Source organism: Microtus oregoni, unplaced genomic scaffold (assembly GCF_018167655.1).
Source record: "Microtus oregoni isolate MIOR12 unplaced genomic scaffold, Mior012 000046F_ref0000063, whole genome shotgun sequence".
NCBI classification, from domain to species: domain Eukaryota; kingdom Metazoa; phylum Chordata; class Mammalia; order Rodentia; family Cricetidae; genus Microtus; species Microtus oregoni.
In genome coordinates, this window is record NW_024543220.1 from 17,573,200 (window position 1) to 17,628,453 (window position 55,254).

A 55,254-nucleotide genomic window follows, 5' to 3' on the forward strand; every position below is an offset into this window, starting at 1 on the left:
GGCATGGCGAGGAGGGTAGCCACTGCCTTACCTGTTACCTAGGTCTGGGCACGTCTCCTGGGAGTGGCAGCCAGTCCTATAACTTACCACTCACTGAGCCAGGTTGCCAAGCTCTAGGAACACAGTAGTGGACAGGGAAGAGATGTGGGTACCTGCACAGCAGGCAGCCTAGCAGTCACAGCCCTGATAACCATGTGTACATTCGCCTGGTCTGTGAACCAGCCAGATGGGAGACCCAGCCAATGGGAGCGACCAGCTCCTCCCAGTGCAATTATTTCTAATAACATGTTGTAAAGAAGCTATCAAGTGTTGTCCTTGCAAATAGTGCATCTTTACCATGACTCCGTGGAGACTGGGGTGGCTCCGCAGAGGGAGAGATGGTGGGCAATCTCAGTGGTAAGCATCAGCAAGCTGTTTGGTGCGGTGATTCCCCTGCAGGCTTTACATCAGGCAGGGAAAGAACGGTCCACGAAGAGAGAAGACTGAAACTCGGCTCAGCCCGATTTTATTGTAACTGGTATTGGACCAAGACTTCTAGGGTCTGGCCCAGATCATTTTACCTTAGCCATGCACACCATGGCTTACTTCAAGCACACCACACTGTTTGAAGAAAGTATTTAGACAACAATTAACTCAGTCCCAAGTACGCAACAATTTATGACATGTTTGCTTTGAGATTCCTTCCAAAGTCCATCTGGCTTCTTAAAAATGGGCACTGTTGACTCAGAGATAGTGCCCAAGGTTTAGGGTCTAGGAAGTTTCACTGAGGTAAACATAGTGCCAGTGGGTATCTGGATTGGCCTGGCCCTAATATAACACAGAAGTCACTTAGGCTGTTGTAATGCTCAATCATGAGATTGGGTTTTATGGTCTAAAAGCAATGCTCAAGACTGAGGGAAGAAAGTCTTGATAAGTAAAACCATAAAGTCTGGGAGACAAGGCAGAGCCTGTCTCCTCCAACAGCAAAGGATCACCAGGTTGCATAAAGGGCATCATTCCTAGCGGTCCAGGAAGAGCAGCTACACACCTCATTCCATTGAAGAGGCAAGAAGCTGTATGTCAAACTTTCCTTGCTTCACCTGTGCACAAGGCTCTTTGCCCTCTACACGTTGGCTCACCTGGGGTGGCGAAGCCACAGGCCAGCTGTGGAGGGACCTTCAATAGTATATGCTTGAGTCAGGATCTGGATGGGGACTCGTACCCTGGGGAGGAGATGAGAGAGGAAGCTGCTGACCAGACATGAGTTCCTAGGGCAGATCCCCCATCACAGGTCAATCCTCTTCACTTTCCTGGCACTGAGGCCGACGGCTTGGGAGTTCTGCCGGGAATTGCCTTCTGGTGTTGGGAATGGAGAACACAGAGCGTGATTTAGGGATGAAAGAGTGGTTGAGGAAGTCACAGTTGGCGTCTTAGAAGCCAGTGTGGTCCTTGTCACTCTCAAGAACCAGGCACGACACACGCCCACTATGGGGTGGACATCTTTGGGTCCTGAACCTCATTGGTTGCAGGCTCAATTTGGGATTGATCCCTTGGGTTTGGGTTCTTCCTGTCTCCTCTGTTGTGTGACACATTTGGGGGTCTTGAAGCTGATGTTGCCCTTAGGTCCATTTTACTTCTATCTATCTATTTATCTATTTATTTGTTGGCTTTAGGTGCTGCAAATGTGAGGGTAGCAGTAAGGGACTTTTAGCAGGAGGGTTCTGAGACAGGTGTATGCTGGGTACTTAACTGGACTCAGGTCTAACAGGGGTCACCTGACTCTCTTTCCCAGGCTGCCTTTGTGGTTTAGGATTTGGAGACAAGGCCTTATGCTTTGTGGGCTATCCTACCTTCAGACCGCAAATGCCATTATTCTGAGCGTTTGTCACTAGGTGTCCTGAGGAGGCTGGCTGACCCGCACGTGGAGCATCTCAGGGGGCCGAGTACATGCTTGGTTTCACGTTCTTAGTTGCAGCTGCCATGCAATCAGGTTGAGTGACGCAGAGTGCGGGGCGGGCCACCCAGGCTGCGCCTAGCCCTGAGATGTGGGGCAGGGCTGCCGTCCTGCGCAGTTGCGCAGAGTGACGCTGGGGTGCGCGGCCTCTGAGCAGGTACCCGGCGCTGGTGAAGGGGCGCTGACCCGGCATCTGGAAAGGAAATGCGGGTTTAGTCGGGGGAAGGGAGTGCTGGTTGCAGGGGGTCAGGCGGAAGGCAGGGAGGTGCTACTCGGCACCGGGAGGGAGTGTGGGAGTGTGAGGTGCGGGGGTGCGGGTTGCTTTGAGTGTGGCTGAAGAAAGTGCTAAGATTGAATCTTGGACCTTGGTGCAGGCATGGACTGGAGTGCGGTCAGCTCTCTGATGCAGAAATTTCAGCTTGGGTGGGGGAAGGTTGTGCCCTGGGATAGGGGTTGCGGTGTTGAGGGGCTGCAGCGTTTGTACGGGCTCTGAAGCTAGTACACCATGCAGGCTCAATGTCAGCTGGTGTGATCTGTGCCCACACCACGGTACAGCTCTCGGCTCATGCTCTGAACCCTCACACGGGACTGGAGATTAGCTCCTGTGCCCTTTCCTGTGTTTCCAGGTTAGTATGCCCGAGGATGCTTGGGAAGCAAGCAGAGAACTAGCGGGAAGCCTGAATGCCATAACGTTTACACTGAGCAAGGTAGGGAAGGTGTCATATGTCCCAGTCATTAGCCAGGGCTCACAAGTTCCTCCCCACCCCATGCAATAAAGTCTCTTATGTTTTCTGATACATCTGTGGCCTGGGGTAGGTGGGGTGCCCAGATACACCGTGGGTCCAGAGGTCCTGAGCTTAATTGCCAGTTTGGAAGATGTTCACAGAGTCCGATTGCATTTGGCTACACATCCATTCCTAATGAGGGTTATCTCAGCAGGAGCTGCACTCAATTGCTGTGGGGCTGTAGGGGAGGGTGTGCCACTGCCCCCCCCCCACTTTTGAGCCTTTCCTGACTCTACTAGTGACAAAATGGGGTGGGGTGTGGAGGGGATGGCAGATCAAGGGGCCAGAGCATCTGCCTGAAGCCACCAACTGTAGCCACAGTTCAGCCTAAGAACCCCGAGGAAGAAGTGCTGACCAGCAAGTGGGCAGAGAAACAGCTTGGGGACCTGGTATTGGAGAAGAGATATTCAGCGCAGGGAGAGGCTGAAGTGTGGGGTTGTTTTTTGCCCCTTGGCAACCCTTCTTTTATGTCAGCTGGAGCAGTGGAATGTGGAGTGGTTATCATCACAGGACATTAGGGGATACATCTCAGGAAGCACACAAGAATAAATACCTTTTTTTTTTTCCTTTTGAGATAGGGTTTCTCTGTGTAGTCCTGGCTGTCCTGGAACTAGATTTACAGACCAGGCTGGCCTTGAACTCAGAGATTGGCTGCCTCTGCCTCCCAGGTGCTGGGATTAAAGGTGTGCACCACCGTGGATCTCCCTGAGAAAAACTGGCAGCTTTTTGCAGCCTCAGCCAAGCAGAGCCAGGGAGGAAGGGTTTGCATCAACAGGCTGGCTGTCGTTAACAGCTGACTTCTCAGGATGTAGCAGTATGGTACTTCCCAAAACCTACTTTGTGGGCAGCAAAGGCTTTTGTTTTCCTTTTGGAAAACGAAAGAAGCCAACTGAGCTCTGTAATCACGAGATGAAGAACCACAGGGCACACACCAGGGCGTGTGGTGGCCACAGGAAATTGTCTTCCTTTGCTGGTCTGGGCGCTCATTCGGGGAGCTGGTGAATGGTGGAGCTAGGGAGACACCTGAGATTGCAGCCCTCGGAGGGCCCTCAGCTGCATATGTGTTTGTAGACTGCCCAAAGTGCTAGAAGACCACAGAGGAAAGAGGTGGGTGTTCCTTTCAGAACTACAGCCTGACCTTCCTCTTTCAGATGATTTTCAATACCTCTCTCTCACCCCCAGCCTCGCAAATGAGAAAAGACTTCCCTGAAGACATCCAGAAATCTCTCTCTCGGGGGTGAATCTAGAACTGTGAACGATGGAGTCTTTAGACCGGAGAAGAACGGGTGCTGAGCAAGAGGAGGGCTTTGGGATGGAGGCCAGGAGGGCCACCGATCTGGGCATGGTCCCCAATCTCCGGCGGAGCAATAGCAGCCTTTCCAAGAGCAGGAGGCTTCTGTGCCCCTTCATTGAGAAGGTAGGCTTCCACTGGCTGATCTGTTACATCATGGGCCACAGAAGCAGCCCAACGGTCACCATTGCTTAGGTCACCCTGGGCTAGTCAAGGCAGTCAGTGACCATAGGGCAGGCTCATTTCTTACCTGGGTCTACCCACCTCAGGGCCTCCAACCCAGAAATGCCCTTTGGGAGAGGAGAGCCAGGGTAGGATATGACACCAGCCATACTGCTTACTGAATATTGCCCAGCCACAGCCGTTTGAGAAATGGCCAGGCGGACGCTGAGGCCCTGTGCCAGATAATGGAAGAAGCCCTCACTTCTCTTTCTCAATTGTGCAATAACTCTAGTTCCTGTCTTTCTGTGAAGTCCAGGGGCATCACATCAGGTCCCAGGCCAGTGTCACCGAAAACCCTTGAGTAATCATGTTGAAAGTGCATTTGGTTTGTGCTCAGGCAGGCGGGAGGGTGGCTTCAAAGCTAGGTACCAGGTACCAGCCAGGTTTTCACCCCAGACATTCTTCTCGTTATTATACAATTCCCAAGGAAAGCGAGCTGTAAAGTGCTGAGCACAAAGTATCCCCAAAAGAAAACGATTGCATAGTCTCCTCCCTGTCTCCTGAGCACACACCCAGAGCCCAAGCAAGGGTGCTTTTAAGTTTTAAGGTGGCCTTGGGTCCCTCAGTGGAAGCTGGTCGGGGAGCAGAGAGGTGTCTAAGGTAGGCCTGGGGGCTTTATAATGTCAGCATGCTCTTTTTGACTCCCAGCAAGAAAACCTCAGCTCATGGATTCCTGAAAACATCAAGAAGAAGGAATGTGTGTATTTCGTGGAAAGTTCCAAGCTCTCTGACGCAGGGTAAGTGGCATGACTTTGATGAAGGTCTCTGAGCCATTTCTCCAGGTGCGGTGAGCATGGCTGATCAGACCCGCTTACGTGACCTCATCCAGGGCCAGTAAAGGGGCATCTGGGGTTCATGCCAGGCTGAGAATCTCCCCCATCTCATCTCAGGAGACACTTGGGGAACGTGCCCAGTCCATCTGCTTCACATCCCTAAGAGTTCTTTGGGGCATGGAATGTGCTTTGCAAATAGGTTGGCCTAAAGCAGAGGGTGACCTGTACTGAGTCTTGCTGTTGGCTGCGCATTCAGATCAAGCCCGGCGGGCCAGGGCTCCATGACAACACATCTTTGGAGCTTCTTGGTTTCCAAAGAGTCAGGGATCCAGGAACTGTAGGGATCTAGGGGCAGTCCACAGACCAAATGTCCTTAAAAGCCGCATCAGAGGGTCCCGCTGTTACAGGGTCTCTGGGTCACCTTCTCTCCCATCACTTAGCTCACAGTGAGACTATGGTCTCTGAGACCAGGATGGAGGTGTTAGCGGTCGCTCCAAGCAGCTGGATATTGCTGTTCCCCAGGTGGGACTGCCTGCAGGTGGGGCCAGTCAGAGGGACTATGGAGCAAATGGGGGCCCAGCTCTGTTCCTAGGACTGCAGCACTCTTAGAAACTGCTCTCTGAGGTGGGGTCCCTGAGTTGGATCTGGGTGGTGATCTATGTTGTAGCCCCCTTCAACCACCTACTCTTTTCCTTTTCTCGTGGAGACCTCCTCACTCCTCAAGGCCAATGGCAGGTACCACCTCTGCAGTGTAGCCTCCCTGGATTATTCCACACCTGTACAGGATGTAGCCCCCGCCCCCGCAGGCTCCACTGATAGCTGTGCTGTGTCTGGGGGCTTAGCGCTCATTTCTCTGAGAGATCGTTGCCTCTAAGTCCTGTGACCTCTCTGGGTGTGATCAGTGGGAACCCCGGGGCATGGAGGCTTTGGGGCCCATTCCCTGGCCTGGGTTCTCTTTAGGGAGGAGTCTCATCGCTTCTTGGTCATGATAGAATAGGTCCTGGAGGGAGAGGTCACCCCCACTGTAGCTTACAGCTTCACACCAGGAACGCTACTGTACCCAGGGAGTAATCAGTTTCTAGTGAACTTCCCTGAAAAAATAACGGAGCAAAACTATGTCTGTCCTGAAAACCACACAGGCTTCTTTCCAGTCGTTCTGGAGGGAATGCGATGGCTCCTGGGGCTCCACACTGTTACAACAGGATCATGACTATGTATTCTATGCAAATGTTATAACTCATGGGAGGGATTTCCGCATCTGCGGAGCCTAGAATCCATTCTCTATGGACACGGAGGGGCCAACACAGAAAGGGACCAGGGGCTCCATGTGGGAAGAACAGCCCTCTTCACGCCCCAGGGGGAGAGACACGGCACAGCTCTGTGTGCCTCCTACATGCTGGCTTTGCTCAGAAACTGGGTACTTAGCCTCACTCCCTGAGGCTAGGTGGGGCCTAGAGAGAAGTAAATGCTGCTTCAGTCAATGTGGTCTATGTGAGTTTGGGGGTCCCATGTGCTCACTGAGAGGTGAGAGCTCTACATGGTGGTGCTTTAAGTGGAGGGTCGTGGCTGTGATAGATAGTACCTTCTCCAGTTGCCTATGCTGGGCTTCTGCCCTAGAAGCCAGAGAGACTCTGTCTTAGCTGCTGTCTGTTTCCATGAAGAAACACCATGATCAAGGAAACGTATTTTATAAAAGCATTTAATTGGGGCTTGTTTGCAGTTTCAGAGGGTAATGTGTGATCACCTTCTAGTAACCAGTACTCCAATCTTCACATACATTTCCATTTGTCACTTGGAGAAAGTCATAGGACTTACACCTCCAGGTCTGTGTCACACACATGGCACCACACAGCGGGGGCCTGTGCCCTTTGACGCGTAGCTTTTGGGCGCCATTCACGTTTCCGCACCGACTCTTTGAATGTCGAGCAATTCTCTAATTGTATATATTTGAGGTGTGACTTTGTAGATAATAACCAGGTCCTAATTTTTGCTTGCTTGTTTTGTTCTTTAATCCCATCTGTTTGTCTGTCTTTCTCTGTAGACCAGACTGGCCTACAGATCTTTCTACCCGCCTTTGCCTTCCAAGTGCTGGTGCTTGGTGTAGTCTTTGTTTTTCAGTGGGTGATGTGGGATTCCCTTCTGTGTGCTGTGATTACCATTAATGAATAAGGAAACGGCTTTAGACCTATAGCAGGGCAGAACTTAGCTAGGTGGGGAAAACTAAGCTGAATGCTGGGAGAAAGAAGGGCGGAGTCAGAGAGAAGCAATGGAGTTGCCGCCAGAGTCAGACTGCTGAAACTTTGCCAGTAAGCCACTGCCACATGGCGATACACAGATCAATAGAAATGGGTTAAATTAATATGTAGGAGTTAGGGCTGAGCATTCCCTGGCCTGAGCAGCCAGGAGCTAAAGAGCGGTCTCCTCCAATAAATGGGTATATTTAGACCACTTACATTTAATATAATTATTGCTACTTTAGAGCTCAAACCCACCTTTTTTTTTTTATCTGTTTTCTTTCTGTTTCAGTTCAGCTTCTTTGTGACGGCTGTGGTTATCGAAGTTACATAACAAAGTGTGTCTCAATCCACGAGTGTTGGTAGGCTGAGCGTTACAGTAGAGTGTAGAAACACCCCCTTTTACCCCTCCTGACTTACAATTGTCTAGAATACCGTGTTTGACCCAGTTCAGCCATCAAACATCATTTTAAAACTCAAGAGAAATGAAATGTATTTACTCACATTTTCACTCTTTCTATTGTTTCATCCTCCCCGATGCTCAGAATGTCTTTGTCCTTTCACTTCCGTTTACATAATTTCCTTTACAAGTTGTTTTTGAAAAGAGGGTCTTGGGTAGCCCAGGTTAGCCTTGAACTCCCTAAGTCGCTGAAGACGACCTTAAACTTGAACTAATCTTCTTGCCTCTAGCTCCACCTCCTGAATACTGGGGTCTCAAGGGTGCCTTTCAGCATGCTAGGAAACTCCTGCCAATTGAGCTACACCCCCACTCCCTTTAGCCATTCTTTGGACTGGTTCTACTCTTGACAACTCTCCTTAGTGGTAGTTCAGCTAAGAGCATTCCTTGAATTCTTTATCCCCAGTGGGAAGTTTTGCAGGCTATAGAATTCTGGGTTGTAGTTGTTTAATCTTTCAGCACTGAACCTCCTATTTTATGTCTTCCGTAGCTTCTGATAAAAAGCATGCTGTTTTTAACCTGGGTGTGGTTGCATATGCTTTGAACCCCAGCACTTGGGAGGCAGAGGCAGGCGGATCTCTATGAGGCTGGAGAGATGGCTCAGCAGTGAAGAGCACTAGCTGCTCTTTCAAAAGACCAGGGTTCAATTCCCAGGACTTACGTAGGGGCTCATCTCTGTTTCTATCTCCAGTTCCAGAGAATCTGATGCCTTCTTCTTGCCTATTTGGGCACCAGGCACACAGGCAGGCAAAATACTCATATGGATTAGAACAACAACAGAAACAAGAGGCTTGTGGGGAGAGAAATTGGCAGGCACCATTGTAGCCTTACTACTGTCCAGCTTTTTTTCTCCTTTGGTTTTGGAAGTTTGATGAAGCATTTTTAACCTGGTTGCTGTAAAATCCTCCCCAGATGACTCCCGCACCTGGCCCATTCTGGTGGGAGTGTCTGGCGTGGCTGACTTGCTTGGTGTGACTAATGATTTTTCTGACTTTTGTGTTTTAGCTGACCCTGACCCTGTCTGTGGGAGGGAGGGGCAGCATCTCATTATTGCCACGTGGGAAAAGTTCAAAGGCCAAGGCCACTCACTGGCTGTCCCGTTTGGTTCCTGGCTGATGCCACCTGCCTGGAGGGGGGCAAGGATGCCTCATACTCACTGCCCACATAGACCCTTTGACACTCAGGCAGGGTGTCTTGTCCCTGCTGAGTGGGATGAGTGTCCTGGCTCTCCTCTGGGTCCCCCCATGTCCCTGTAGAGAGCCCCAGAGGCATTTCATTCCTGTGATCACCTTGCTGTCTTCACAGGAAGGTAGTGTGTGAATGTGGTTACACCCGTGAGCAGCACTTGGAGGCCGCCATCAAGCCTCACAGCTGTCAGGGCAAGGAATGGGACCCCAAGAAGCATGTCCACGAGATGCCTACAGATGCCTTTGGCGACATCGTTTTCACAGGCCTGAGCCAGAAAGCGGGGAAGGTGGGTTCCATTGCACTCATCCTTCACCGTGTTGGTCCCTGTGACCCTGTAGCAGATTTCCTGGAGGGTGGGGGGAGAGTGAGAGTAGGCATCCAGGTGCGTGAAACCCACTATCCACCGAGGAACGGCATGGGGTGGTTTGTACTCCAGGCAGACGAGAGGTCTGTAAGCAGAAGGAGAAGTACAGGATGTCCTAAGCGAGGTATGGGCTCATTCTGAAGGGTTCATTGTCCATCTGGGTCTAGGGGAAGGAGGAGAACTCAGGACCTAGTTCTGAATGGTGGCGAGGGAAGGGAGGGGGCAGGGTGAAGCTCCGTGTGGGAAGTGGAGGCAGGAGCCCCTGCAGGTGGCTGTACCCTGGGCAGGAGGTGACAGAGGTGCAGGAGGAGGTCCTGTCATCTGGTCTCAGGTCAGGAAGAACGGTATGGAGAGGTCTCATCTCTAGCTCAAAGGTATGATAGGCAGAGCCATGGTGGGTTTGAAACCAGCTGATCCCCAGTCCAGGTTCCTAACTTGACAGCCTTCTGGCTCCAGCTGCTTCTCCAAGGGCAGTGACAGGAAGAATCCCGAGCCAGGGACAGTTAGTGGTGGGGGACACCAGGGAGAGGGACACTTGTTTAGAATAATAAGGTATCCTGACCTCGGTGAACCCCTCCCTAAGTCTGTGTGTGTCCCCACCGTGTTACTTTCTTGTCCCAATGACAAAGGCAGTTTCTGGAGAAGGATTTATTCTGACTTATGGTGTGAAGAGATGCAGTCCATTATAGTGGAGTTCCAGGTGCTTGAAGCCATGAGGTGGGGATTGCTGATTGCATCTTGGTGGACCAAGAGACACACACACACAGAGATGAGAGATGAGGAGGAAAGCTGGGCTATCTTCACCAAATCTTGCTCCCCAGCGACCAGCAATCCACTTCCCCAGAAAGATGCCGCCTTGTAAAGGTTCCACAGCATCTCCTTCCTCCAACTAAAGATCAGATGTTCAAACACATGCGCCTGCGGGGGAACGTTTCATATTTAAACTATAGCACCCACAATGTGGATCCTTAGCCCCTTTTCTTCCGGATGTCATGTGGTTTACAGTCCAAAGGGAAAGACCATGAGAGGATGGTACTGGACACCGGCTCAGCCCTGTGAGAACAGCCGTGGTGAGGGCTGGCAGGAAGCAGCCACTGTGGTATCAATTAGATTCTTTGTTGTTATGCTGTGTCCTGTTTGCTCTGGAGGTTCCTAATGTCCCTTTGGATTTCACATTGTCCATCATCCTGCTCATGGTCCCTCAGGTGGATCCTAGTCAAACTACATCTCCTTAGACAGTTGATTTAACTAGAGTGGAAAAGTCCACGGTGGGATGAGGGCTACAGTGCTTGTCTGGCATACATGCGTCTCTGAGTTCCATCCCTAGTGCATGTACCCACACGCACATGCACACGTGCACACATACATGCATGCACTCATACACACATACATATATGCAAACACAAACACACACACATGCATACATGTGTGTACATGCATACACATATGTACACACATATACATGCATGCACACATGCAAACACACATGCATGCACATATACATATGCATGCACATACACAAATATACATACTCATGCATACAAGCAAATGCATATGCATGCAGGCACACATGCACACACAAATACATGCATGCACACACACATATACAAGTGCACGCATGCAAACACACAAAGTCCATCATGAGCTTAGGGTGTTCTGGAGTGTGAAGCCAGGGGCCTGCCACCTTCCATTCCCCTACCCTACCCAGGGGCAGACAATGTGTACACAGAGCAGGCCAAACCCAAGAAAGTCAGTAGCAGGTCAGGGGCCAGCATAGGGCATCCAACACCGGGAGTGTGAGGAGAACAGGAAGCAGATGGGGTGGAGGTCAAACCACATGGAGGAGCCAGTACAGGGAGTAACAAAGGAGGGTGTTTATGGGGGGTGGTCTGAGCTGCTCCCTAAGCAGAGAGGATGAGGGAAGAGGACGTATGGGAGAGGGAGCTAGCTGGACCTAGGGGTTTTGTAAAGAATAGTCTAGATTTACCTAGGGAGCCTCTGTACTTGAGCCTCTCTTCTGGGCCTCAGCTCCTCTTTCTTCTTACAACCTATGTCTTGACTATACACTGCTGGCTACTTTTCTTCCTGGGTGTGAACTCAAGGTGTCCAGCCCCAGGCTGAGCAGGCAGGGCACAGGTGACCTCACTCTGTGTTGAGTGTGAAGGTTGAAGCCATTCTTTCAGGGTTCCTTCACTGTCTCACTATCCCCTATGGGGTTCCCTTTCTGTCCCCTGAGTGGTTCCCTTGCCCTGCAGGATGCCCTCACGGTCCCCTGCAGGGTGTCCTTGTACCTTGTAAGGTTCCCTTGCTGTGTCTCCTGCAAGGTGTTCTCACCAGCCCGTGATTCCCCTGCAGTATGTTCGGGTCTCCCAGGACACGCCCTCCAGTGTCATCTACCAACTCATGACCCAGCACTGGGGCCTGGATGTCCCGAACCTCCTCATCTCGGTGACTGGTGGAGCCAAGAACTTTAACATGAAGCTGAGGCTGAAGAGCATCTTCCGGAGAGGCCTGGTCAAGGTGGCCCAAACCACAGGTGAGAGCTGAGGCCCCGCCCAGGCCATGAGTGTAGCTCAGGATGAAGGCTGAAGGAGAGTTTTGGGGATCAATGTTATGGGTACTGGGAAACTCTTGGGGATAGCTGAGTTCACACCCCGGTTTGGGTCAAATTCCTCGGGTCCCTCATCTACAGGCAGCCCTTCCCTTGATGCCCAGCTGCCTCTCAGCTCACACTACTCATTTCCCTGACGTTTATAGTCGCATAGCCACTGCCATGTGCTAATGGGCTAGATTAAAAAAAAAGATTTTGTTTTACTTAGTGCCTGTATATCTGCATGTCCGTGTCTGTGTCTGTGTGTGTGTATGAATGTTACATGTGCTCAGATGCCTGTGGAAGATTGACAATAACATTGGATCCCCTGGAGCTGGAGTTAGTTATAGGTGGTTGTGAGCCTCCTGACATGGGTTCTAAGATCAGAACTTAGGTACTCATAACTACTATTGTCTCTCCAGACCCTAGATTTGATTTGATTTTAATGTCCACATCACACGTGTCTTTGAGGCACTCATTTCAGAGGTCTGGCCAGCACTGTGTAGTGAGCTCACCACCCAGACAACAGCAGATGGATCATGGAGCAGCAATGAGAGCTCTGCCCACATGCCCTTTCTTTAGGGCTCAGGCAGGACCAGCAGACCCCACTTGTCACTTGCTGCCCTATAGGTAGAACCAATTCACTCAGCCCTGGCATTCTTACCCTGACCAGCATGCAATGCACCCCTGAGGGTAGGGGAGACAGCGACAGAAAGAATGTCCCCTGTAGGGGCCACCGTAAGCCACGTGGCTTTAGGCGTATAGTCGTCTGTTAGGAGTAGGGCCAAGGAATGGGGAACATGGAATCATCTACCATTCTCGGGTCTCAGACACTGAGAGGAAGGTGGAAAGCGGCAGGTCCTGTGTGCTCCTCAGCCTGGGATAGAGAGAAGGCAGAGGGGAAGGAGGGGCCTGCAGAGAGAAGATGGGGGTTCTTTCCTATTGTCATCTTTGCAATGTGGGGAGCTCAGGTCTCAGAAAGGCATCAGAAAGATAGTGTCACAGTACAGTATCTCCTCTTTAATTGCGCTTTAGAAACCTATCTGTGTGTCAGAAACACAGTGGGACTCTGGGTGTCACTACTGGCTTGACAAGAGGCATATTGGAGCCTAGAGGCATAGCCTGTCTCTTTCCCCAGGGGCCTGGATCATCACTGGAGGGTCCCACACGGGTGTGATGAAGCAGGTGGGTGAGGCGGTCCGGGACTTCAGCCTGAGCAGCAGTTGCAAAGAAGGAGAAGTCATCACCATTGGCGTAGCCACATGGGGCACTATCCACAACCGAGAGGGGCTGGTCCACCCCACCGTGAGTAACCAGTCCAGAGTGAGCCTGGGTCAGAGGAGGAAGGCTGGGAGCAGAGGGAGAGGAGCTCAACTCTCTACAAAGACTGCAGGGAGCTTGCTGGGTGTCAGTGTGAGTGTCGGGGAAGGACCTGGTGCTGCAGGGCACGGGTCTGACTTAGGTAATGTAATACCTCAGACACAGTGAGCAGGGTGGGTGGCTAACATGGACAGCCATAAGATCACAGGAAGGATCCACATGCCGGTTATTACCAGGTCGGGGTACATCTCAAGAGTTGCTTGGATAAGAAATGGGCTTCAAGGAAAGGGAGTGACTGACTAGGACCACACAGTCAAGCAAGCATGGGGGTTATATTGAGCCAGCTTTCTGACCACAAAGTCTGAGCTTTTAGCTTTGAGCCTCTATGCTCGAGGCCTCCAGCCTGGAATTCCACAGAGCCATGGTTTCTGGCAGTCAGCAGCAAGTTGGGCTACCCTTTAATGCTATACCCAGAGCTTGGCTCAGCAGCTGCTTAAGAACGGAGACTTGAGTTGGATAACTTGGTTTACTAAGGGGGATTTTTTCTAAGGACACTTTGAATCTGTACTAATGAGGACATGGGCATTTAATTCATTGTCAAGGAAATCTGGGGACAACATAGTCTGTGGCTAGAGAAGGTTCTCGTCACTGCTGACTAGTGTGCCTGGCCCAGTGTGCAGTCTTGATCTTTCTCTTGTGTCAGAATCATGGAGTGTCTCCCTGGGCAGGATGGGTAAGACTGAGGGTAAGGGAGGCTTGGGGGAGTTCTGAGCTGAGAATCCTCTGGTTGTTCCACTGTTCCATTCTCTGTGGACAGTAGACAAGGTGTCTGGTCCAGCAGATCAGTCTCCTGGGGTCTCGTAAAGCATGATCAGACACCTGGTGGCAGAAAGCAACTCACTTATCCACCTACAGTTAGACGTCACTCTCCCACAGCACAGACACCACCAGTTGGCCCCAGTGAAGATGAGGTTCTACTATTCTGGGGCTCTGATGAGGACCCTTCCTGCCCTTTTAACTTCTGGTGGTTCTGGAAGTTCCTGGGGACCCCATCCAGATAATTCAGGTTAATTTTCTCCTGTTTGGATTCTTAACATCACAGCTGCAAAAGCCTTTTCTCCAAATAAGGGGCTACAAACAGATTCTTGAGCTTAGGACGTGTATCTTTGGGGGGACATTATCCAAATTATCCAAGCTATTAGACCTCCCATTTCCAGAATACGGGTATGACGTTTTACCAATCTGTGTGAGTCTCCCTTGGTCATCTGCAGGGAGGCTTTCCTGCTGAGTACATGCTGGATGAGGAAGGCCAAGGGAATCTTACCTGCTAGACCCCAACCACTCCCACTTCATCCTGGTGGATGACGGGACCCATGGCCAGTATGGTGTGGAGATTCCCCTGAGGACGAAACTGGAGAAGTTCATATCAGAGCAAACAAAGGAAAGAGGAGGTACACATGAGCATGCTTCTGAGGGCATTTGGGGCAGAAAGAACTGAGACCCTTCCTGTGTCAGAGCCATTGCTGGCCAAGGCCTGCATTGTGCATGGAGGTGAGATCACATCACACCCGATTGGTTTCCTGGGTCCCTGTCTGCTTCTTCATGAGGACCTGTCTTCTCTTGCTGCCTTAATCAGTGGAAGGGTGTCAGTGTGGGCTTGTCTGTTTGTTGTCAGTTAATAGAACAGTCTACATTGTCAACTAGAGACAGTTTCAGGTTGAGAAATGAGAAAATGGCATCCAGAAATCATAGCATGACCTCAGTTGCTTGTGAGGAGGTGGAGTAATTCGTGTGTGAGATGAGGAAGGGCCTATGGAGCATGGGGAGGGTTCCAGCTCAGCGCCTGGGTTGTTAGGGATGACTCTGGGCAGCAGATTTCAAGCTTCCCAGTGTTTCCTGAGTCAGGGTCCCCAGTGGGGCCTGGCCACCCTAAAATCACCTCCCCTGGGTCTGGGTGGCATAGAACTTGCATGCCCATTAAGTTCCCAAGTAGATGTGGTGCCTGTATAGGCGCCCCACTGGAAGAGCACTGTTTTCACGAGGAGAACCCAGGGTGAGGTGTGTGAAGGCAGGGACCCTTGTTGGCACTGGGTGGACTTTGTTGCCATCTGTTTCTCCTGCCCTCTGGGTGAGGTTGAGTAGAAGGGGAGAAGAGACATGAACTGTGCCCCTCCCCAGCCAATGCCAGATGGGTCAGTGTCCTCATAGAGGTTCGCTGGGCCAGCTTGGATGTCGAGGTATCATAAAAAGAACAGGAGAGCTGGGCAGTGGTGGCGCACGCCTTTAATCCTAGCACTTGGGAGGCAGAGGCAGGCGGATTTCTGTGAGTTCGAGGCCAGCCTGGTCTACAGGAGCTAGTTCCAGGACAGGCTCCAAAGCTACAGAGAAACTCTGTCTCGAAAAACATACAAAAAAAAAAAAGAAAAAAAAAAAACAAAAACAGGAGAGAGAGGCACGGGGCTAGAGTGGTCCCCTGGGTAGAGAAGATGGTGTTCTGTTTTTGCCCTTTCTGTACAGGAATTCAATTAGGATGGGGTAGGATATAGGTGGGGGGATGGGGTGCAAGGGTAGGGATGTGTAGTGAGTGCCAGGACAGGCCAGGGATGGGGGTGGAGCAAATGGCCAGGAGGCCTTGATTTGCTCTTTTATGGAGCACGAGCAACTTGTCTGCAAGCCGTCCTCGTTCATCTTCAGCAGCTGCCCGTTATCTACCACTCTGTCCAGCTGGTGCTTCCCCGTGGGATTAGGGGAAGAAGCAGCCTCAAACAGTAGGCCCGTGCTTCCCCCAGTCTTCACATGGGTTCCATGTCTGCCTAGGTGTGGCCATCAAGATCCCCATTGTTTGCGTGGTGTTGGAGGGCGGCCCTGGCACGCTGCATGTGAGTACCAGCTGCTTTGCATCATGGGGCTCAGGCCTTGCTGGGGAGGAAGGGCTGGTGGATGCTTTTATTAAAATCTGGTGCCATCAGTAGCAACACACACAGCGTGCTGCCCTGAGGCTGTGGAGGGGAGGGAATTCACCACAGGACAAGGATGTTTCCTGGTGGGAGAAGGGACACCCTTACAAGTAGACCCTCATGTGGGAGAGGTGACTTGGCGTTAGCCCAGGTCGTGGTGGGGTTGCTGGCTCTTTCTTCCCAGAGCCTCTCTGGAAGACATCCACCCAAAGTCCCAGGCTGGCACTCCAACGTGGAGCTTTCTGTCTCGGCCCCTGAGCACGGCCCTGTGGGGCTGCGCCTCGAATTTGGCGGGTCTTCCAGAGCACGATTCTATGTTGTGGCTCTTTCAACACCAGGCACTACTCTCAGAGTCCAGTCCAGCTCCTGGAGCTCAGATCTGGGGTTTTCCTCATGGTCATTTTATTCCCCTGGGCTTTGGTCATTCTGGGTCCACACAGCATCCCTGTGAGTGGATCTGGTCAATGACTGTGTCATGAACCCTTTTGTTACAGCGCTACTGGGTGTTGATTGGCAAGCTTGAGTCAGGTGTGCCAGCGGCACACTCCTGGTGTGTCAGCAGCAGCTCTTTTGTCTCTTGAACGGCATAGTGCACTAAACCAGGGATGGCTTCCAGAAAGTTCTAGCTTCACTGGCTCACTCTAGCTGCAAGTGACTTGCAGCCTCTGCTGCCACTGAACGATGCTGTATTTCAGAAGTGTCAGGGCTGGGTGAGGGCTCTGGCCAGCTGACACTTGGTTCTGCTTTTGCAGACCATCTACAATGCCATCACCAATGGCACACCCTGTGTGATAGTGGAGGGCTCCGGCCGAGTGGCTGACGTCATCGCCCAGGTGGCCGCTCTGCCTGTCTCTGAGATCACCATCTCCCTGATACAGCAGAAGCTCAGCATGTTCTTCCAGGAGATGTTTGAGACTTTCACCGAAAACAGGATTGTGGAATGGACCAAAAAGGTAAGGCATATAGGCATTATGGTCACCAGGCTGACTCCCAGACAGACCAGGACTCCAGGAACCTGAAATGGGTCAGAGTAGGTACATGATTGAATTTGCAGATGGTGGGAAGCTCTGAGATCCAGGACAAGCAGGGCCTCCTGGTTGGGTACTGGGAGGCTGAAGCATATGACAGACAGCATGCCAAAGGAGAGCTGAGATTTGAACTCTATTTGCAGAATGCCAGGGCTGTGCTGGGACATCTCAGAGCTTGAGAGTTGTTGTTCTGGGACCCAGAGTGTGTTGGACTGGAGGGATGTGGTGCTTGGGAAGGGCCAGGAAGCACTGTAGAGCACAGGAGGGGTCTTGACCAGGAAGCTGACAGCAGAACTTAGCATCTGCAGCAGTGAGAGACAGCACATGGTCCAACCTTGTCTCCTTATAAGAACACGAATGGAGCGCCCTCAGCAGTGCCCGCCTCCCCAGTCCTGAAGCTGGGCTTTGGGGTGATGCCCTGATGCCTTCTGCAGAATGTGCAGTGAATAGCTGCCCTTTGGTCCCAGAGCTTAGATAAAACCCTCAGAATTTTCCACAGTGCGTGAGCATCCTTGGGTGAGCGTGAACAGTGCTAGCTTTAGCTGAGTTGAATTTAGACCCCACCGGGCCCAGGTCAAAGGAACACCCTGGAGCTAGCCACGCTGGACTGTGGCCATGGAGGGGATGAGCTGTGACTGGACAATGGAGTCAGCAGCTCTCTGGCTGGGTGGCTTGGGGAAGCAGGAAGACCTTGTTGTATATCTGCCAAGTACTCAGAGTGGCCTTGTTTGGTGTGGACGCTCTGTGAGATTATTTGACAGGGAAATAACATAAGTTTAGTGAGCCCCTTATCTCCTCCCCTCACCTCCACCCCCTACCCTCTCCTGAAGGCCTTTGCTTGCTTATCCAGGGTGCTTTAAGCTGCTGGGCAGGCCAGGAGCCTTTTTCAGCAACATTATAAATTATTCAGGCAATTCAGAGAACTGAATTTAATCTCTCTTTATCCAAGAGTATTTTTGTTACATTTTAGTGTGTGTGTGTTTACTCATGCTCACACGCTGGTGCCACAATGCACACACCATGGAGGTCAGAGGACATTTTGTACCAGTCAGTTCTTTCTTCTACCGTTTAGGTCCTAGGAGATTGAAGTCAAGTCATCAGACTTAGTGGCAAGCACCCTTACTAGCTGAGCCTGTACAGACTAGGGGGTGTGGTTACTTGTTGGGTCCTCAATCCCTTTTGTCCTTTAAGGAGGCAGAATCCCTCCATCCTTAATCTCACTAGCAACCATTTGCTGTAGATCCAAGACATTGTCCGGAGGCGGCAGCTGCTGACAGTCTTCCGGGAAGGCAAGGATGGGCAGCAGGATGTGGATGTGGCCATTCTGCAGGCTTTACTGAAAGGTGAGGCTATGAACAGGGGGAAAAGGACAGAAAGACCAGGACATGTGTGCACATGATGCATGACAGCATCCAATCAGATGCGCTGGGGCCATGCTACTGTACATCCCTGCCATCCAAGAAACAGCAAAGTTCCAGTAGGCTGAACTCAAAGGAACTCATGCCAGTCCTGTTACAGTCAAGCTCTCTGAAGTCAATGTATCTTGAGAATAGCATGGAGAGGCGGCTTATCCCATACAAGGGAGTCTCAGTAAGATAATGTACAGATTTCTCATTAGAGACTGGAAGGTGGAAGGCAGAGGGCTGTAAAGTGGGGGAGAAATAAAGGTATTCTCAGATAAATTAAAGCACAGGGAATTTGTAATCACCAGACCTGAGTTACGAGAAATGCTCAAAGGAGCAGCAGGGTGAATTGAAAGAACACTAGATGTTCACTCAATGCCGTATGAAGGAATCAAAATCTCAAACAGGCAAGTATATGGGCAGTTATGAAAGCCTATGTCATTATAACAGGCTTATAACGGCAGTATTAGCTTTCTTTGTTACTTGAGAGGTTAAGACAGTAACAATTACTAGTCTAAAAGCTACTATTCTAAGCCAGGTTTCCCAGCTCATGTCTATAATCCCAGTGCTTCTGAGCCTGAAGCAGGAGATTCACTGCAAAGTTCAAGGCCAGACTGGTCTGTATAATACAAGATTAACAGGGGAGCCTGCAAGATAGTGTGCAAAACATCACTACAGCAAACACCACTTGCAAGAGGGACTCCAAGTAGAGAAAGGAGTGGAGCTGCGGGTGCCAGGACCCGGGTTCTGATCTTCACACACACACACACACACACACACACACACACACACACACTGTGTTGGCTTTTGGAATTCTGCTTTGCCTGTTAGTGTAAATTAATGCTTTTTAGAGCGCTGTATCTTGTTTTACTATGTTTTTTTGTCTCATGCTGTGTCTCACCTGTCACAGAGGGGCAGGGCATGGCTGGGAGATGACTCAGGGTGGGGAATGGGGTAAACTAAAGTGATGATCAAAACTCTGCTTCTCTGAGTCTAACAATGAGTAAAACGTGCTTTATAAAGCAGATGTCTCAGGGAGGGTGTCACCAATAAGCTCTGAGTTATCACTTTAAATCATTAAGGGAACTTGCGTCCCCAACCAACTCCCGAGCCCCACACCAAGCCTCACATAGAGGCACCTGACACACACTGCCACCCACAGCCTCTCGAAGCCAAGACCAGTCTGGCCATGAGAACTGGGACCACCAATTGAAGTTGGCAGTGGCGTGGAACCGTGTGGACATTGCTCGAAGTGAGATCTTCACGGACGAATGGCAGTGGAAGGTGAGGCGCCTGCGTCAGTGGGTTCGTGTGCATGTCTTCAAGGTCCTCAGCCCCCCCCCCCCCCTTTGGGAATAGGTGACCAGGGTGGATTCCATCCTTCAGAAAAGATATCACAGCCACTCCTTCTAGGGTTCTAAGCTCAGAGTTCTAGGGGGTGCTGACCTAATGCGCTGGCCACTGAACATTGCTCCCTCTTAGCCCGCAGATCTGCACCCCATGATGACAGCTGCCCTCATCTCCAACAAACCTGAGTTTGTGAGGCTCTTTCTGGAGAATGGGGTGCGCCTGAAGGAGTTTGTCACTTGGGACACTCTGCTCTGCCTGTATGAGAACCTGGAGCCATCCTGCCTCTTTCACAGCAAGCTGCAGAAGGTGCTGGCTGAAGAACATGAACGCGTGGCCTATGCATCTGCTGCACCCCGGCTGCACATGCACCACGTGGCCCAGGTGCTGCGTGAACTCCTGGGGGACTCCACACAGCTGCTGTACCCCCGGCCTCGATACAGCGACCGGCCGCGGCTCTCGCTGCCCATGGCACACATCAAGCTCAATGTGAGTCCTGGTAATGTGGGTGCCAGTGATGGGGTTGCTGGTGTCGGGAGGCAGTGTCCATGCTGGCTCCTTGGTGGGTGACTGCTGTGTTCTCAGCTGTGTTATGAGCTCTTGCATTCATTAGGAAAGGAATTACTAAATATGTGTGTGTGCGCGTGTGCGTGCACGCATGCATGTGCCTGCCTCTAATTTCAGCTCTCAGGAAGCTGAGGTAGATGATAAAGAGTACAAGGCCAGCCTCGACTGCATAGTGAGGTGGTCACAAAGAGAGAAAGAGGAAGAAAAGAGAGAGAGAGAGAAAACCGAAACCAATTGACCAAACAAGTAACCCCAACGCAATGGGCTCTGCAGGCCGTCCTGGAAGGCATGGACTGTGTGAAACCCTGCAGATCTGGGACTTAGACAATAGCAACACATTTTCTCACAGTCCTGGGGACACTGTCTGAGGACAGTGACAGGACTGTTTCCTGCTGAGGCCCCTCTCCCTGTCTTGCAGGTGTCAGGGGGTCTCTTGCTGAGTCTGCACGAGAAGAAGGGTGGGAAAAGAGAAGGGCCCTCCTCTGCCAACAGCCTAATTTTTGACCTATTTACCTCCACACGTGTCTATAGGAGTTACTTTTCTCCTCACTGAGACCAAATACCTGGCAGAAAGTATCTGTTGGGAGGAAGGTTTTATTTGGACTCAGTTCTAGGGTACATCTTTTTCCTCTAATGTGGATGGTGGAGATCCAAACTTAGGTCATCAGGCTTGTGTGGCAAGCTCTTTCCTGCTGAGCCATCTCCTCAGCCCCCAGTGAATCATTTAATTAAGTTCCCAAGAGTGAAATATGCCATCTCTCCATGACTTCCCAAGGCAGGACACACACTGCCCACTACCTTGGTGTTCTGCTGCTAGGGGCCCCTGCGGGACGTGGACTATTCTCCACCTACAGGTACAGGGAGTGAGCCTCCGGTCCCTCTATAAGCGATCAACAGACCATGTTACCTTCACCATCGACCCAGTCCGCGACCTTCTCATCTGGGCCATCATCCAGAACCGCCAGGAGCTGGCAGGCATCATCTGGGCTCAGGTACCAGGACTGCTTTAGTTGCAGACTCGACAACATCTAGACTGGTGATCTGAGTCAGGGGCTCATCTCCTACAGCAAACACAGTTCATAGGGGACAGTAAGATCTCTAACCTAGGGAGGCTTGGAGCACTCGGTGGGGAACAAAAACTTTTGTGGACAAACAATTTTCAAAAGAAAGTAAAAGGGGCTGGAGAGATGGCTCAGAGGTTAAGAGCACTGGCTGCTCTTCCAGAGGTCCTGAGTTCAATTCCCAACAACCACATGGTGACTCACAACCATCTATAGTGAGATCTGGTGCCCTCTTTTGGCCTGCAGACATACGTGTAGGCAAAATGCTGTATACATAATAAATAATAGACTTTAAAAACAAAAAAAATCTTACATTTAATAAAAGAAAGAAAAGGAAGGGAAGATAAAGGCTTCTAAGCAAGCTGTTGTGGTTATTTCAGGGCTGAGGATGTGGGCAGTGTTGCTCTCTATGTCCTGCCCAGATCTTGCTAGCTCTGTGTGCATTATACCTGTTAGAGAGACAAGGGTACGGTACTATGGTTCAGTACAAGAGGCTGCCATCAGAGGGGTTATATGTTAATGTGGGGTGACTATTTGTTTATATGAATGCCCCCCCCACTTCAGGTCATAAACATCTCTGTTCACTATAATAAGTTTCTAGATACAAGGTGGGTAAACCTAGTGACTTCCCAGGTCCTCACAGTGTCCCTGTGTCCCAGAGCCAGGACTGTATTGCTGCAGCCCTGGCCTGCAGCAAGATCCTGAAGGAACTGTCCAAAGAGGAGGAAGATACAGACAGCTCGGAGGAGATGCTGGCACTGGCGGATGAGTTTGAGCACAGAGCTATAGGTGAGCTCCCTGGGGCCATCTGCACCGTCACCAGGATCTCCGTCTCTGTATGTCAGCTCCAATGCTGTTACCTGAAGTCCTTGTCCATGACCTGGATGTTTCCGGACAGTACCTGTGAATTAGTCTTACGCTATGTTCTGCCTTTGCTGAGGGTCCCTTTGCTGGCTCTCTCATTGTCCCAGGCTCTATTTCTTCCCCCTCTGCTCAGGCGTCTTCACTGAGTGCTACCGGAAGGATGAGGAGAGGGCGCAGAAGCTTCTTGTCCGGGTGTCAGAGGCCTGGGGGAAGGCCACCTGCCTGCAGCTGGCCCTAGAGGCCAAGGACATGAAATTCGTGTCTCATGGAGGCATCCAGGTGACTCCCTGAGGGCCCTCTGATGACATGGCTGCTCCTAGCAGTGTGACTCTTTAGTGGCTGGGATAATGCCTGGTACCTAGGCATACGCTGACGGGCAGGCTATTACCTCCTGGTTAGGGGATGGGGAAACTGGTACACAGCAAAGTCAGTGGCTGGTGGACACGGAGGCAGCTGCTCAAATGTCAGGTGGCCCCCAGTGCACTTTCCAGGAACCTGTGCCTTCTGGGGGGTCTCAGGAAGGGCAGCAGGATAGTGTAGCCTTCATGGAACATTAGACAGTGAAACAGACTCCTTTATTATTTGGATATCCTTGGAGCACAGCCTCATGTTGTTATGGGACTCCATGTGTCCTGGGACTCCATGTGTCCTGGGATGTGCAGAGCCTGGGGATACCCAGGGAGGGATCAAACCCTGCCCCATGGTGCCAAAAAGGATCTGCTTATGACAGCATGGGACTGCATGGCCTCGGGACCTTGCAGAGATTGGGGGTCCTGAAGCTGGAGGAGGGATGGCAGGCAGGAGGGGAGTTAGAGCCCTGTGTGATAAGCCCTGCTTATCCATCACTTATCATCTACCATGACCTGACTCCAACCACTCAAAACCCTGATTGCTCTGCTGGCTGACCACAGGGTGGCTGTCATGCTGGCCACTTGTGGTTAGGGGTTTGGAGCACAGTGATAAGGGGGACGTGACTAGCACTCATTCTCGAGTGGGGGTCAGACTGTTGGGTGGCCCCTACCCTGAGACCACGCTGTCCGCAGGCTTTCCTGACCAAGGTATGGTGGGGCCAGCTCTGTGTGGACAACAGCCTGTGGCAGATCATCCTGTGCATGCTGGCCTTCCCACTGCTCTTCACCGGCCTCATCTCCTTCAGGTGAGAGGGAGGGTCCAGGCTTCTAGGAGGTGCAGGAAGTAGAGGGGGTACTGCCCGTCCTCAGTGCCGCCTTGGGTCAAACTCTTCTGTGGCCCAAGTGTTCTGTTGGATGCTGGTGGTGTTGATGAGCCCGTCCCCTGGCCTCAGCTCCGTGGCAATAGGGAGCACGGGGTGGGTAGACTCCTTGATGCTGCGGCCAGACTGGGTGGAGGACTGAAGACCAGGTCTGCCTGTGATTCACTGTGGTCACCTCAGAGCACAAGCGCTCTTGTGAAGATGTTATTTCTATTTTGCTAGATAGCATCTCCAGGTTCCCTGGGAGTTCAGGAACAGATGCCAAGCTCCAGGCCAGGTGGCCAGTGGCAAACCCTGTCATTGCCATAGGCCACATGCTCTATCACCTTCTCAGGCCCTGACGGTTGGGGGTGTGTCTTAGGGGAAACAGAGGGGCAGCTCAGGTACTAAAGCAGTTTCAGTCTGCCTGCTTTCTGAACTCCTACCCTGCACAGACCCAGGAGGACAAGAAATCAATCTCACATCCTTCCAGGGGTCGTGGACATCGTCATGTGACCTTCATAGTGTTTCCCCTGCTCCCCATTATCCCTGAGGGGAACAGAGCTGCACCTGTGTTTCTGGTGGCAGCTGTGGCAGGAGGCTACACATCAGTGTGTCCACCTGGGGACTCGGTCACACTGTTAGAATAGCCTTTGTGACAGTAATGGCAGCTGGTCCCCATTTGTGGGGGTACCTGAGACCTGAGAAATCCATCTAAGAACTCACGATAGGAGCATGGCTCAGGGAATCTAACCCAGGTTGGGCTTATAGCCAGGCCTCGGCCCTGGATAGGAGCTGTGATGTTCAGTCTGGCAGGATGTAGAGACTCATGGCCTTTTGGGTCTGTTGCAGGGTTTGGGGTCTTTAGTGCCAAGGCTGTGCTGGTCTGTCTAGAACTGCTATGTGATCTTTGGTACCAGGTTCCTTTCCTAGTATATTTGCCCCTTGAGCCACGTGTCTCTCAGGGCAAGTGGGGATCCTGAGGACTGTGGGGTGTTGGGTTTTCAGCCTGTCACAGGCCCCTGAGGTGTCTATTGCAGGGAGAAGAGGCTACAGCCCCTGTGCCGCCCAGCCCGTGTCCGCGCCTTCTTCAATGCGCCTGTGGTCATCTTCCACCTGAATATCCTCTCCTATTTCGCCTTTCTCTGCTTGTTTGCCTACGTGCTCATGGTGGACTTCCAGCCCTCGCCTTCCTGGTGCGAGTACCTCATCTACCTGTGGCTTTTCTCCCTGGTGTGCGAGGAGACACGGCAGGTGCTCACTGCCCCCACACCAAGTGTCTGTCACTACCGAGCTCCATCCAGGCCCCCGGGAGCTGGGTGGGACCCCAGGAGGCAGGCACCCACTCCTCTACCTGGGAGCTTTGCCTCCATGGTCTGACTGCCTTGCCTGAGGCTCGGTGGGCTAGGCGACGGACAGTTTCCAGTGCCCCAGAACTTGAGCTGGTTCTTTGTGACCCAAGGTCCTCCAGCTACCTAAATCACGTTCTGTGACTGCCTTAAGTTGGCGAGTCTCCCTACATCGCCAAGTGTGGGGCTCTGTGTGGTCATTTGCAAAGGACACAGACTAATGGAGAACCATGAGTATGACTATGGCTCATTTCAGAAAAGGGCTTAGAGTAAAGCCTGCCAGATACAAAGGTGCCATCCATCCAAGGACTGTTGGTCCAGAGCACCCAGAGGTTCCCTCCCTGAGGCAGGGGCAGAACATGATTCTTCCTGCATGGGTGTGTAATGACATTCAGGGTTCTGGTCCTTCGGGCCAGCCTCTGTAGCCAGACCCTCCATGAGAGTCAGAGCCTCTGTGTCCCCTGAACTCACCTCAGCTGGCAGCCCAGCATAGAGAGCACATGTGTCTCCTAGAATCTGTCTCTCAGGTCCAGGGAAAGGACATGCCTGACCATCTTTGGCAGGCCTGTTACCAGTAAAGGGTGAGAATTCCTGCCAAGCATACCACGTGAGGATCCTGGGGTCTCCCCCAGGCCCCTCCTTCCTGGGTTATCTCAGGAAGCGGGTGTCATTCTGGACAGAGCCAAAGATCCTTGTGGGAGGAGCTGGTAGGGAGAAGGGAGCTTCTCCAGCTCACATATAAGTACACACTTACATATATGTACATGCGTGTACACACACACACACACACACACACACACACATACACACAGGTTTAATAGAACCCCTGGTTCATGAGAGTCTAGCAGGGAAGTGTGGCCTGCACTTACCTCTGCTCTTGCTGTTCCTGGACTTGTTGAGTGCAGAGGTCCCCCCTGTGTCCTGCTGGCCCCCACCACAGCCAAGCTCTACCCACAAAGAGCTATCAGTGTGATGGGGATGGAGATGCTGGCCTCCCTAACTGTGGTCTCCTCAGTAGCTCTTCTATGATCCCGATGGGTGTGGGCTGAAGAAGATGGCGTCCCTGTACTTCAGCGACTTCTGGAACAAGCTGGACGTTGGTGCCATTCTGCTCTTCATAGTAGGACTGACCTGCCGGTGAGTGGCCAGGGTACCCCTGCGTTCTTCCTGAGGGGCACCTGGACCCAACCAGCTTAAGACAGGGTGGGGAACTGGCTTTGCCCCTGACAAGGTAATCTCAACCCTGGCTCTTGCCTGTCTGTGGGCACAGTGACGGCTGAGACCACACCTGCCCTTGATGCTGATGGAGAAATGCTGTTGGGGTGCATGACTGTTCTTTGTCCATCTTGGGTTGCTGTCACGTGTGAGGCCTGCAGTCATTATTGTTTGTCTCAGCTTCCCGGACATACAGTGTCCTCTTTGCCCCTCCCTGCTGGGTTACATCTCGTGACAGCTTGTGTATCTGAGAGGTGGTGGCCCTCTTTCTTCTTGAGGTGGGATGGATATGGCCAAGGCTCCTGGAATTCTTCCTGGGATGCCGTTGCACCTGAGTGTCTGGTTTCTACTAAAGCCAACTCAGTTCTCCACAGATATTTTACTCTTGGTGTTACCATCACCTTTGGTATATTTGGCCTGGCTCCTCCAGAGCCCTGTACCTCCAAGGTCCACCCCAGGCCAGGGAGAGGCTTTAGAAACTTCTGCCTTTTGGCGAACAGAGCCTGAGGTGGTACCTTGCCCACTGCCAGGCTCATCCCAGTGACACTGTACCCCGGGCGCATCATCCTGTCTTTGGACTTCATCATGTTCTGTCTCCGCCTCATGCACATCTTCACCATCAGCAAGACCCTGGGGCCCAAGATCATCATCGTGAAGCGCATGGTGAGGACACAATGGGCTTGCCTGGGCGGGGCTGGAGCCCATGGCTGCTGTGAGGGAAGCTGAGGGCTGTGCCCAACATGAAAGAGGCAGGACAGTACTAGAGCTCACCGTTTGTCCCCTGTCTTGCCTCTGCCTCATCCTATTGTCTGGATATTACCTCCTTCAGGCTGCCTTGCCCACTTCTCATTTCATAGCCCCAGCGTGGGCCCCGTTGCTGCTCAGATGCAAGCCTGAGTCATTATTTGAGTCATTATTGTACAACCCCATTCCACATCTTGCATCCTGCATTCATGTCGGGGTGACCACGGAGAGAGGAGATCCAGGATGGGAAGTACAGCCTTTGCTTCACTCTCTACAGATGAAGGACGTCTTCTTCTTCCTCTTTCTCCTGGCGGTGTGGGTGGTGTCCTTCGGAGTGGCCAAGCAGGCCATCCTCATCCACAACGAGAGCCGGGTGGATTGGATCTTCCGTGGGGTCGTCTACCACTCTTACCTCACCATCTTTGGGCAGATCCCAACCTACATCGACGGTAGGAGCCAGGTTGTGGGCATCTAAGGGGTAAGGGGGATAGGGAGAGATGGAGTGGGGGAGCTCCCTAGGGGCATCTAAGAGTCCAAGGTTACAAGAGATAGGGTTCATTTTCAGCCAGGCTGTGTGGCTTTCTAGGGACCAGGAAAGCCCAGGGCTCCACTGGATGCTGATAGCTCTCACCGAGAGTGGAGGGCACCCAGATTTCCCAGTCAATGAGGAGCGTGACAGCAGGAACTTAAGCTATGCAGAGATGTATGGGGCACGGTTGACAGTCCATAGCATCAAAAGTCACCCCACTCCCCTCTCTTACCCCACTGGAGTCAGAAACGACTGCTTACTCTCTGGTAGAAAGACAGCTTCTCAGTGTGAGTGAGTGTGTATCTGTGCCTGTGTGTGAGCTTGCGTGTGCTCACACAACTTATGTGAGTGTGTGTATGTGTGTGAGTTCATGTGTGTGTATGTGAGTGTGCGCACATGTGTGTGGGTGTGTATGCGTGTGTGGTGGCCAGAGGACAACCTCCGGTGTCATTTCTTAGGAGCCACCCAGAACTGTTTTTGTTCTTAGTTTTTCCTTTATTTTTATTTTATGTGTATGAATTTGCATTCATGTATGTCTGTGCACCATATGTGTGCACTGCCCAAGGAGGTCCAAAGAGGGTATCAGACCCCCTAGGACTTGAGTTACAGACAGCTGTGAGCCTCCATGTGGGCGCTGGGAACTGGACCCAGGTCCTTAGGAAGAATAGCCAGTGCTCTTAAGTGCTGAGCGTCTTTCCAGTCCCAGTCCCTCCCTTTTGTGAGACAGGATCTCCAATTGGTCTGAATCTTGCCTAGTAGTCTAAGCTAGCTAGGCAGAGCCCCAGGGGTCACCTGTTTCCTCCTTGGCACTGGTATTGGAAGCACGAGCCATAACATCTGGCTTTTAACATGGCTTGATCTCAAGTCATACCACAAAGCAAGCCTTTTACTGATGGAGCTATCCTCCAGTCCCATGTGTTTCTTAAAGCCAGCGTCTTTCAGGTACATTTCCTGCGTCATAAGCTACCCACAGAAGGTCTACACAGGCATGGCGTATCATGGAAGCCAGCTTCATCCCTCATCCCTTCAACGGCCACTGTCCTCCTCTCTCTGTCCTACAAAGCCACCCATCTGCTGCCATCCACACACATTTGCCCTCCCGGACTTGTCACACACGTTAGACCTAATGTGGCGTGCAGTCAACCAGGTCTGGCTTTGTCACCCAGTGTCACATTTCCAGGTGTGTGTGTGTGTGTGTGTGTGTGTGTGTGTGTGTGTATGTAGGGGGCTGCAACAGTTATCAGTGCTTTATTGTATTTTATTGCTAAATTGTATTTCTCTGCATGGACGAGGCACATTTTAGTGATTCTTAAGCTGTGACCTCTTGCGTTCTTCCTGGTTTTCGGCAACTCAGACTGCTGTTGCTGTGAACTTATGTCTGTGCTTTGGTGCGGGTGTGTTTAACTCTGAGACATGCCAAGCTGCTCCCGTAGAGGCCATGCATTCCAGTTTCTCCACGCTCACCTCACACTCGTTACTGTCCATTGGGGGTCAGTGGTGTGTCCTCGTGGCTCTGATGGGCACTTCTGTTGTGGCTTCTGCTGAGCATATTTTCATGTACTTACTGGACCCTTTGTACATCTTCTTGGGAGAAATGTCCATTTCTATCTTTTGCTCATTTCCCCCTTCCATTATAATTTTTATTGTTGAGCTTTTAAGACCTTCGTCACAGGGCCAGTTTGCAATATTTTCTCTTATCACAGAGGTTGTCTTTTTATTTTATCTGTGGAAAGACATTTTCTTTGAAGCATAGAATTTTAATGAGGTGCAGCTTGATTTTTTAAACCCGTTTATGCCTCTGTGTCACAGTGAAAGAAACATTGCTGAACCCATGGCTCGAAAGGTTTATTTATGTGTGTGCTTTTTTTTTTTTTTATGAGGGTTTATGGCTTTCGATCTTTCTTTCGGCCTCTGACTCATTTGCAGAAATTAGCCTTCAGCCTCGCCCCATCAGCGCTACTGTCTTCTTTTCCTAGACAGCCACAAATCTGCTTCATCTATACACATCTGTGTGTGAGATAGTAATTTTAAAACGAGAATGGCCCTATTTTATATATGTTGGTATTTTGTCTGCATGCCTGTTTGTGTACTATGCATCTGCTTAGTGTCTAGAAAGGCCAGAAGACGACATCAGATTCCCTGGAGCTGGAGTTAGAGACGGTTGTGAGCCACTATATGGGTATTGGTAACTGAATGCATGTCCTCTGGAAGAGTAATCGGTGCTCTTAACCTTGGAGCCATCTCTTCAAACCCACTGTGCTCGGCAAGGGCCATTCTTTCTCAGGTGGCTGTCTATTGTCCCAGAAACATCAATTGACAAGTGTTTCTCCCTGAGCCTGGCTCCCTGTGTCTGTCACCTGATCCTTAATTAAAGCATTCATCTTAGGTCACCCACCTTTTTCTGCTGTTGTGTGCATCTGGCCTTGCCCAGCCCCTCCCAGCCATGGCTACTGTAACTTGTAGTAAATTTGATATCGGGCAAGGTGGGTTCTCCAGCCTTGCTCTTCTTTTCCAAATTGCTTTGGACTCCTTGGGTCTACATGAATTTTGGGGTTTTGGGCTAGAAACAGGTTGTTTCTCTGACTGTTTAAACCACTGGCTTACCTTAGCCATCCTTCAGTTTCTAGTGGACAGGTCTGGAGCTGTTAAGCTCATTCTGGGGTATGCCCTTCTTTTTGTGTTATTGTTATTTTTTCTTTTAGTCCTATTATTTTCTTGGTTTATTTTTAACTATGTGTATGTATATGTCTCTAAGGGTATGTTCACATGATAGTGGTGCCCACAGAGGCGAGAAGTGTCTGATCCCCTGGAACTGGAGTTATAATAGTTGAGAGTCACCCGAAGTGGGTTCTGGGGACTGAACTTGGGTCCTTGGAAGAGCAATTCTGTGCTCTTACCTGCTGAGCCGCCTCTCTAGCCCCACTTATATATTTTAAGATCCTTTCCTGATAATTGAATTTCTCAGAATCAAGACCCATCCACTCATGTCTGTAGCCATGAAAAGTGCCTTGGGGGAGGGCTGGATGGATTCTGGAGTGCAGGCTGCCAACCTGGGCAACAGCTCTGGCTCCAGACTCCCATAAGCAGCCACTTCCTGCTTGAGGATACCCAAGTACAGACAGACCTCTTGTCAGCCTTTGGACCCTAGCCGGATACCCAGTCCCTGACTCTTGGGATGTCTGAGCCTATGGGGACTCTCAGTGCCCCAATGGCCAGGGTCCCCGGCAGCCAGTTCCTGGAGACTGACTTCCTGTTTTCTGGTTGCCCCGCCCACTCCCCACAGGTGTGAACTTCAGCATGGACCAGTGCAGCCCCAACGGCACAGACCCCTACAAGCCCAAGTGTCCCGAGAGTGACTGGACAGGGCAGACACCTGCTTTTCCCGAGTGGCTGACGGTCACCCTGCTCTGCCTCTATCTGCTCTTTGCCAACATCCTGCTGCTCAACCTGCTCATCGCCATGTTCAAGTGAGTGTAGGCGTCCGTGCAGGGAAAGGCTGTCCTGGGCTGGTGTGTGCACAGGCAGGCGAGTGTGTGTGGAGCCAGCGTGGCATCCTGTGTGTGTCACTGCTCCCAGGGGTCCAGTAGCCCCTGTCCGCTGACTTTGGGGTCATAAAACCCACTCCTATTCCAATTGGAAACAGGTCAGCCATGGACGGCCCAGCTTGCCCACCGTGAAACCCTTGAGCCCTGGGCCCTCCTGTCTCTACAGACAGGTTCCTGGTGGCCGTGACCTTTGGCGTCTCTCCAGTGTGGTGTGAATCATGTACTCTTTTTCTCACCAGCTGACTTCAGGGGATACCCCTTCTGTTTTAGAGTATCCTAAACACTGAGAGCTACCTGTGCTAGCTAGATCTGAGGTCAGGGCAGGAGGTGTGGGTAGGGGATGGGGTGTACTCTGTCTCTCAGGCCACAAAAGCTATCTGCTAAAGTGGCATGGGTCATTTCCCCGGCTCCTGGGCTTCTCTGTGATTCTTGGGTACCTGAGACAGCGTCCTCTACTGCTTCAAATCTAGACAGTCAGACAAGCTCTTCAGTGCTGTCCCCTCACAGACGCCGCCTTTGTTTATTCATGAGTACAAATCTAAAATCCCCGTGATTTCCTGTCCTTGCCCTTGCCCCGAAGCTGGCTGCCACTTGGCGGCGTTTGGCTTCCTTCCTGCTCACCTGCTTCTGCTGTACTTGGCCCTGGAATGTTGTGTCCCACAAACATTTTGATCCATATACCCCTGCCTCCTGGGGCCCGGAGAAATGGCTCAGAGGTTAAGAGCACTGGCTGCTCTTCCAGAGGTCCTGAGTTCAGTTCCCAGCAACCGTATGGTGGCTCACAACACCCCTGCTTCCTACCAGCTACACATTCCAGGAAGTGCAGGAACACACAGACCAGATCTGGAAGTTCCAGCGCCATGACCTGATTGAGGAGTACCATGGCCGGCCCCCGGCCCCTCCCCCCTTCATTCTCCTCAGTCACCTGCAGCTCCTGATCAAGAGGATTGTCCTGAAGATCCCTGCCAAGAGGCACAAGCAGCTCAGTGAGTCCCTCGCCCCCCCCCCCCCCGACACCGTGCAGTCCCACCATCCTGGGTGCAGTGTGGGGTTCCTTCCAGAGTCCTGGACCACGAGTAGATACACGGATGTCTCATGCTGCTGGGGTTTTCCCGCACCTGGTATGGACTAGTAGCTCCCTGGATCTGGATATGGGGTAATGGACCCTTGCTCACCCTATCCTGCCTACAGAGAACAAACTGGAGAAGAACGAGGAGGCGGCTCTCCTGTCCTGGGAGCTCTACCTGAAGGAGAACTATCTGCAGAACCAGCAGTACCAGCACAAACAGCGGCCAGAACAGAAGATCCATGACATCAGTGAGAAGTACGGACGTGGGGATCCCCGGGGAATGCATTAAAGTCATGTCCCGCAGCTCCAAAGCCACACCGAGTGCAGTCCCATGGGGGAGGAGGACTCATGCTCAACTTGTGCGAGAGAAAACCAGATGTCATTGTGTCTAGACAGGCAAACAGGGCACCTGGTGATGGGTCGTGGTGATAATGGTGATGAGGCTGATGTGACGTGACGGCAACATGACAATGATGTTAGGGCTGGAGGTGGTGCTGATGATAGCGATGATGTTGGTGATGATAATGGCTGAGATGATGGGGACTCTGGTGATGATGCTGGAAATGAGAGTGCTAGAGAGAACGGTGTCGGGAGTGACGGTGCTGCTCCTGATGGTGCTGGTAGTTTATGGTGACGATGATGGCAACATCAACAAACCTCCGTGAACTAGCTGATGATCAAAGCCCCTTGTACCTAGTATGACAAAGATTTCCCATTTGCTTGAGTTTGGGTACAAGGACATCAAGCTAGTCCTCGAGACGCCCTCTACTTCGAGCAGTTGTCTACTCAGTGTCCTTGCACTGAAGGGTCCTTCCTGCTCCCACACCCCCGTCTGAAGGCTGGCTGGCTGGCAGCTTTATTGGTGTGTGAGCTGATAGTTTTGTGAGTGCACTCTGTGGTGAGCCTAGCTCAGGTTCATTTGCGGTTTATTGGTGGTTTTGTAGATAAACTTGTTGGTTTGGTAACTGTATCTATTGATTGCTTGCTAATGTACTGTTATCTTTTGGTAACTGTGATAAAATGCCTTGACTTATAGAAGAGTTTATTTTGGCTTCCGGGTCCAGAGGGTTAGAGTACATAATAGGGGCAATAGCATGGCAGCCTGGTGACAGGCATTTAGCAGGAGCAGGAAGCTGAGAGCTCACACCCTGGATTGGAAACCCAAAACTGAGAGAGCAAATCTCAGAACCCACCAGCAACATACTTCCTCCAGCAAGAAAAACCCAAACCTTCCCAAACAGGGCCGTCAACTGGGTACCAAGTGTTGAGATGCCCAAGACTTAGATGGGAGGGCGTTTCTCATTCAAACCTCCACACTGGGCTGGGGTAGTGTCCAGCTGTCCCTCTATGAGCTGCCTGAGAGCAGGGACAGAATCTTACAGGGTCCCCACAGTAACTGACCCCCCAGAAAAACCCCAGAGCCACACAGAAACTCACTGAATGCTGTGTGGTCCTTGAGCTATGGTGTTGGCCTGGCTAGCCTGCGGCCATCTGGACTGTGTTCTTTGACATCACATTCTCATTGTCTATTTAAGGGCAGGTGCCAGGGTCCATGCAGCCCCTTAACTCCTGCTATTACCTGCTCATCAAGAATGGTTGTATGGTGCCATTTCATTTTGAATAATGTCTGTGCCCAATGCCCAGATATTGGGGTGTATGGTTCACAGGGAGATCCTGAAATGGGGCCCATGTCTGGATGCTCCATTACCAGGATGGTCTTGAAGTGGGATCAGTAGCGTTAACATGAGGGTTCTGACGGCACAGCGTCAAGGGCTTGCTGTGGACTGAACACGTGATCTGCTTCCCTACCCTAGCCTTTCTTACAAAGAGGTGTTGGTTATTCCATCTTTGCCACTGAGGAGCCAAAGACGCAGAAAAGGGACAGAAGTAGACTAGTCCAGTGTTCACTGCTGCAGAGCAAGCAGTATAGCCTGGACTTGGGGGTTTGTCCTGGTGATTTCACTGCCTGCTCTTCCAAAGGTCCGGAGTGCAATTTCCCACAACTACATGGTGGCTCAGAACTATCTGTAATGAGATCTGGTGCCTTCTTGAGGAAGAGACCTGGTCAGTCATCCTCATCAACTTAGACCATGAAACCCAATATGGACAAGTTCAACAGAACCGCCATATATGGGCTGCCCATGAATGCTTCAGCATTGCCAGGGCAGAAATTTTATTTTTGTTCCGGGTGATTTTCCGGTCTTCTGCTTCAGGGAACTAGGCTAGCTCTGAAGAAGTCAGTCACACAAACCAAGCCCACTCAGCCCTCACCCCAGATTTCCTTCCTTGAAGGAGGCTCGGAATGGATCCAAAGTCCAGTTTCCAGCCTGGAGCCTGGAGGAACTGGGCTTCTCCACTTATTTCCTCAGGTTGAAAAGGATTATTAAAATAGCAAATTTCCAAGATGGTCCTGACAGACATCTGGGGAAATACTATCTAGCATGCTAAGATGTAAGAATCTCTGGCCTGTTACCTAGAAGCCTTTAACAAAACTCTATGCACTCGGTCAGGGAGTGCTGTGAAACAGATGAGGGAGGGGGAGATGATGAGTAACCCCTCAAACCCAGTGAGGACCCAGCCACCCACAGCGAATATCTGAGGCCCAGGGGGTGCCCTGGTGTGGTCCCAGCTCCTCACCCACAGAGTATGGCTGGAGTTTGGGGAGTTTCTGACAGTCTAGATGGTTCCCATGGGTCACTGGGACTGAACCGTGGGGTTCCAAACACGCTATAAGTGTCACTATGACCTGTTTGTTCTCAAGGTTGTCTGTAACAAAAGGCAGGGGCGCCAGAGTGTCTTCTGGGGACTGAAGCAATGCAGTGTGTGCGGAAGTAGATGCCAGCACGCTCAGTGCCGTCCTTAGCTTCCCTTCCTCGGATGGCCGTTTAAAGTGGGCCACATCCCCGGAAACACGTTCAGATATTACGGTGTGGCTCACTTTATCACACAAGGATATCGCTGGCAGTTGGCACCTCAGGTTAGAGGAAATAAAGGGATCCCTGGGCAGAGCCACTTGGAGCTCAGCAGGCAGGCCTTGACTTGATGGTAGCTTTAACTGTAAACACAGCTGGCCACTGTAGGAAATGGGGGGGGGTTCTGGTGCAAACCAAACACTCCCCAAAAGTCCCAGTGCCCCACCTGCACCAGCCCAGCTGTCGCCACAATCTTTGCCATTCAAGATAGCTTTCAAAGCTCGTGGCCCAGCACCAGGTGGCAAATCTAGACAAATGAGCTACTGTGAATGCAGTCACCTCTCCCAGCTGACACTCTGATGGCCACGTGAGCCTGGGTTGCCCTTCTTCTGGGGCAGCTTTATTTTATGATAGAGATGTTGTAGATACTTCAAATTCTAAGACATAGTATTGACGTGAGAGCCAGTGGCATGCTATGCCTGGGCTGTTGGGTTTGCTGGGGCTGTCTGCAATTGAGGTATCATGTTTCCTATAATTGTCAGGGTCCCTAAAGCCTGTCTATTTGTCCTGTATCAGAGTGGACACCATGGTGGGTCTGCTGGACATGGACCGTGTGAAGAGGTCAGGCTCCATGGAGCAGAGGCTGGTCTCCCTGGAGGAACAGGTAGGTTGAGTTGGGGCCTGGTGGGACATTTTGTGGTGTGGTAACACTGATACCAAGAACTTTGGGGAAGGATAATGGAGGTCTGGAGGGGGGAGAGGGAAAGGGAGAGAGGGAGAAAGAGGAGAAATAGATACAGAGACAGACACAGAGAAAGAGGGGGGAGAGAGAGAGGGAGAGGAAGAAGGAAAGGGAGAGAGAGGGAAAGAGATATAAAGTCAGAGACAGGGACAGAGAAAAGAGGGGAGGAGAGAGAGAGAGAGAGAGAGAGAGAGAGAGAGAGAGAGAAAATTTTCCATTGGAGGGAACCCCTTTTTTCTCTAGAAAATTATACCCAAGCTTTTTTCCAATGAGCTTCCCCCGGGTTTGAACAGTGAGGTCCCCACATCAGTACACACCCCTGGCAGTCCCAGGACCCTTATCTATTTGAGGCCACTTCTTAGACATGTCTTGAGACTATGTCTTAACTTTGCCTGAGGCCAGAGGACCAACCCCAAGTTCTCCTCTGAGGCTGCATGGCCCAACAGGGTGCCTGGGTCACTTGGGGAGTGAGGCCAGTCCTCCACGTCATAAACCACATGCAACGTGGGCCACAGGTGCCAACTTAGTCTTTCTTGGGGCATGCCATCCAGGTAGCTCAGACAGCCAGAGCTTTGCACTGGATCGTGACAACCCTGAAGGACAGTGGCTTGGGCTCGGAGGCCGGTGTGCTGACCCTGGGTGAGTAGATGGTCTCTCAATAGCTTTCTTTATTGATCTGTATGGTTTGGAGTCTGAGAGATGGCTTGGCAGGAAAGGCTGTTAGAGGGGTTTTGGCTGTAGCTACCTCAATGCCTTGTAGGGCCAGCTCTCACCTCTGCCTATGAGCTGAGCAGGTCTCTCCTGGCTTGAGCAGTTACTGGACTCCTGGGGACAGCATATTTTGCCCCCTTGACCTCCTTTTACATGTCTTGCTATTGGAGGCAGGGAGCAGTTCTAGGGGACCGAGACGATCATGTTCGTCAAGGCATAGAAAGCAAAGCCCGTTTCCTTAGATGTGCAGTTAGGAAATGGAAACAAATGGTCTTCCTTAGGTGTGGCTGCCCCGTAGGGAGCAAACTTGCCCCTATTAATTGGACAGGCCCTGCCACTCACTGCTGAGACATTTAAGGATGGTTTCAGTAGAAGGCATCTGCTAGGTTGTCCTTCTGTGGCTGAGAAGCCTGGGCTGGCACATGGGGTCTTGGAGCTGGCATTCACACATGTGTCTGTGTCTAGCATCCCAAAGGGCTTTTGATGAACCGGACGCTGAACTGAGTATCAGGAGGAAAGCAGAGGAGCCAGGAGATGGCTACCACGTGAACGCCCGGCACCTTCTCTACCCCAATGCCCGCATCATGCGCTTCCCTGTGCCCAACGAGAAGGTGCCCTGGGAGGTGAGTATAACTCTCTTATGGGAATTAACACAGGAGGGGCTTGACTCTGGGGGAGGAGAGGTCCGTGTTCATAGTGGCCTCTACCCACTATAGCCTCTCTGGTCATCTATGCATTAGATGAGGAAACTAAGCAAGGCATGAGAGGTTAAATCACATGAGCCATACAGCCAACGTGTGGAAGAGCCTGGTGCCGTACCCTGGTCTTACAGAGCCGTGGCCCAGGGCTGCTCCTGTAGCTCCTCATGTCCCAGCTGTGTTGGGCCTCTCATCCCATCCACGCCTTCTTGTTCTTGACTCTTTGAGCAACTACTACCACCTTTTTGAGCGCGGCGCAAAAAGAGAAACCCATACACAGAGATAACAGCACTGGGGAGTTCACCTGCTTGCCATTGCAACCCCCAAGGTTTCTCTCAGTTCTTCTGGAACATTCTAGCCTAAAGCTCCCTTTTTGCTTTCTCTGCTGTGTGGAGTTTTTATTTTTTCCTCTAGGGACCTGTGCAGTCCTGGTCCCACCCCTGGAAGGTTTTAGATCATCCATCGCAGTGCTCGCTGCAATGGGCTGATCCCATTGGAGTGCTCACCTGGAATCCTTCCTTAGCTTTCCAATGCGGGGAGTACACACTTGGGGAGGGCATTTGGTCCTGATTGGGTAGTGGCCTTGGCTGTAGCTGTTCTTGGACCAATTGTAGCACCCAGGCCTCACTTGCCTGGGAAAGGAACAAACCCTGAGGAACCTACTTGCTTTGTTGCAGGCGGAGTTTCTGATCTACGACCCCCCATTTTACACAGCTGAGAAGAAGGACGTGGCCCTCACAGACCCTGTGGGAGAGTGAGTGGCCCCTCCTCCAGAGCAACCCTAGAATTTACCTGGAGCAGGCCCAGGCAGGCTCTGCCTCATCTGCCCCAGGGACCCCAGGGCAGCCCTTTCTGTCCTGGGCACAACTCATCCTGACAATGGACATGACTTGTGGCCAGAGGTCCCTTTCACAGGAAAGGCCTGTGGCCACTGAATTTGAGCCGCCCATAGAGGCCGAGTCCCTGTCCCTCTGCTCTGCCATATCCTTGCTCTTATTGGGACATGTCCTCTTCCTTTCCCCCAGCACGGCAGAGCCCCTGTCTAAGATCAGCTACAACGTCGTGGATGGACCAACGGATCGTCGCAGCTTCCATGGAGCCTATGTGGTCCAGTACGGGCTGCCCTTGTGAGTATGCCCAACCTTAGCTGGCATTCGTAAGCTGGCCTTTGGGGTGAATTCATCTCTGAGCAAGCTGGCGTTTCTTTCTGGTAAAAGCCAACAAGAGAAAAGGAGACTTAACTTGTGTCATTGAGAAGGCTCCTGGATCTACCCTAGCTGGGTCTCAGGTATGTGGGTCTTTTGGTACCTGGGAACTTTGCCTCATGCTTGATAAAGTGGGAATCACAGCCAAGCATAAGGAAAGCACTCTGCTGCCAGGTGCATGGCTGGTAGGCCCACATTAGGGATGGTAACCGTGCCCAGCATCTGTGATGGGCCCTTTATGTGAAGACAGCAAGAGACCCATAAACACCACTATGCTTGCAGATGTAGGATGTGGCCAGCAGGGGGCGCAGTGGAGCAGAGGATGCTGTGGGGCCTGAGGGAAGGAGGACGCAGGCTGGTTTTGGAGAATGAACAGACTGGGCTGTTGTCCCTGGAGCCAGAGGTGGGAGCAGCAGGGGAGAGGTAGCATGAAATAGACCAGGGCTCTAGCCTGGGTGCCCTCATGATGGGGCCATGATAGATGGGGGAAGAGTGCTTAGGAAGGAAGGAATGTCAGTTGTGGGATGAGTGACCGACAGCAAGGGAGAAGGAGCAATGCTGAGGTGACAGGTACATTCCTGTTGTCACAACAGCTGTGTAGAAACAGGTGAGCAGGAGGGACCTGATAGGGCTCAGGGTGGTCCCGTGCTTGTGCACAGGTAGAGCAGAGGCGTTGGGTGTCACTTGTTAACTTACTCTTTGAGGCATGGTCTCTCAGTGAGACCAGAGCTCACCAGTTGGTTGGACTGACTGGTCAGTGATCCTCCTGTCTCTGCGAGCACACCGTGTTCCACACTGACCTTTTTTTACATGAATTTTGAGGATTTGAACTTAGGTCCTCAAGCTTGCATGGCTAACACTTTGCCTACTGAGTCATCTCCCAGCCCCAATAATTTTTATATAATAGCATACTTACATAGTTAGGACTCGAACTGCTTTTTAAATTATATTTCCCTGGACATAGTTTCCATCTGTGAACTCATTGGCTACATCTGTTTTATGTTGCCCCTAATAGAAAACCGGAGACTAAGTAGGTTATGAAAAAGAAAGGTTGATTTTTTGGCTCACGGTTCTGGCCTAGTGTCAAGGGCTCACATCCAAGGATGCATCCTTGCTGATGGAGGTGCAGGATGTCACACAGCTAGGACCGTCTGTGAGAGCAGTCACTTCCTGAAGGCCCCACCTGCCCCCAGGGCCCCATGCATCTAACGATAGGATGGATCTGACGTGAGCTTTGGTGGAGACAAGAGCAGATCATAAGGAAGCGTTAGCCTCTTTTCTTCTCCACAGTAGTGTTTGAAGCGAGTGTTTCTCACTGAGCTACACAGCTGAAGTGGGGGGTGAGGTGGGAAAGGCCCATCCAAGGTGGAGGAGGTGCTGGGCCCGTCAGCTTTCCATCATTACAAAACCCCTAGGACAGCCATCTGAGAAACAAAGAACTGTCACGGTGGGCTCGTGGGCTCGTCGGGAAGCTTTTAGTTCAGACTCAAGGTGGTTCTGGTGGCCCTGTGGGGGTGTAACCCCACCATGGCAGGATGTGGCTGGGAAACAAAAGAGAGAGAAAGGAAGCTGGGGCTCCTTTGCCACCTTAAAGGACACCCCACTGACCTAAAGCCTTCCACCAGGCCTCACCTTCAAAGGGCTCCACCTTCCAAGAGCTCCATGCCAGTACCAACCCACTGGGTGGTGTGGGAACACCAGGACCTCAGTTGAGCAGTTGAGATAGGGAAGGGAGGGAGGGCGTCAGGGAGCACTAGGAGCTGTGGAAGGAAGGAGAGCCCGTCTACAGGACGGCTCCTGGCAAGTGGCTAATGTGGAGTGGTGGGCTGAGAGGGTCCTATGTGGTGGTGGCTGCACCTGTCCTGTGGTGGCACAGGGGTGTGTCTCCCCATTTTGTGTTGAAGTCACGAGACCCACCAATTCTTAGACCTGATTTGGAACGGAGTCTGGTGGAATGAGAGGAGAGAGGGGTCCTAGCTCAATGAGAGGCCCCTTGCACTGCCTGCAATTAGCACTCTGCTCCCGGGGTACAGTGAGTCCGTGTATCCACAGCCTGGTCCCCATCATTTGTGGCCCACAGCCACTGGACATAGGCCTCTGAGTTTTTAACCCTAGCTGTGGAGGAGGGCTGGCCATGGTGGTTGCACACTGATCAGAAGCCTTGGCTTTACCCTCTGGAGATCTCAGCAGGGCCAGGACAGGTGGGCAGGAGCTGGCACACCATCCCTGCTGTGCCCATTGTGACTCGGCCCCACCTGCCCATGTCCCTACCCAGTTTTCCTCCTAATACTGTCCTAATCTCACTATCAAGTATAGTGGCTAAGTTAATCCTTTCTAACCTAGGAACCCCATGGGCCGTACGGGGTTGCGTGGACGCGGGAGCCTCAGCTGGTTTGGACCCAACCACACCCTGCAGCCGGTGGTTACTCGGTGAGCCCTATGTCTGACATCTATGCCTTGGTTCCAAAGATACCCCAACCCCATGTGTTCTGAGGGCCTAGAGAATGGTGTTGGTGCTTGATACTCAGTGGAAGCCTGTGGAAAAACAGACACATACCCTGCACCCAATCATCTTTGAGAAAGCTCAGGCTACCCTTTCCCTCCTGAAAGCTGCATACGTTTCTTAAGGTACCCCCTTAGTCCTACTAGAGGGCTGATCAAAACTGTCTCAAGCCTCTACTAAAGAGAAAGTTATAGAAATGACAAAACCCACCCACGATGCACCCCTGTCCACACTCTTACACAGCTTTGCCCCCACACCCACGGGTGCCACCCTTAAGCCTTTTAACAGTATGTTTCCAACCCTGGGTCCCCCTACCTTCTGGGCAGGTGCTGTCTGGCTGCACTTGGGGAATCTCCTGGGGGTCCTAGCCTATGTTTCACTGAAGCCCAGCAAGGCACTAGGCTCTCAGGGACAGAGAGCTGTAGCCTTGAGGAAAGACTTTCCCCCTGTGGCTTCTGTTTCTACTCTGCCTTGGGATTAGGTGCTTAGGGAAGAAGATGGGGAAGGGGGCAACAGAGGGGAGAGAAGAATGGGGGTGGAGGTGGGAGTATTGGCTGTGGGGGATGCTGCCTCCAGGCCCAGCCAGTCCCTGCCAGCTGCTCTGCACAAGGGCGCCCATTGCCCTGCAGGTGTAAGTGGGTCCCCCATGTAGGTGGAAGAGGAACCAGGGTGGAGCCATCTGCCGGAAGAGTGTCAGGAAGATGCTGGAGGTGCTGGTGATGAAGCTGCCTCACTCCGAGCACTGGGCCTTGCCTGGGGTAAGCCAGGCACCTTATCTGTCCTTCACACTCACTGCATGTATACTAGCCACCCACAGTCACTGGCAGGGACAGTCCCAGCCTCCCATCGCCCTGGATGGGCTGATATGGTACCGTGCTTCTTGAGAGCTCCCTCCCTGGCTTCCCCACAGGCTCACATCCCAGGCCAGGCTTCCTGGGGTGGCAGAGCTCAGTACTGGGACAGCTTAGTACTGGCTTAGATGTGGATTGCTCTCCCTCTCTAGATTCTGAGTTGAGCCCTAAAGGCAGAAGGGTGCTATTTAAGGATTAATGGTGGGGTGTTGCATGGGCCTTTGGCACAGGAACTAATACTGGCTGTAGGACTGAAGGTGAGAGACCCTTTGGTAATGACAGAATTGGGGTGCAGAGGTCCAGGTCATTCATACCAGTGTGACTCCATTTTTTTCCCAGATCAGCTTGTCCTGCTCCCAACATGTCTAGGTCCAGCTTATAGCAGGGGTCAGAGAGCCCTGTCCTGTCAGGAGAACCAAGTCTAGCCTGGCCCTGTCTGTGGTACACAGCATCTGTGATGCAGTCCATCTGTCAATGCACCTCCTCTGTCCCTGTTCCCTGGGTCTGTGGTTTTTTCCAACTCAACTGCTATCCTGCCCTTAAGACATCTGTCTATCCCATGGCTCAGAGGTTGCCTTGGTAGGAGACCATGTCCCTGTAGTGACTTGGAACAGTGATGTCAACCAGGGTCTTCGAGCTAGAGGGTGAATTACAGGACCAGGGCAGCATCTGGGCTTTCTGGGCGCTGAGAGCCTAGCAACAGGGACCAGGCAGAGGGGACTGAGGACAGGCAGGCAAACAATTTGGATATGATACCTGCCCGGTTCTGGTGCTGGGAAGTGGTGGGAGGGCTCAATTGCCTTCATGGAGTCACAGTGGCTGTCCCTGCCCTCTTTAGCCCCACGCTCCTGCTCAGGCTGTGGATTGATGACGCGGATGGTCGGTCTGGGCAGTGTCACACAGCCAGAGAGCTGATTCTAGACTGACAGATACTGCTGCCTTCAGCTTTTCAGGGGGCTGGCTGGCTGCCTACACTGGGCAGGTGGCCAGAAGAGATGGGTTCCTGGGTTGCCCGGGATCCATCTTGCATGCCTTGTTCACTGGCCTTCACCTCTTCTCTGCTCAGGGTTCTCGGGAGCCAGGGGAGATGCTGCCACGGAAGCTGAAACGGGTCCTCCGGCAAGAGTTCTGGGTGTCCTTTGAGACCTTGCTGGTGCAAGGTACAGAGGTAGGGCCCACTTATGCATGGATTCCTGTGTGTTGAGCTCCTGTGCTGAGCCCCTGCATGTCAATCAACGCCATCCTGGATCCTTAGGCAGGGCTCAGATGCTTACTTCTTTATAGGACCCTCCACCCGCCCCCCTGCAGCCAGACTCTCTGTACACAGATATGCACGTTCCTGATGGATGTGGGCCATGAGCAGCCTATGACCTGCTTCTTCTCAGCAGCTGAGATGCTGTATTTAAGTCCAGATTTGTAAATTCACCTCCCTATTTGTCGGGACCAACGTATTCCTGCATATACTGTGATCGATCTCAGCAGCCCTCTGGGGGTGGTTCAGCTGTTCTGTGTCTTAGAAAGAAACAACGGTGGTGGCTGGTGAAGCCCTCTGTTTCCTAGAAGTCACACAATTTTGAATGGTGTCATCGGCACAGTGCACGGGACACCACTGCCTTTTCTCTTACAATTTAAGTCTTAAGTTCTTCTCTTAGCAGAGTAAAATTCATATAACGTGAATCTGGAGGGACTCCATGGATAAACAGGGACACACCCAGCAACAGGGCCAGAATGCTTGCATCTCACCCTCTTTGAGAAAGCCTGGGCTATCCCCCTTCCCACAGGGGCTGCTTAAGTTTCCTGGGCTCTATCCTTAGCTCCACCAGGGGGCTGACAGAGACTTAGTCTAGAATGAACAATTCCCTCACACTGATAAACTCCTAACACTCTGTGGCCACCATCCCTATCTGGGCCCAGCATGTCTCGTCATCCCAAAGAAGCGTCCGTGCCCTGGGGTGGCCATCTGCCTTTATCTCTAGGATTGCTGGTCTGAACTCTCGTTTTGAGGGGGATGTGTGGCAGTGACCTCCGCTGGGTTCTCAAACAGGATCCTTGAGATGAGGACTCTGATCCCCAGTACAGGCAGTCAGGTCCTATGCTTGACTTGTGCCAGAGCCCATTTGTGGTGTCAGGAGGCTGTGGGGCCTGAGACTGGCCAAGGAGAAAGCATGTAGCAGGCAGCCTCAAGCAGGGGGGCAGGTCAGGGGATTGAACAGCCAGCCATGTTCAGACCCTGGCCCAGGAGGCCCTCCCTGTGGATCTGAGCTCTTCCACCATGGCCTGGGAGTCAGGACCCCATAACTGGATCAGATAGCTCACCCCTGTACTGGCCCCCAGGTGTATAAAGGGTATGTGGATGACCCAAGGAACACAGACAATGCCTGGATTGAGACGGTGGCTGTCAGCATCCATTTCCAGGGTCAGAACGATGTGGAGCTGAAGAGGCTGGAAGAGGTATGAGCCTGGCCTCCACATGGTGGAATGTTCTGGACACATCTCTGGGTCCTCCTGGTAGCGGTCTACCTGGAGTCTTGACAGAGCTGCCCATGGGTGGGGAGGCTGAGGCAGGTGCTCAGTCTGGAGGGACCAAAGGGGCAGCAGGGAGAGGTCAGAGAGCCACAGTAGGGGCCTGGACTACTGGATTGTGCTACAGGTGGTGAGGAGATATATTAGTTATTTTTCTGCTTATTGGTTACATTGCTGTGACCAAATACTTGAGAGAAAGCAGCGTCAGGAAGGGTCTATCTTGACCCTTGACTCGCAGTTGTCATGGCTGGGAAGTCTTGGCAGCAGGAACATGAAGCAGGTGGCCACGCTGCACCTGCAGCCAGGAGAATGCTGGTGCTTAGCTCAACTTCCCCTCCTTATGTGTCCCAGGACCCCCTCTCAGGGAATGGTCCGCACTCAGAGGGGACCTTCCTTTCTTAGTAATCCAATACACCCTCTCATAGACTTCCCTGGGGATTTGTTTCCAAGGTGATTCCAGATCCCATCAAGTTGACCGTCAGTATTAACCACCGTAAAGAGGACTTGGGGATCGTGTTCAGAGAGAGGCTGGCATGGCCTTCTCCACTGTGGTCCCTTTATGGGACAGTTGTCCCCTGGCACTGAGAGCCGTTCCTCCCTCCTGCTGATCTGGAACCAGGGTGGGGAAGTCCCACTCTGTGAAACCCAGGTTGTCCTGGCAGGACAAAGGCTTCTGAGTAAGGCCACATCTCCTTAACTCACTTTGGTCTACGGGTCCCAACAGGGCCACCAGCTTAGGCACCCAGAACAGGCGATCTCACGTCATATAGTGAGCTGGCTATGGGCGGGAGGCAATCTTGTAGGCTGCCTTGGCCCCTGCAGCCTGAGGATTCAGGTTGCTGGGTGGACATGGGCTGTTTGTCCTTGCAGAACCTGCACACCCACGATCCAAAGGCATCAAGCTGCGGCCTGCAGACATCTACTGAATGGCAGGTGGTGGACAGGCGCATCCCCGTGTACGCAAACCACAAGACCATCCTCCAAAAGGTGGCCTCGCTGTTTGGAGCTCACTTCTGACTGTGGGTTCTGGTGGAAGCTTCAGGGGCAGGAGTGGCTATCCACCAATGCCCCCCAACACTTGGACTGCTTTATCTTGGTCTGATTGGCAGGTTAGGGTACTGGGTTGGGGTGGTAGGTTGTGGTGCTGGGTTGAGTGACCACAGGGATCTTAACAGGTCCCTAGAAGTGGTGTCCTGAAAGTCACCTCTGCTATAAGACAGCATGAAGACAGAAGTACATTTAGTGGCTCCTGGTGCCCATGTCCTCAGGTGCCATGCCTTGACTTGGGCTTTATGGGGCCCTGTCCAGCAAGATGCTGCCACTACCCATAATCCTGACTGGAAGTACTACCTCTGGGGCAGGCACTTTCCCCTGGAGAGACCTTGGTCCTCATTGTGGGAGCCTTCTGTCCCAGGCAGAAGGTAGATAGAGGCTGCGCCTCCTTCAGGAAAAGACACTAACCTCATGACTCCTGGCTAGTGCTGGGTCACAGGCATTGGGGGAGGCAGTGAGGACTTTGAGCTGGATGACTGCCATCCCTGGACTTCAGAAGTGCTCTTCTGGAAGCACTCAAACAGAGCTTCCCCTAACTCCAGCTGACTACAGAAGGTACTAGAAGAAGACAAGGCATCGTGTCATGGCCTCTAGAGGAATGTACTGTTGGGAATGCTAAGCTTTCTCTGACAGATGGCCAGAGACTCAGGGATTGGTACTGGCTATGAGATCAACTCTACAGCCAGGGTAGGGGTGGGCAATGTTGGGGTTTAATGGGATGGGACAATAAAAAACTGGGTATGATCAATCTATCTAAAAAGTAGTCTTGGGAGAGGTCAGGACTCAACTTGCACCACCATGAACAGAAGAAAGCTTGCGAGCTCTGGGGTGGTCAGGGCCTGCTCCAGTGGACCTGGGGGCACATCCTGAGCTGCTCTGAGCCAGTGGAGGCAGCCTGGTTCCCAGGAATGAAGCCTGGATGCCCAAAGGGATGTGATCTGATTGAGGGTCTCTGGGAAGTGACAGGTAGCCCAGCAAGGGTTGCTGTGTGGCTCCCTGGAAGCTGGGAGGACACTGTCCTAGGTTGTCCTTTTGCCAGGTCAGGCTTCAAAGCAAGGCAAAAAGCCAGGAATTCTAGAGGATTCAGGAAGCCCTCGAGATCCAGGAATCCTAAGAGATCTAGGAATTCTGGGAGAAACAAGGATTCCAGTGGTACAGCAGGCTCTGTACAGTTGAGAAAGACTATCTTAAAGACAGTTGGCTCTGCTCTGGCTGGCTTCGTCACTCCTTGGCCACCCCGTGTCCTAGAACGGAGTCACCACATGTGCTGATAGTACAATGGGAAAGCCATGGGTATGGAGCAAGCATATCGGAGTGAAACAAGCCAATCACACGTCCATCAGCTGAGAGACGCAGGCCATTTTTTCCTTCAAGAGTACCTCCACAATGACAACACCTCCCCTCCCATTGAGTCCCACCTCCTGAAGGTCCAAGCACCTTCTAGCAGTACCATGTTAGGGACCAAGCCTTCAACGTTCAAGTTGTGAACCCAAATACCTAGGTCCAAGAAGGCAGGAGATGAGAAACCCAGGAGATGAGAAAGCAAAGATGCATTGAGAGATTGCATGGAACCCTTCTCTCTCCCAGCTGTCCTTTAAAACAAGGCAGCAATGCCAGGAGACACCGACCAAACAGCTGCAGACTAGCTGAAATGCTGACTCAGTTTCTCTGGATTCCCCATAGCCATCTTTGTCTTTGGGTCCCATCACACTGAGATAGGTGTCACCGACTTCTTAGCTTCCTCTACCTGCAGCAGTGACTCAGACTTTGGCTGTCTGTAGTGATCTTTTCACTGTCGAGCATCCTGTCATTCTGGACAGTGTATTCGGTTTGAGTGTGTCTGCTGTCTGCGTGAGGGGACTCACTGGGTAGGACATCACCAGAGCAGGGCTGTACCCTTCTCGAAGGGTAGCTACTGTCTTTCTGATCACTAAAGACATGCATCCAGTGTGATGACTAATCATTGTAAACTTGACTGGAGTTAGAATCATCTAGAAGATGGGAGAACACCTCTAGACAATCCTATGAGAATATTTCTAGAGGAGTTTACCCGAGGCAGGAAGACCCAACCTAGGGTATAGGCTGAATAAAAGAGGAAAAGGGAAAAAGGCAGCTGAATGCCACCATTCAACCATTTTTGCTTCCTAGTCCTCTAAGATGGGAGTAAGCAAGTCTTGAACAAATCCTGCCTTCTGGGCTATGGATGGACGCCTGCTATCATACCTTCCCCACCAGGAGGACAGCCTCAAACTGTTAACCAGAATAAATCCTCCTATCAGTCACTTGTCACATTGTTTTCCAATGAGAAGAACAGCCAGCACACTCGGCCACATAGACGGCGCTTTCTCCACTGTAGAGTTATCAGTTTTCCCTTTGGAGTTGATTGGTTTTGAGAGGTGCATCAACACCGTGGGACCCTGAAGGAAGTGGCTTGAAATAGAAAACCCTGCTATGTGAAGAGGAAGACAGAAGGGGTCATCCTACCCTAACTTGACCAAAAGGAAGCAGGCTGTATTAACAGCATACAAGGGGGATTTCCAGGAACACACAGCCAATTCACAGTGATAATAGGGTCAGTTAGTCAAGAATACACATGGTCAGAACATAAGGTTCAAAATGAGCAAAACAGATGCCAGTGGGGCTGGGGAGACGGCTCAGTTGGTAACACACTTGTGGTACAAGCATGAGAAACTGGGTTTAGATCCCCAGCACCCATGTGAAAAGAGTCAGCACAGCAGCTTGTACCCGTAACTCAGTGCTGGGAAGACGGAGATGGGGGGATTGCTGGGGCTTGCTGGCCACCTGGACTAGCCAAACTGGTGAGCACTGGATTAAGTGAGAGACACTGTCTCAAAAACTAAGGTGGAGACTGAGGAATACACTCAACAACAACTTCCGGTCTACACTTGTGTCCACACACACACACACACGAAAAGCTGACTAATTTACAATTTTTTTTTTTTTTTGATTTTCGAGACAGGGTTTCTCTGTAGTTTTTGGCGCCTGTCCTGGAACTAGCTCTTGTAGACCAGGCGGGCCTTGAACTCACAGAGATCCTCCTGCCTCTGCCTCCAAGTGCTGATATTAAAGGCGTACGCCACCACCATCCAGCTAATTTACAATTTTTTTAAATTTATTTCTTAACATTTTGTTTTAGCTGGGAAGTGGTACACACCTTTAATACCAGCACTAGGGAAGTAGAGGCCGGCAGATCTTGGAGTTCAAGGCTAGCTTGTTCTACCGAGCAAGTTCCAGGATAGCCAGGAAGAGAAACCCTGTCTTGAAAAAAATCAACCAAACCAAACAAAACCATTTTATTTATTATTGTGCTATGTGTGTGTGCATGCGTGTGTGCACCACAGCACACATGGAGGCCAGAGGACAACTTTGTAGAGTCAGTTCTCTCTACTTTGGGGGGATTCTGGGAACTGAACTCAGGTCATCAGGCTTCAGTAGGTGCCTTCACCAACTGGGCCATCATGATGACCCTAATCTACAATTACATCACGATGACCTTAATCTCCAATTACATAATGATGACCCTAATCTCCAATTACATCACGATGACCCTAATTTCCAATTACAACACGAAGACCCTAATCTCCAATTACATCACGATGACCCTAATCTCCAATTACAACACGATGACCCTAATCTCCAATTACATCACGAAGACCCTAATCTCCAATTACAACACGAAGACCCTAATCTCCAATTACATCACGATGACCCTAATCTCCAATTACAACACGATGACCCTAATCTCCAATTACATCATGATGACCCTAATCTACGATTACATCATGACAACCCTAATCTATAATTACAACTAGGGAATCAATTCCCGCACTTCAGTAACTTTCAGAGCAAGCGGGTGAGTTGGTAATTCCAGAAGCTACTCTGTAATATAGCTAGCAGTTTCCATCCCACAGACACAGAACACACCTCAGACTGTACGCAAGCCATCTCCAGATTCTGGACCATAAATGGGTCTCAGTAAAATTAAGAGGACCTGAAACATAGACTATATCTTCTGACAATGGATCTAATTAAATTAGTAATGATAGAAAGATTGCTGGAAATTTTCCAAACATCTGGAATTTGAATGACATACTGTTAGACCCATGGATCAAATAAGAAATAGAGAGGTTGATGAGATGGCTCGGAGGGAAAAGCATGCTTGCTGCCAAGCCTGAGGACCCAGGTGTGATCCCTAGGACCTCACGGTGGAAAGACCCTGCTTCTCTAAGCTGTCCTCTGACCTCCACACACTTGGGTGGCATTTGCCTGATCATACAAACACAAAATAAATATTCATTTAAAAAAGCAGAATGAAAGGTTATAGAGTATTTAAAACTTGATGATAATAAAAAATATTCCAGGTTCTGGGAAGCAACTGGAACAGGATGAGTTGGGGGCGCCTCTGCTGGAAAGGGAAGCAGAGTCTGGGAGCTTGGCCTCTAGTTGAAGAAACTAGAAAGGCAAGAGGCAGCTAAACACATGTGAACAAAGGCCAGAAGAAAGTTCAGAGCGCGAATCAACAGTGGAGAAGCCACTTAAACCAAAAATTGTTCCAAGGATTATCAGCCAGTACGTGTGTGTCCTAAATTATCAGAGAGAAAGTGCAGGGCACTGGAGAAGTCAGCCACGAGAGCAGTGCCAGTCCCGCTCATTTCATGGACACTGGAAGGGCTATAGGACCGTGAAAAGGTTAAAGGTATTATGAACTCATTTATGCGACAGCTCGGATGAGATGGAAACTTCCTCGAGGGATAGAAAACATCAGGCTAAGGGGGAAAACTCGGCACTTGTAAATGTGCTAAATAATTCTACTGCATACAAAGATGATGACATCATGAGTAAGGATGCTTTATCCCCAAACAGAGGCCACTTTAACACTTGAAGATCAATTGCTATATAATCCCATGTTACCAGACTTGTGAAAACAAAATCCAACATCCACTTCTGCTTAAAAAGATATTCTCAGAAAACTAGAAAAAGGACTGTTCTCTCTACATGCAAAAAAAAAAAAAAATGGGTGTCCTATCTCATGTCTCACGCAGCGCACCCAGACCAGCTCCAAGCCCAGACTCACATGCAAATCTGAGCACCTGTAAACTTTATCTCAGGCAAAGACATATTACATATAACACCCAAAATCATAATCCTCCAAAGAAAGAAAATCGCTAAGTTAGACTCCCTCAAAATTAAAAACCAGCTGTGGGAAAAACTGTCAAGAGAATGAAGAGACAGTTGGCATAGACTGAGGAACAGCGTTTACAAACCATGCGTCTGAGACCCGGGTTTCCAAAGAACTCTCACAACTCAAAAGGAAGGAAAACAAACAGCTAGAAGAAGAGCCATGGAGCGGACAGGAAACAGCAGAGCACAGACCCACACCACAGGTCAAGCCGCCACTCCACACCCAGAGTGTCTCTGATGACAGCTACCGGCCCATCAGGGGCCATTGGCCGTTTGTCTGTGTTGTCAGTGGGGTGTGACATGGAACCAGAAGTCAAACACTGCTCATATTGATCAAGACTGCTGCATCCTGCTTCCATTGCCCTTCCATTACAGTCCCAGATCAAAATCCAGCTGAACAGGTGAGCAGACACAGAAACCGGCACACTGGACCTAGGAACCGCCCCGAGAGTCACTCAGCGTGGTGAGCCTCGAAATAAGGAGAACCTATGTGATAGGAGGCCATTTATAGACGTCGTGGGAAACGCTTACTCCACGGTCCAAGGAAAGCAGGTGACAAGGGGAGACTGGGGTCCTCCTGAGGCCGGTAGTGATAGGGTGGGAGCTGAGGATCAGGTCCCAGGTCGGCGCCCCGTCCACCTTCCTAGGGTGCCACCACTTTGGATCTGGGATTTGGGGTGAGAGACGTCAATCAGGTGGTGAGGACGCTCAGGACTGGGCTTGGCCACGTGACACGCCTCGGACACTCCCCTTACCAATGCCCTAGAAAACAGCTAAACCCTCCCTTGCCATCTCAGGCCCCGCCCAGACTCCGCCCTGTCAGGTCAGTTCAAATACCAGGCCCCGCCCCTCACACAGAACTCTGCCCATAACCTTGCGCACCCTTTCTCAGTCTCCGCTCTTTATGTTCTGGTCCCATCTTTTATCGTTTTTATGAACTCTGTTCAGCCTTTCCTTATTCAATCCTCACCCCCTACCCAGATCCTTCCACTTAAGGCTTTAGCTCTTATCAAACAGAACTCTCCCCTACCCAGTCCCTCCTTCAACAGGCCCCGCCTATCGATCACGGACCGCCCATCTGAGACCACGCCCCTCAACACTCAGACCACGCCCTTACCTGACACTTCTCACCCACAAAAGGCTCCGCCCTACCCCCACCCCCCACCCCCCATGCACACAACACCAACACCCCTATCTGGACACCTTCTCACCGGCCCCACCCCTATAGCAAGGCCACTCTCCGCCCGGCCCCTCCCCTCAAGGCCCCGCCCCAACCACGCGAAACCCCGCCCCTCTGGCCTCACCCCTCTTATTCCAGACCCTGCCGCCACGCTGCCCCTCCTCTTGCCGGTCCCTCCCCTATCTCAAAGGCCCCCGCCCCTCCATCCCTGGCTTTCCAGCCTCTTCCCTCTACTGGCCGCTGGGTGGGCGCGGGTCGGGTCGCTGCGGTGCTGGGAGGGCTTTGGTCGGGCTCCGGGAAGCTCGGAAGGCTCAGAGCAGCCACAGCCGCTCAGGTAAAGCCCCTACCCTACCCGCCCGCGTGGCTTCCCATCAGCGGAGCTCCGGTGTCCCGGCCCTGCCACCCTGCTCTCTGTCGCCGCTCCCCTCTCAGCCCAGCCACACGCAGGGGGCTGCTTTTCCTTTCCGCTGCCCCCAGCGCCGCGGGCATGGAGCTGCTGCCTGGGGGTGCCCGGCGAGCTCTACTGATGACCGCAGTCTTTAAGGTGTCACAGGTAGCCGAGTGCTCAGGGACAAATGGGCCGGGCGGGCGCAAGCGGCCACCTGCCCCTCCCGACCTGGCTGGCACAGATCGGGAGGGGAGCCCTCCGCCAGCACTTGCCTGGAGTTGGGGGAGGGGAGAGAGGGATGGATCTGTGGGCCTACGCCCAGACTTGGGTCCCCAGCTATGGGTGAGTGACCAGGGGTAGGGCCGGTTTCCAGCTAGCGGTTAGCCCTAGTCGTCTTTTTTAGCTGGGAGATGCTTCTCTGGGTGGCCTTGGGAATCTTCCAGAGTAAGTTACAAGCAGGTATGTTTGATAGCCTGCAACCCTGACTCAAACCTGGTGAGTCTATGACGCCTTTCCTCCCTGGTTCTGTCCTCCCAGACGGATGGTAATGGGCAGTGTTAGTCACCCTGACCTCTCTCTCTCTTTTTCTTGTAGACCTGAGACCATTAGGCTGTAAGTGAGGACACAGAGTTTGTGTTGGATGACTGCCTGCAACGCGGAGGAGGACACTCACCGGCAAATCCCAGAGAAGCACTACCTGGGTCAGGTGGAGACAAGATGAGCCCCAGGGGTAGGCAGAGCCCCTCGCAGGGGTCTTGTTTCTTCATCCTCTTCTGCTTACGCTTAGGTGCCTCCTGCCCACAGGCCTGCCAGTGCCCTGACCATGCTGGGGCTGTGGCTGTCCACTGCAGTTCAAGAGGCCTGCAGGAGATCCCTAGGGACATCCCAGCGGATACGGTGCTCCTGAAGCTAGACGCCAACAGAATCTCCCGAGTCCCCAACGGAGCCTTCCAGAACCTGCCCCAGCTGAGGGAGCTGGACCTGTCCCATAATGCCATCGAGGCCATTGGGCCTGCAGCCTTCTCAGGTCTGGCTGGAGGCCTGCGGCTTCTGGATCTATCCCACAATCGCATCCGAAGAATTCCAAAGGACGCACTGGGCAAGTTGAGTGCCAAGATCCGCCTGTCCCACAATCCACTGCACTGTGAGTGTGCCCTGCAGGAGGCCCTGTGGGAGCTGAAACTGGACCCTGACTCTGTGGATGAAATTGCCTGCCACACCTCGGCCCAGGAGCAGTTTGTGGGGAAGCCACTGATCCAGGTCTTGGACTCAGGTGCCAGCTTTTGCAGTACCCACCGGAAGACCACCGACGTGGCCATGCTGGTCACCATGTTCTGCTGGTTCACCATGGTGATCGCCTATGTGGTGTACTACGTGCGCCACAACCAGGAGGATGCCAGACGACACCTGGAGTACCTGAAGTCCCTGCCTAGTGCGCCAGTCTCTAAGGATCCTCTCAGCCCTGTGCCCTAGCGCCTGCCTCCGGCGGGCACTGAGCCTGGCTGCCCTGGTTTGTGCACCAGGTGGAGGTGATGGTGCTCTTGTGTTCCCAGGGAGGTGCACTCCAGCTGCTTCTGCACGGCCCCAAAAGCACTTCCATTGGCATTTGGTCCCTGCAGCCACTGCCTACCCAGTAGGGGATTTGCCCATCTTATTGGGTAGGTAAACTGAGGTTTAGAGGTATGGAACACTTTGCCAGAGACGGATTCAGCTGGCACCTAAACCCAGGCTGCTTATGGTGTAGGTCTGAGACTCCTTTGATCTCTCTGCCAATCTTGTCCACGCGGTGCTGGGGGAAGTGAATATTTGCACACACAAGGATGGGGCCCTGGTAGGGAGGATGGCTGCAGCTCTGTCAATCATAGGCATCAGCAGCTTTGACGCTGGGGAATGGCTCTCTCTGTTTACTCTTGCCCTCCCAGTCTATCGGAACACAGAGATGCTGCCCTTTCCCAGAGCAGAGCACTGGTGATCTAGGCCTTTCGAAAGAGGTCAGTGCAAAGTCCAGCCTGCATTGACTTGTTCTGACCTTTGTTCTGGGAGTGTCTGAGTTGCCCTTGTGCCAAAATTTCAGTCCCTTGAGGGGGAGAAAATGGGGAAACGTGAGAAAGGTTCAGCATGGGCTTACTGTGACAGTGCCCGCTGCCAGACAACTTATGGCCCTCCCCTGCTTCTGCCACTCCCATCTGTGCCTGGCCAGTGGAAGCCTGTCAATCACAGTGGCTCCTGTGCCTTGCTTTTCTACTGCCAATATCTAAAGCAGCTTTTTCAAAGGAGGCGGGACTGGTGTTGAGGTTTCCATGCCAATCAACAGGATGCTGCTTTTCTCTAGCAACAAGAACTTTCTCCTTTCACCTCACTGAAATCCCAGAGTTACTTCGTTGATCAATTTTCTTACCTATATTACTTCACGTTCAGGGGTAGATATTACAGCCACCTACTTGACTAACTTCCAGTTTTATTATTTTCTGTCTTTTCGTATAAGCGTTTTTATCTTAAGCTTTGTTGAGTCCTTGGGAGAAGCAAATGGGTGGATTGTGTGGTTGCTGAGTGTCGTTAGGTCTAGCCGCCTTTTCAAGCAGAAATTGACGGTGGCTTCTCTTTCTGTTGGGAAATCCTCTTGTGATCTGCAGGGACAAGGTGAGACTGTGTCTGGGGCCTGGCCTGGCTTGGTTTTAGTATCACTGTGGCCCACAGTTATGTCACCACAAGACGTGGTACCTGGGGCCACATGACCGTCAGCTGCAGAAGTACACGAAAAAGAGACGCTCATGAGCTTCCCCTACTTCTGAGCGCTCACACTTGACACTGACCACCAATTCCTCCACCGCACTGGGCCAAGCTACACTGTCCACAGGGCTGCAGGGGTCAGGCCCTGGCAGGGGCGAGTAGCACCATTTCCATCCCGGTGAGAATTGGAACTGTGAGGGAGCCTCCTTAGTGACCCCAGGCACTGGTGTGACTGCTGCCCGGCCCACATGGCACAGAGATGACCCACACATGGTGTCCGCTTACGTGTTCAGTGGAGACAGGCACCGAGGGCAGAGTGGTCTGGACCTGGAAGGTTCTGTCCCAAGGAGAAGAGTCTAAAAAGCCAGTGCTGAGGGCATGGATTAAAGACGGGGTACTATCCTGATGCTGGGATGGTGCCCAGGGGGCTGTGTCTGTCCCATGAACAGGGACACCTCTAGCCTGGCAGCCACTCCGGGAGGTGCTGCTGGAGAGGAAATGGCTTGCATGC

The 55,254-nt window shown here is 51.9% G+C and overlaps 2 protein-coding genes and 2 non-coding genes across 4 annotated transcripts in view; all 4 read left to right on the forward strand.

The window, feature by feature from the left end:
- The first annotated feature begins 2,568 nt into the window (after nt 1-2,568).
- Trpm2 (transient receptor potential cation channel subfamily M member 2) lies at nt 2,569-45,960 on the forward strand. The gene is given in 34 exon segments (XM_041634791.1): nt 2,569-2,640; nt 3,901-4,135; nt 4,880-4,968; nt 9,001-9,169; nt 11,603-11,783; nt 12,976-13,142; nt 14,429-14,483; nt 14,486-14,608; nt 15,975-16,036; nt 16,867-17,067; nt 18,383-18,485; nt 19,708-19,829; nt 20,028-20,381; nt 21,314-21,451; nt 22,180-22,309; nt 22,518-22,663; nt 23,428-23,540; nt 24,635-24,848; nt 25,962-26,080; nt 26,689-26,821; nt 27,180-27,351; nt 30,715-30,898; nt 31,781-31,962; nt 32,168-32,300; nt 35,534-35,621; nt 36,251-36,338; nt 36,876-37,033; nt 37,786-37,862; nt 38,134-38,235; nt 40,657-40,743; nt 41,469-41,574; nt 42,734-42,835; nt 44,002-44,118; nt 45,061-45,960. Coding segments are annotated over 33 exon segments (4,521 nt in total). The 5' UTR covers nt 2,569-2,640; nt 3,901-3,976; the 3' UTR covers nt 45,208-45,960.
- LOC121435736 lies at nt 41,528-41,586 on the forward strand. Its single transcript, XR_005972597.1, has one exon. It is a non-coding gene; the product is annotated as a Z6 small nucleolar RNA (small nucleolar RNA).
- On the forward strand, nt 42,702-42,777 carry LOC121435738. The gene has a single exon (XR_005972599.1). It is a non-coding gene; the product is annotated as a Z6 small nucleolar RNA (small nucleolar RNA).
- Nucleotides 45,961-51,778: 5,818 nt separating the features above from the next.
- Nucleotides 51,779-55,254, forward strand: part of Lrrc3 (leucine rich repeat containing 3) — a 4,657-nt gene continuing 1,181 nt past the window's right edge. Inside the window, exons 1-2 of the mRNA XM_041634280.1 lie at nt 51,779-51,959; nt 52,608-55,254. The exon at nt 52,608-55,254 is cut by the window's right edge and continues 1,181 nt beyond it. Of these exons, the coding sequence (XP_041490214.1) occupies nt 52,731-53,486 (756 nt within the window). The 5' untranslated portion in view covers nt 51,779-51,959; nt 52,608-52,730 and the 3' untranslated portion in view covers nt 53,487-55,254. The remainder of the gene's footprint in view (nt 51,960-52,607) is intronic.